Here is a 72089-nt window from a genome sequence, read left to right as displayed (position 1 = left end):
TCCTGGTGGATGGCAGGCGGAGGGGCCTGTCTGTCTTGAGCACTGCAAGGTAAATTGACGGGGCTTTATTTTATGGCCAAAGCTGGTGGTTTTCGGGACCATTTGGGGGACATTAGGGTCCACCATATGTTGGCTGGGTGGGCTGGGGAACACCCACTACCTCTGGTCCCTGCCCCCCTTTATCTCCAGACCTTTTGATGGGTCTGGTGGGCCAGTGGGCAGAGGTATGTTCATCGAGCTATGAAGTCCAGCTGTTCAAGGCAGTGGCCCTCACATTGTTTTTTGGAACATTTCAGATAGGAGAGGTGGTGGCTGGGTCCAATCTAGACCCTTCTCAGTGTGCCCTCCTGCTGTCAGATGTCAGCATGGAGGGGGATTGTGCCTACATTAAATTGAGGAGGTCCAAGACTGATCAGAGGTGCAGGGGTCGGACCGTGGTTTCAGAGCTTGGAAAAGTTACTTTTTTGAACTACAACTCCCATCAGCCCAATCCTGTGGCCATGCTGGCTGGGGCTGATGGGAGTTGTTTAAAAAAGTAACTTTTCCAAGCTCTGGGTTGATACCAAACCTCTGCCCTGTGCGGGCTTTACAAGTTTTTCTGGTGGCTAGGAGCTAGTATATTTGTCTATTCATGAAGGGGGGTCTCCCCTCACAAAGTATCAGTTTGGGGCATTCACGAAACTGGCCTTGCAGGGTCTAGGAGTGGACCCCTCAGGGTTTGGGACCCACTGTTTTAGGATTTGAGCTGCCTATGGCAGCAGGTCTTGGGTTTTCTCAGGCAAGGTTGCAGGCTGTTGGAAGGTGCACGTCTGGGGCTTATAAGAGCTATATTCGCCCTTTTGGGGGGCCTGGAAATCCTGGAGCCTAACATTTGTAATTTGTTTTGGCAGGTTGCTGGACGGGGACGGAGCAGACGTGCATCCTAATCTGCGGCCATAGCATAGTCTTCTGGGCAGGCCATAGGGCCGCAAAGTCATGTGTGGGTTTACAGCTGGGCCTCAGTCAGTGGGCTACACTACAGTGGCTTGGCCAGTGAGGGATGCGCTAGGATGGGCTCCTACCTACGTTGTTCCAGCAGGGTTTAGTGTGGACTGTCACACATGTTATGGTCATTCACCTAGAGGGTAATTACATTGGTTTAAGGGTAAGGCCCTCAGTTTACAGGCATGTGAAGACTTGCAGTTTGTGAGGGAATGGTGGCCAGGGGTGTGTCTGATCTGGTTGGACATTCTCCCATGCAGGGTCTGGCATAGTGTTGTGGACCCGAAGGGGATATATTGGACATGTAAAAAGGTCAACCGACAGATGCGGTTGGCTCTTCTGACGCATGGGGGGTTTGCTGTTCCTTATCCCCACATCCAGCATTATAGGGTTAAACTTTATAGGGCTGATGGAGTTCACCTGATGGATACAGGGAATGACATCCTTCTGGGGGACCTGCAGAGGTCTCTGCGAGAGGTTCTTCTCAGCAGTGGGGTAAAGGGGGACTAAATTGAGATTTGTCCCCCTTTGGTGGAGGTAAGGTGCGGGAAGGGAAGTAGGTAAGGACAGATAGGTGGCCCCCTTAGGCACTTTTGGAGGTGATTGGTGGCTCCAGAGGCCTGTCTGTCAGGGCTTTACAGCCCAAGGGCAGGATATGGGCTGCTTTTGGGGCCAACTTACCTCATCCACCCTGAGTTGTACGGCCCTGGGGGGTGGTGATGTGGGAAGGCCCCCCCTACTCACTTACAGGGTGTGGCCGGGGTAAGGGATAAGCAGAAGGGCTTGCCCTTGCCCCAGCAAGGGCTGGTCGCCCGAGAGCTGCATGGCAAGCTGCTTGCTTATAGACAGTTCCTGCACCTAGATTTCCCCTCTGCAGGTCACTTTAAAGGGGTTTTGTTATAGTTTAATAAAATGGCCCTTTGTTCAACCCAATCTGCTGTGTCTGTGTTGGATTTCACCCCTCGGCTGCAAATAGAGATTATAATAAATAAGAAGGGGGGCATTCAATAGGGTTAGACCAATAGTACTTAACATTTTCATGCCTGAAATCCACCATCAATTGTCACCTGCAACATATGACCCTGTTTTTCTTTTTTTAAAATATTTGTTAATTATTTCTGTCTATATCTCATTTTTCTGCTTATGCATATTTATTCCTTTTTTTCCAGGTGCACTGGCAAAAATAGGGTAAAGAAGAGAAAGACACCAGCATTTGGGATTTTCAAGGCTACAAGTTCATTGAAGGAACATGAGCAAAGAGACTGAGCAAAGTTTGACTTTGCTGGTGTGAAATGGAGTTCAGTGCTCTTCAATAGGTAATGACCCACCTGAGTAGGATGTGGCCTGGGTAGTCCTAGCTGTAGCTCTAATTAGGAATGTCAGAGAATTCCAATGAAAGCAGAAATGGGAGCAGAAATTGATATTGTTAGTTTATTCATCCCATGCCCAGAATAGCAGTCAATCCAGTGAATATGATCAACATTCACTGCTATTGTTGCTTTCAGTCTGCAAATGTTTTGGAAGGTACTGCATGGCATGGGATTTCCTGTACTGATTATTCCAATTGTAGATATGTTTCTGCGCTGACCCTCTAATTTTCTCTTTTGCAATGAAGAACGATCAAGGAGGAATCAGCAAGGACAAAGTACATTCATATGATGAGCTTCGGAGTGACAGACTAAATTGGAAATACATGTAGTTTTTTTCCTTTTCTATTTCACTTAATAATATCCAGAATGGACTTTTTAAATTTCCCCATCAACTTGTGCAGCCTGCATAGAGAAGGCGTTCTGAACATAATCATTCTAACTGGAAGTATTAAATGTGCAGACATGTCCCTTCTTTCCAAACTGTATTAATAAATCAGGATGCTTTCTTCTTATGGAGTTTGTTGCAGCTGAACTATTTCATATGGAGTGGATGGGAGAGAATAAGATTCCTCCTACTTCTTGTTGTTGTTATGTGCCTTCAGGTCAATTATGACTTATGGCGACCCTATGAATCAGCGACCTCCAGTAGCATCTGTCATGAACTACCCTGTTCAGATCTTACAAGTTCAGGTCTGTGGCTTCCTTTATGGAATCAATCCATTTCTTGTTTGGTCTTCCTCTTTTTCTACTCCCTTCTGCTTTTCCCAGCAATATTATCTTTTCTAATGAATCATGTCTTCTCATTATGTGTCCAAGGTATGATAACCTCAGTTTCATCATTTTAGCTTCTAGTGATAGTTCTGGTTTAATTTGTTCTGATACCCAATTATTTGTCTTTTTGGCGGTCCATGGTATGCGCAAAGCTCTCCTCCAGCACCATATTTCAAATGAATTGATTTTTCTCTTAACTGCTTTTTTCACTGTCCAACTGTCACATCCATACATAGAGATCGGGAATACCATGGTCTGAATGATCCTGACTTTAGAGTTCAGTGATACATCTTTGCATTTGAGGACCTTTTCTAGTTCTCTCATAGCTGCCCTCCCCAATCCTACCCTTCTGATTTCTTGACTATGGTCTCCATTTTGGTTAATGATTGTGTCGAAGTATTTATAATCCTTGACAAGTTCAAAGTCCTCATTGTCAACTTTAAAGGTACATAAATATTGGGGGGGAGGGGGAATGGAATGGAGAGGGAAGGAGGAGGGGAGGGGAAGGAGGAGGAGGGTGAAGGAGGGAATTGGAAGGGAGGAGGAGGTGCGAAGGAAGGTGGGGGGAAGGGGCAAGAGGGAAGGAATAAGAGGGGGGAGGAGGGCAGGGCAGGTTTGATCATTTGCATGCTTTTGAGTTCAGTGGGAATTACTTCTGTGCAATCATGATTAGGATAGGTGAAACTGACCCGGGGAGGGACAGGGAGGGGAGAGGAAGGCAGGAAAGGGGAGAGAAGGGGAAGAACGGTAGAGGAAGGAGGAAGGGGGAGGGGAGGAGATTGGGTGGGCAGAGGAAAAGCCCCTTTCCTTTCCTTTCCAAAAGTAAAACATGGTGAACTGTGTCATTGTTTTTCAGGATTGCCCCCACCTTTTTAATTTACAGCAGGCACATGTAGTCTCCCACCCAAATTTAAACTAAAGCTGTCCCTGGCCACATTCACACCAGACCTTTCTTTCACTTTAGACAGTCATGGCTTTCCCCAAAGAATCCAGGGAGCTATAGTTTGGGAAGGGTGCTGAGAGTTAGTAGGAGAGGCCCTATTCCCTTCACAGAGCTACAATCGCTAGAAGCGGGGTTGACTGTTAAACCTCTCTGGCCACTGCAGCTCTGTCAGCACCCTTCACAAACTACACTTCCCAGAATTCTTTGGGTGAAGCCATGAGTGGCTAAAGTGAAAGAAAGGTCTGGAGTGGGTGTGGCCACCTGATTAGTCAAGCCAAAGAGTTTGTGAGTTTGGCTTGTAGGACACTGACGGTTCTTACTGAGCATGCCCAACACTATAATAGACTTCAGTGTTAAATTTCTTAAATTAATTAAAAATCATCCAGGCATTTTTTAACTTTTAAACAGTAGACAATGAAGGTCACAGTATGGGCAAGGTTAATTATAGGATTATAAGTACTCTGTGAACATGGCTGATTTTTAATGAATTTCAAAAATTATGAGAACACTGACAGAAAAATGTCCAAAAGGGGTCTGTTTTCTCTCCCTCTCTTTTTACACTTTGAACTCTCGATTCCCTCTAACTGTTTTGTGTATCACCATGAAAACATAGAGGGTTGTTAAGCAAGCATTTCTGAGTTCAGGACTATAAGTTTTGTAAGGTTTTGTTTTTAAATGAGCTTGTGGAAAGCATCAGAATAGCATTGGGGGTATTTTCAGTTTAACATTGCGGTATGCGAAAAATCCATGCTGGCTGTAGTACTCTCATGGCTGTATAGCCATATTATAATCCCCATATAATATTCATATTGTATGGGTTACATTTCTAATATTTCACATTGGTTATGTTGAGGGATTTTTATTTTCCTTTTGTCTTTAGCCAGGTTACACTTTTACTGTAAGTGGCATGTTCCCCTTTGCCCTAGGAAATGTAAATATTCACTACATGTTTCTGACTTTCTTTCAAATAGGTTCTTCTGCATGTTTATTTAAACATTTATTGTTGTCCCCAACCCACCCTGTCCAGCTTATTGAACTTGGTTATGGTAACAGCAGGTATAGTCTTCATCATTCTCTGTCCTATATTTTCATGATGCTATAGTTTATTTACTTAGGCCAATGACAAGGTAGAAGAAGTTAAATTGCAGAAATGCAGACAGACCAACACAGACTTATGAACATAGAATGTTACGTAGAAATATTTAATTATTAAGAAGAGATAGCTTAATGAGACAAGGATATTAGTATATATCAAGGAAGATATAAATTTAGCACTAATGAAGGTTTGATGAGGTCCTGAGGGGAGCTACTTAATGCTGTTCACAGGAAACATAAGGTCAATGATGTCTTCAATGCAGTTAAGAAGAAGAAAAAGAGAGGCGAAGTGTTGGGTTAGAGGTAGACTGAAGGCAGTATAAGTGCCTTGGCTTGTTGCAGTGGTGAAATACATTCTGTTCTGAGTTGCATGCAACTATTAAAATAAGCAAAATGGTAGCATTATTTCTCATGAACAAAATTAATGCAAAATAAATGATTTGGTGAGCGAATTAAAAAAAAAAATTCCCCAGAAAATATTGTTTAACTGGCTATACAACTGTTTTCAATGTCTATATTTTTTCACCAGCTGCAGAATGCACTAAATGGTTTGTGATCAAGTTATACAGCCACATTTCCTTGTTCCAGCTGACTTGTTCCAGCCACTTAAGATGAATCCACTGTAAGGTCTAGGGACGGGATTTGCTGCTCTGTACCTGTTTGTCTTTTGATTGTGTTATCATTACTTAAACTCAGTCTGTAAAGTTTTCATTTCATTAAATCTGTACAATCTCAGGCCAGTATGGTGATGTGTGGAAATGGCATTAATGTTTTTGATTCTCCAGATGGTGGTGTAATCACCTCTTACACAATAGATATTATTATATTCCTATCTTTTTCACTATTTACAGTACTGCCACTATTACTGATTGCCCATCATCAAACAGTCATCTGCCCCCAGGGGATGGGAAACAAAAAAAAAACAATTAAAATCATTGTCTGTGTACGAATGACACTGATCATCACCAAAACATCTACAATGGGGGAAATTGTTAGAAGTGTTTGTAAAGCTTGCTTTTTTTTTTCCTTGGGGAAAAATAATTCACTTTGTCCATTACTGTATGGATTAACACTATAGTAGAAGCCAACAGAAAGATGATAGAATACACATAAAAAGAGGGAAATAAAATCAAGAAATCATTTATTTAAAGTAAGCATTTTAATACCAATTTTTCCAAATAAAAAAAAACTTTTCCCCAAATAGAACACTATTTGCTTGTAAAAACCCTTTGCAGCGCATAGCTGGGAAATGAAGAGGCAAGGCAAGATGAAGTGTGGGTAAATCAAGGGCCACATTTATTGGAATAAAGCCGATTACATGCTTGATTGCATAATAAAATGATCTGCAGAGACAAGTGTGGGACCTAACTCTTACCCAATAGGATGAGGACACCCTGCCATGGGAAAGGGGGTGGTCCAAGCCCAATCCCTTTCTCCAGGCCCCATCCCCGCAGGATGGTTAGGGAAGAGAAGCCTCAGCTTAGTCCCTCTTCCCCCATCTGCGACAATTTATTTCACACAGGGCCCTCTGCAGATCAGAAAGAAACAGATCATTACCCAGGTCAGACATATGAACACCGTCTGGCTGGTAAAGATCAGCTCTGCCGCACTTCACTTCCGGATGATGTATTATCTTGCCCTGCTTATCAGTAAGGGTGAGCTGGACTTCCCTATTCACCTTTCAACCATCCATGTTCAGGGTCCTGGAGTCAATCCCACCCTACCAAATCCTCCTGGGGAGGATATCGGACCAAACAGTCATGGTCCCAGGCCACTCACTACGTATGTCCTCAAAGTCCAGGCAAACCTGAATGATAAGGGCTTATCCCCTTCAACACTCCCAGGTCATTGCCTCCCTAATGGATAACCAAAACCTGTGGAGGGTGCTGCACCAACGATGCATCAGCATTGGTAGGAAGCGTTCCCACAGCATGCCACATCTACCCAGCCACTGGACCAGAGCACAATGGCTGAGCCCCAACTGGGTTTTGTGCCTGATCTGTGACGCCCTCCTCTTGGCCCAGAACTCCATCTGTGGCCACACATGAGTACCTTGACTCTCTCCAGCACCCTCCAACCTGTTAAAACAGAACAACAAGTAACAGTACTCTCTTTAGCGCATGTGGGCCCTTGATTGGCCTGACACAAGCCTGGGAAGCATCCAATTGCCAGTGCAATTGGTCTAAAACATTGTTGTAAACTGCCGACAGAGCTTCAGCTATGGGGTGGTATACAAATGCAATAAATAAATAAATAAAACAGAATCCCAATCAGTGCCATACTGACTGTTCTTATTCTGCAGACCCTTAACTGCCTTAACCCTTGCCCCACCAGCCTCCTGAGGCTGCCTATTCCACCTCTCTAGCGACTCAATGCGGGCTAACACTGAGGCCATATCAGGCCCCTCATCCTCCAAGGATGACTCCTGAGGCAGAGGAGGCAGCCTCTGAGCCAGCCGCTTCACAGTCTTACCCTTACCTTTTGAGCCCCCAGCACCCTTCTTGGGAGGCATAATAGCACCCAACAGGCAACCCTTCTAGAAAACTCTGAACAGCTAGATCAAAAAGCATCCAAAAGGCTGCTCAAAATAGCCGCTGACACCCACAAAGGAGCAAAATGTGCTCCAAAATGGCCACCACACACAAGGCAGCAAAGTGTGTTCAAAATGGCTCCTCAAAATGTCCACTGAACACAAGACAGGAAAATGTAGTCAAAATGGCCACTCACAAGAAGGAGCAAAGTGTGCTCCAAAATGGCCACTTTTTTGTTTGTGTGTATGTGTGTGAAGGTACCCCAAAAGGCCTAAAATGGCCACCTTAAAAGCCGGCTGCCCCCAAATGGCTACCACCTCCCAGGAGCAGCAAAACTCCAAACCTGAAAGTGGTGGGAAACCCGCAGATGGCCACCTTCCACCCCCAGAAACAGAAAACCCCCACCCGAAATGGCAGGAAACCACCAATGGCTACCAACTGGACCCCAGGCCCAAGAAAGCCCAACCAGCCATCCCTAGCCCCCCCCAGGAACACCACCAGGCCACTCCACCCTCACCAGCCACCAGGAATAGGCCCACTGCCCCCTCAAAACATGCAGGCCCACAAGGCCTGCCAGGAAGGCCACGTCGAATTCTCTCTGCTGTCGCTGATCCACCAATTGCCATTGTAACAAGTGCTGCTGGCACTGCTTGCCTGGCCCGTGCCAGGCCCGTCAACCCTCCACTGCTCTCCTGGCCCAGACCAGGCCTGAGCGTCAGCAGTTCCCGCACTGCTGCTCCACCTGCTGCTACTGTGCCGCTGCCTACTGCTGCCGTGCCACCACCTGTTGCTGCTGTGCTGCCACCCCTGCTACCGCGCCGCCGCCTGCTGCTGTTGACATGCTGCCACCTCTGCTACCATGCTGCCACCTGCTGCTGCTGCCACGGCACTGCCTCTGCTACCGCCCCACTGCCTGCTGTTCTGCCACACCATCACCTCTGCTGCCATGCTGCCACCACCTGCTGCTGCCACACCACCGCCTCTGCTACCACGCTGCCTCCTGCTGCTGCACCGCTGCCTCTGCTGCAACGCTGCCACTACCTGCTGCTGCTGCACCACTGCCTCAGCCTCCCTCTGACACCCCCACGCCCCTACGGAACAGGCCGCAACTAAAATATAAGTCATGAGCCGCTCCACTGTCATGTAAGGCTGAAAAGAGGACGAGGGCAGATGGAGCAGAGCTTAAATAGCCACCCTGCTCCATCTCCTACGCGACAGGTGCGCGTGGCCACATCACGCCTAAGGGAAGGGGCTTTGAAGCCTTGCCAAGTCTGCCCGGCATGGCTGCAAAGGCCCATGATCCCAGAGCCCTTTGGGTCTGACGATGGCGGGAATTTGTTCAAAAAATAAAACCTTTCCTTTAAAAAATTGTACTCAGTTTAAACTTATTTATAAATACAAATAAGCAACATTGAAATAAATAAATGAAAAACATGATATTTATACATGATGAATTGATGATGACAAATTGCTTAAAGACTGCTACCACTTGCATGGAAAGCAACTGGCTCGCTAGGTCGGCCAACAAGTGAACAGCTACATGCAGAGCTTGCATTCACGTTGATTATTGCAAAATGTTCCACCATCTCTAGTCAGTACCAGAGGTGCTGTATCATAAAGGAGGCAACTAACTCGGTCACAAACTTCTTAATATATTTTGCCTGAAGACAGACAGAAGTATGGATGGATTTGAGACAGGCAAGTGTGGGCTCTACCATTGAGCTTTGTCCCCTCCTAGTTACCTCTCTCTGCTCTTATTCAGATGCAGTTCTAACAACTACATTCTCCAGTATAACACAAAACAAGTGCAGCACCACTAGAGATGCTTAGGAAAAATAAACACATAATCAACAAAAATGTTCAGGGAGTATACTTCCTATGCTTCAGGGAACAGGCCGGTCTATCAGGACTGGATAAAACAAGGACAGTGGATGTGGGAAAGAGGTATAGTTGGACAATGCGAGAAACTGGATGTTGGACTACTAAATTGACTTTTCGTCTAGCCCAGCAGCGCTGTTATGATCTTCTTCACCACCACATTTATTTGTTTAGCAAAACTCCATAGGGCCAAAGATCTTTGCTTTATAGAAAAATCAGAGATGCAGGCCAAAGACTTTGTCTTCGAACACATCAAAGCCAATTATCATCTGTGTTTCTTATTTTTTACACTACTTTGCCCATAACCCTGTAACTGTGTGTGCATGTACATGTTGCAAGCCTGAATGACATGTTTTTTAAAAAATGCCTGGTTTTCCTCATGCCCAAACTAGATCAGTTCCCCTGCAGGATGTACTGTTGTGGTAAAGTGCCACATTGAGACCAACATAGTTACTTCATTGCTCATGCTTTCCACTTTATGCATTTCCCCTTTGTTTCTGGCCTTGTATATAAACACATACACTCCTGCAGAAGAGGTTTTTGTGGAGTATGAAGAATTGCCTGTTGATGGTCAGTAGCTGAACAGATGGAGTTTACCTCAAGCAAGTACCTAGCCAGTGGCATGGCAGCATTTGAAAAGCAAAGAAATTGCCAAAAGGAAGAGAAATTGCTCCTGCCTATCTCAAACCTTCCCTTCCTCCTGCCTCCGCTACTGACTGTTGCCTCTTCTTTGCTCCCATGCTCTAGTGCAACAGAGCAAATAGAGACAGCAGCTTTTCAGAACAGGTTCTGGAGGGACCTGAGAGACTGCAGGAGGAAGGACCATCTCTTCCCACATGAACCTGCCTATCCATTCAGGCTGATGTGGAAACATCTCCATGTGCCACCACCATCAGTGGTGCAGTTGGTGGGAATCAAGGTACCAAGTTTGTAGAACTCTGTTGCTGGGAGAACAGATTGGCTTTCTTCTTAATGTGGTTCAGGCATAATACTTTTATTATTTCAGTGTTCTTATACCTAACTGGTTCTTAAAGCATCTGTTGATCTTTACTGTTGCTACTGATAATTTATTGTGTTATTTAGTTTTTTCCAATGTATTTAATATTTTTAAATTATATTGATGTTGAACATTTTGTTATGAATTGAAAAAGTGAGTTGTAAATATTTTAAATATTGAGGGAGGCTCTGGAAAACTTGATGTATGTATGGGATTACGTGTGCAGCACTTTGAATCCTGCCCTGTATGAGTGGGGTGGCAGACAACAAAGTATATTCAGAAGAGGGGTACAAGTTCAAAAAGTCTGAGAAACATTAATCTAAGAACACCTTCTGCACATATTTTTCATTGTAACCAACATATGGGAAATGTGCATTAATTGATGTAATCTATGAGAAAAGGCATTTTGGAAACCACAGAAAACATGGAACAATGCCCAAAACATTTTCATTTTTTTCAAAAAAGCAATGCAAAACTTTCCTTGTATTTTTTTTTCCTTGACTAAGTTTCCCCAGCCTGTCATTGGTATTTTTACTAAGTGGCTTAATGCCAAAGAATTGAGGAATCTGGCAAGTCTTTTAAAAAATCAGTCCAGCAAATGTATGCTAGGACATTTACACCATCTGCTATAGAGGCCAAACTAAGGGAAAGTCCACCAGTGGACAGTTGCAGACATCTGTACTGGAATGCCATTCAGGGGCAAGTAGTCTGTTCAGGGATGGGGACGGGAGAAATAAGACCAGCAAAGACAACAGTAATAGCAAATAAAACCAAACTACCAAGAAGTGGAAGTTGGGAGATAAGGCAGAGGACTTATAAGTGGTAGCTATTTGATTTCCTGCAGTTTTACAACACAATGAGACTGTGCCTGCGTGCCCAGCTCTGCAAATTGTTCTCAGGTAGAAGTCTCACTTCAGTGGAAACTTTTTTGCACTAAAACTTGTGGAATACATGCAATTTTCATCATTTTTTAAATGCAAACATCAGTGAAAAGCCCTAAAATGTTGTTAAAAACAATATGTTATATAAAATAACATCAATGGAGAAAAAGTTAAGACATAAAGAAAATAATAGAATAGTAGAGTTGGAACAGACCTATAAGGCCATCAAGTCCAACCCCCTGCTCAATGCAGGAATCCAATCTACCCTCTGGGAAGTGGCGATGTAGGAAAAAACCTGGTGTCAGCTAACATTGAAAATACAACTGATGAACATAATAGGAATCTCAGGTTATATGAGTTACAAAAGGAAAGGCATGCCTTACTTATTAGAAAAAAAATGATAAAAGTTTTATTTGGAAGCTGGATATAGTAAATTGTTTTTAAGCATGCAACGATCCTCTTTTAAAGCATCCCCAAGTTGGTGGCTATCACAACATCTTGTTCAAACAAACTGGTACTTCTCCACATCCTGCATAGTTATAGAATTTGCTTCCAGAAGAGGCAGGAATGGCCACCAACTTGGATGGCTTTAAAAGATTAGACAAATTGACAGAAAGTATCAATGGCTATTTGCCACAATGACTGTATTCTGCCTCCACTATCAGAGGCATATGACAATGTTACAACTGGCAAGCAACTGATGAAATTCAGAGAAATTAATGAATTTAGTGAAATTCGATTAGCAATTAGTGAAATTTAGAGGAAGATGCCAATGAGGCTTTGTGTCATATGAGAGTTCTGCCTGTGTTAGGGTTCCATTTGTGATGCAGACATATAGGAGGAAAGGAAGAAAGGGTCCCAGCAGCTCAAACCCTAAGTCAGACAGTTTTTGAGAAACTAACAACTTATTTACATGGATTTAGACAAAATTTAACAACTGATAAGTTTTTCATCAGTATACTATTTGCTGGGGAATTTGTTAAGACCTGGTTAGCACATGTGTGTGGGGGGGAGAACAGCAACTGGAAATTCTCCCAGAGTCCCTTGCTCACAAAAAACCAAAGTGTCAACAGCAGCAGTTCTTGTTTTCAAGATGATTTGACATTTGTAAGTTATGTATAATTTAAGGAAGGACATTGATTCTCCTATCTTCTTTTAAGATGTTTTATTTTGAAAATGTTTTTAAGATGTTTTAAGATGTTTTTAATGTTTTGTTCTTTGTTTGCTGTCCTGGGTTCCTTCTGGGAGGAAGGGCAGGATAGAAGTTTAATAAATAAAATAAATAAAGCTACGTTAATCATATATATTAACTTCAGTGGGTCTATTCTGAGTAGAACTATCACTGAATACCACCCAGAGTCTCCAAATAAAACCATGCACATCTAAAATCCAGCCATACTCTTGTTATCTTGTTATTAGAAAAAAAATGATAAAAGTTTTATTTGGAAGCTGGATATAGTAAATTGTTTTTAAGCATGCAACGATCCTCTTTTAAAGCATCCCCAAGTTGGTGGCTATCACAACATCTTTTCAAACAAACTGGTACTTCTCCACATCCTGCATAGTTATAGAATTTGCTTCCACAAGAGGCAGGAATGGCCACCAACTTGGATGGCTTTAAAAGATTAGACAAATGACAAATGCGGGACCGCAATACCTTGTGGAACACCTCTCTCGCTATGAACCTACCCGCTCACTTCGTTCTGCATCTAAGGCCCTCCTCCGGGTACCAACCCATCATGAAGCCCGGAGGGTGGTTACTAGATCTAGGGCCTTTTCTGTGGTGGCCCCCGAGCTGTGGAATAGCCTCCCTGAAGAGGTACGCCTGGCGCCTACATTACTATCTTTTCGGTGCCAGGTAAAGACTTTTTTATGCTCCCAGGCATTTTAACTATTTTAATTCTATAATTTTCAAATTTTTTTAATGTATTTTGTCTTTAGTTTAGTGATGTTTTGTTTTCCTATTTGTGTCTAGTATATGTTTTTGTGATTTTATCATTATGATGTACTGTATTTTACTCTTGTTGTTCACCGCCCTGAGAGCTATTTTGCTATGGGCGGTATATAAATTGAATGAAATAAATAAATAAATAAATATATCTGTGACTCTTGTTGGTGGCAACATCAATGTGAAAAGAGATCAATTAGGAACCTGCATCATGTGATTACTTCTTATAAATGAGTTGTATTCAGTGGCGGCTTTGCACTAATGGAAAATGTTTCTGCTCAAAGCAAGGTTCAACCCTCAGGAGCAGGCAACCCTCAGGAGTAGCTTTTGGGAGGTATGGAGAGGCTGCTGTGGAAAGGATGGATTGGCAAACACTGGGTGCCCTGACTTGCACAAGTGAAAATGTTTTCTACTAGTTAGGGATGGAAGGCTCTGTCAATTTTGGTTCTTTCAGTTTCTCATTTTTCCAACCTTAACCTTTTTTGTAAACCACCCAGAGAGCTTTGGCTATGGGGTGGTATATAAATGTAATTAATTAATTAAATTAATTAATTAAATTCAGTTGTCCACAGCAGTTTGAATTTTTTTATTGAAAAAGTCCTCATGAGAATTCTTCAGCATTCTTCTGCTATAATGCATTTCTGTATGCTATTTTCATGAATATATTCATGTTTATGCACAATTTCCCCCTAATACACGCATTTTTGTAAACACTGCTTGGCTTGAAGAACTGCATCACAAAATTTGGGTAAGTGCAAATTTTGAACGATGGCTGTGTTTCATTTCCCATATTGTTTCAGAAAGTGTAGATCTGATAGATTCAGCTGTAAATGTGAACTGAACTGAGTTTCTCCCTTCTCCCTACCCCTAGCACAAAGCCATCATGAGATGCAAAAGGTTACAAACTCAGTGATAGAGCAAATCCCGGGTTCAATCCCTGGCATCTCTAATTAGGGCTAGGAGTCTCCCCTGTCTGAAACCCTGGCAAGCTGCTGCCAGTTAATGTAGAAAACACTGAGCTAGATGGACCAATGATCTGACAGTATCAGGCAGCTTCATATATTCCTGTTCCTATGAAAAGTGTGTTCTAGCCATGTGGGAGTGACTGAAAACCACATTGCCATGCTAATGCATGAATGCCCCCCTGGCCTGTTTTTTGTTTCGCCAGGGACAACCAGAATGAGCAGTTGAGGCACAAAGGGAGCCCTTCTTTTCCTGTCTCCTCACAACTCAATGCATATGTTTGTAATTCACACTTAAAACCTCTGGAGGTCCATAGTCTGATATACTTCAAGAAATGAAGCATGCTCTTAGAATAAAGATTATTTAGTGTTCCCTGGTACAAATGTTAGACAGTGTAGCATCCTCTCTTCCTTTCCACGTGACCATCACTATGGCAATAACTGGGGAAAGGTAAGCAAAGTGAGTAAGATGTTTTAGCTAAAGGTCAACATAAACACCTGCCTGCTTGTTATGTGCTCATCTGCCTACATTGTTAATACACATAGCGCACTGTAGAGGAAAGTGCTCAAGCTTGCAAGACAGAACAGTAAGCAAAGTTTCCACATGATGAAACCACTTGCTGCATCTTCTATAACATCTCAACAAGTTCTTTAGACTAGAGCCAGTAATGTAATACTTTGTTGTGATTAAGAAGGATTAGTGAATGAACAATATGGAAGACCAACCCAATCAGTTCAAGTCTCACTCTAGCCTTCTGGCTTGCATATAACTAAAAGCCCTGTTAGAAACGATCTTATCTGGGGGGGGGGGATCAGTTAATCATCAACATTAAAAACACGGCATTGGGCAGTAAGGTTAAAGTGATGAATTATTAGGAAGAATGGACAATATTTGTTTTCTGCATAAACATCTTTATAGTCTCAGTCAAGCCAACCTTCTCCTGTCTATCCAAACTCTCAGTCTTACAAGAATATGAGAAAACAACAGGAAGAGAGGATTACACTGGAACAATTATATACTAGTACCTATTTTGTTGATTACGAGTTTGTACATGATTTAAACTGGAATGATGCTGAATGCATTTTAATGTGGTGATAAAAACTGATAAAAACACAGGTTTAAAATCTAAGACATAATGTGCATTGACAATTTGAATGATAATTTGAGTGCTGAAGTAGCCAGCAAAGCAAAATATTAACTCACTATTAGGCAAAAAACCTTGTGGTTTAAGAACATGCTTAAAGCCAACAAATATTTCTATCAAACTTTAAAAAGCAGGGAAATTGGGCAGCTATAGTGAATGCAACAGGGGAGTAGGAGACCTGACCTTCCTCTGAGATATTGGACTGCCCTACAAATTTGTCAAAATGCAAACACAATTTGGTTGGTCTTTCACAGGCCATTCCATTTCCTGTATAGCTTGGAAGATTTTGGTAACATGTGCCTCTGAGCATATGTTGAGTGATGGCAACACCTGCCATCTCCAAAGATGGAGAATTACTTTTTGTATGTTTGTTGGTGTTCTTCTTACTTTGCTTGTTTTCTGTGTTACTACTGTTTCTACAGAGAGTCTAACCTAGAAAATTACATTTCCCTCATTATTCATCCTAGAAATCTGTGTCAAATTTATTTTTATTAATTTCAAAGCCTTTTGATTGGTGAATGTCATATTATGGTAAAAACAGCCTTTTCTTTTTCAAACTGGGGATTATGCTCTATTTCAATTTTGGGGGCATTAACAGTTGAATCTGAAACTGCAGTTTGATGTAAAATCAATATGTTGCTACTTAAGCAATGACTCTAGCTGCTGGAAAAAACAAACTTGGCCTGCCCAAGATGCATGTGTTCAACTTGCTATGCTTAAAGTACTCCACTTAAGGAAAGGTGGGCATGGTCAATTAAATACATAGAGCACACCTAGAATTTTGCTAGAATATATTTCACCTCCCACTGTTTTATCTTATGCAAACTGAGACACTCCTCATGTCCATTGGAAAGTATTCTGCAGCACAGTCAGTGCCACCATTCCACAATTGTTTTTGGAACTTTTTTTAGTGTTGCAAAGTGTTGCTGTACTTCACATATTCACAGAAACAGAAGCACAAGAGAATGATTTACTATAGGAAACTTCACTAAAATTGTAAAGTAAATCAAACATATTTAAAGTGACTATCAGAACAATATCAGCTGTTTTAATATTGTTGCTTCCTCCCTGTTAAAATGAGATCAGCACAGCACATCTCTTGTTTCTGTTATTTGGGCTGACTGCAGATGTTCCCACCACTCACCATATGCTGCGAGGCACATTACCAAATTCTTCCAAGCTACACAGGAAGTGAATTGGACTGTGAAAGACCAACCCAAATGCTGTTTACATTTTGACCAATTTGTAGGGCAGTACAATATCTCAGAGAGGAGGTCAGGTCTCCTGCTCCTCTGGTGCATTCACTATAGCTGCCCAATTTCCCTACTTTTTAAAGTTTGATAGAAATATCTGTGGGCTATAGATACATTCTTAAACCGCAAGGTTGTTTTTTTTTTTTGCCTTTTACTATATTTCTCTGCTTTTTAATCCGGGAGGTAAGAAATGGGATCCTGCGCAAATTTGCTGAGAATGGATTGATGATTTCATGTATTTATTGAGTTCAGTGGGATTTACTGCCCTGCAATCATGCTTAGGATAGGTGAAACTGACCACAGGGAATGGGGAGGGGAGGAGGGGTATGCAGACAGGCAGGAGGGGTAGGAGGAGGGCAGGTTTGATTATTTGCATGTTTATTGATTTCAGTGAATTTTAGTCCCATGCAATCATGCTTAGGATAGGTAAAACTGACCATGTGGAAGGAGGCTTCGAGTGGGCAATGGAGGAGGAAAAAGGAAGAGGGGAAGGGAGGAAGGGAGAGGAGAGAGGAAGGAGGAGAAACTCAGGTCTATTTGCATGCTTATTGAGTTCAGTGGGATTTAATCCAATGCAATCACGGCTAGGATAGGTAAAACTGACCATGGGTGAGGAGGAGGGGGAGGGGAGAGTAGAGGGAAGGAGGAAGGGGGAGAGGGGAGCAGAAGGAGGGGGAAGGAAGGGATTGGAATGGGAGGGTGAAGGGGTGAAGGAAAGGGGAGGAAAGTGGCAAAAGGGAGGTAATGGGAGGGAGGAGGAGGGGAGGGCAGGTTTGATCATTTGCATGCTTATTGAGTTCAGTGGGATTTAGTCCCATGCAATCATGCTTAGGATAAGTAAAACTGATCGGGGGGGGCAGGGAGGGGAGAGAGCAGAGGAGAGGGGAGGGGAAGGAGGAGGAGAAAGGGGCATTTTGAAGGGGATGGGTAGGGGAAGGGAGGAGAAAGGCAGATCTGATCATTTGCATGCTTATTGAGTTCAGTGGGATTTACTCCCATGCAACCCTGGCTAGGATACATAAAACTGACCATGGAGGAGGAGGAAGGTGAGGGGAAGGAGGGGGAGGGTGAAGGGGGGAATTGAAAGGGGGGCAAAGGAAGGGGGAGGGAAGTGGCTAGAGGGAGGGGATAGGAGGGAGGATGAGGGGAGGGGAGGTTTGATCATTCACATGCTTTTTGAGTTCAATGGGATTTCCTCCTGTGAAATCATGATTAGGATAGGTGAAACTGACCTGGGGAGAGGCAGAGAGGGGAGGAGGAGGGCAGAAATGGGAGGGAGAGTAAGGGAGGGGAGGAGATTGGGTGGGTGGGCATTGGGCAGAAGGCAAGCCCCCTTTTCCTTTCCAAAAGAAAAACATTGTGAACAGTATCATTCTTTTTCATGGTTTCCCTCAACTTTTTTTTTCTACAGCAGGGACATGTAGCCTCCCATCCAAATTTAAATCAAAACTGTCCCTGGCCACAGCCACATTAGACCTTTATTTCACTTTAGACAGTCATGGCTTCTCCCAAAGAATCCTGAAAAGTGTAGTTAGCGGAGAGTGCTGAGAGCTGCTAGGAGACACAGAGCTTCAATCAGGGTGGCTGACTCTTAAACTACTCTGACCACTGGGGCTCTGTCAGGGGAATAGGAGTCTCCTCTCAGCAGCCTTCACAAACTACATTTCCCAGGATTCTTTGGGGGAAGTCATGACTATCTCAAGTTAAATGAAGGTCTGGTGTGGTTGTGGCTCCTGATTAGGCAAGCCCAGCAGCTGTGAGTCTGGCTTTTAGAACACTGACAGTTGTTTCCTACTGAGCATGCCTGAGCATGCTAAATTTCTTAAATTAATTAAAAATCAGCCAGACATTTTCTTTACTTTTAAACTGTAGACAATGAAGATCAGGGTATGGGGCAAGGTCAGTAATAGGATTACAGGTAGAGTTACCAGGTTTCTGTTTTTTGGGGGGGCCCTCCGGCTCTCCGGCTAGCATCCCTTAATCTCTGGACTCTCAGCTTCAATTTAAAAAAAAGTTTCTAGGTGGTCTGGTTCCCGAGATATACACCAAAACGTCAGCCGCCCCCCGCGACTGTTTAATCTATTTAACTGATACGACACTGAAGTTGGTTCCTAGTTCCCAGTTCCTTATTTGCTTGAAAGTTCAAAACACAAAAAAGAAGAGTTGACAACTACACCAACTTCAAACCAAACTTAACATGTCTATGAACCCCAAAATATATGTTGGGGTACCCTGTATGATATATCACTGTGATTGGGGGACTCTCCCCGTCAATAATAATAATACATTTATGCAATCAAAATCATCAGGCTTCTGATATTATCATAAATACATAATGATGTCATAAAATCATAAAAAATAAGTAACTGGGGGTGCCCACCCCAAACTCTGCTCTGGGACAGGACAAATCATAGACCCCAGGAAACGGGAGGGTGTCCTCTATGAGATCCCACTGCATCCCGCCTGGCCCAGAGCTTCTGCTGGGCACAGGGCACGGAGAAAGGCATCTATGCAAAATCAAAGCAGACCAAAACATACAGGAAAAAAATAAGTAACTGGGGGTGCCCACCCCAAAATCTGCTCTGTTTTTTCTCTCCCTCTTTTTATACTTTTTACTCTTTGAACTCTCGATTCTCTCTCTTTGTGTATTGCCATGAAAATTTAGAGGGTTGTTAAGCAAGCGTTTGTGAGTTCAGGACTATAAGTTTTGTAAGGTTTTGTTTTAGACACACTCGGAGGAAACGGATTACTTAGATCCATTCCAATCGGGTTACAGACACACTTGGAGGAAATGGATTACTTAGATCCATTCCAATCAGGTTTCAGGACTGGTCATGGAACGGAAACAGCCTTGGTCGCTCTGGTAGATGATATGAGGAGGGCATTGGATAGGGGTGAATACACCTTCCTTGTCCTCCTGGATCTCTCAGCGGCTTTTGATACCGTTGACCACGGTATCCTGTTAAATCGCCTAGAGGGATTAGGAATTGGAGGCGCTGTTTTGCAGTGGTTCCATTCCTATCTCTCGGATAGGCAGCAACGGGTGGCATTGGGAGATGAGGTTTCAGACCCTTGGCCTCTTCATTGTGAAGTGTCACAGGGCTCTATCCTCTCTCCCATGCTATTCCACATCTATGTGAAACCACTGGGGGCCATCATCAGGAGTTTTGGGCTGCAGTGTCATCAGTATGCAGATGACACTCAGCTCTATCTCTCATTTAAGTCCTCACCGGAGTTGGCTGTGAACACCATGTCCAAGTGCCTGGAATCCGTAAGTGGATAGATGGGAGAGAATAGGCTGAAGCTGAACCTCGATAAGACTGAGGTGTTGCTCGTGGGAGACAAAAGAAGGTTAGGAATTACTGACCTGGTGCTTAATGGGGTGAGTTTACCCCTGAAGGACCAAGTCCGCAGTCTCGGGGTCATTCTTGACTCCCAGCTGTCCATGGAGGCTCAGATTACAGCAGTGAGCCGGGCAGCTTGGTATCAATTACATCTGATACAGAGACTGCGACCCTACCTTCCTGTTCATCTGCTCCCACGAGTGATACATGCCCTGGTCTCCTCTCGCTTAGACTACTGCAATGCGCTCTACGTGGAGTTACCCTTGAAAACGGTCCAGAAACTACAGCTGGTACAGAATGCGGCAGCATGCTTGATTAAGCATAGCCGCCACTGGGATCACATCACCCCAGTGTTATTAGATCTTCACTGGCTACCAGTTGTTTACCGGGCCCAATTCAAGATATTGGTGTTGACCTTTAAAACCCTTTACGGTTTCGGCCCAGTATATCTGAAGGAACGCCTCCAGAGTCACCGATTGTGCCGCCTGACGAGATCAGCCTCACAAGACCTTCTCTCGGTCCCACCGGTGAAAACAGCTAGGCTGGTGCGGACCAGAGAGAGGGCATTCTCAATTGTGGCCCCCACCCTCTGGAACTCTCTCCCTCTTGATCTCTGTCATGCTCCCTCCTTGTCAAGCTTTAGCCGAGCCTTGAAGACCTGGCTATTCAGGCAGGCATACAAGATTGGGATAGATTAATTCTACGCTATATGAACTGAAGGATGGTTTTTAGCTTAATTTGATTGTTGTTGATATATATATGCACTGTTTTATTTTGTTGTATGTCGCCTAGAGTGTCCCTAACCCAGACAGATAGGCGACTGAAAAATAAAATTTATTATTATTATTATTATTATTATTATTATTATTATTATTATTTTGAAATGAGCTTATGGGAAGGATCAGAATTACATGGGGGTATTTTCAATTTAACATTGCGGAATGCGAAAAATCCATGCTGGCTATAGTATACAGCCACTCTTGTGGCTGTATAATATCTCTATTATATTTTCAATCAGCCCTTAGTCATACCTATAATTTCGAACCACTTAGTGAGCCTCAGGACACTCACTTGCTGCTCTGATTAAATCTGACTTAAACCACCTGCAGAAAAATAATATCAGAACCCAACTGATGCCAAGTTCTAATAAGTATCCTTATCCTTCTCCAGTGGTTGAATCATCAGAGAGAGTGGAATCAACAAATATAACCATAACACAACACTGGGAAGTGGCAAGGGTGGGTGGGAACATAAGAATATAAGATGAGCTTTGCTGGATCAGGCCAAAGGCCCATCTAAACCAGCATTCTGTATCCCACTATGGCCAACTAGTTGCGTCTGTGCAGCCCACAAACAGGACATGAGGGCAATAGCACTCTTCCACATGTTCCCCACCAACTGGAATCAAAAGGCATACTATAGCTATCAAAAGTACTAGCCACTGACAGCCTTATCCTCCTTGAATTTGTATAATCCCTTTTCAAGCAATCTAAGCTGGAGGTCATCTTCACATCTTGTGCTAGCAATATCGATAGTTAAACGATGGACCATATGATGGAGTACTTCCATTTGCTTCTCCCAAATTTTCCACTGTTCTGCTTTACTTTGCAAACTGTTCTCAGGTTTGAATAATTATGAGACTGGGTGCAGAGGAATGTCTCTTCCTTTTTTGGAGGATGGGAATTATGTATCTTCTTAGACATTTAGCTTCAATTTCACATGAAACATTATGGGAAATGTTTGCCCAGAGCAGCTATGAGAAACATAGCCCTTGGTCAATAAACCTCTGCCTCTTGGTAAGACAAGAGTGTATGGAGATTAGAAATAGGAAGTACATCACTCAGAGATCTTTCTTATTTACAAACATGGTTGGGTAGAAGAATGAATTAATCATATATCAATTCACTTAAAAGCTTGTTGTAAAGTGGAACAGATTGGATGAATTCGTACTGGTGGTTGATGAAATTACTTTTGTTTTTTACACAGATGCAGGAGGGTTAAACCTAAAGTTGATGAATTTACTTTGAAATTATTTGATGAAAAACCAATAAATTATCATGGATTCATATAACTGGAAGGTAATGCCAGCCATCTATTCTAACTCCCTTTTGTGCATGATAAATAGTAGTTGAAGTGAAAGGGATTGTAGGCAGAACTGTGGAAGGCATACACTGGACTATAGAAAAATACAAGTTTAAAAGCACAGCCCTTCTTTTTCAGTTACTTGCGGCAGCAGGACAGGCACAGCAATCTTTTAAATCAAAATTGGATGTCCATTGTCAATGACCTGCCACCATCCTGAATTTGCCCATATTTTGAAGCCCTCCTCTACCCAACCTGATGTATATTCCTGCATATAATACATAAGTCTCATGGCAGTCAGGAATGAGAACAAACGTGATCAAGGATGGACTTGATAAAGCTTCCCCTCAGCAAAGCACTAATGTGGTCCAATTTGTTCTTTTGTTCTTCATGAAAGTTTGGTAGGCAAAACAGTTTAATTTTTTTAAAGTATTCATACCTCATTTTGGCTCAGAAATAATATTTGGAGTTCAAAAGCAGGGGAATTACACATTCTTGCTTTGGCTGGATGAAACTCACTAGTCAGATATTTAGAAACACACCCTGAAAGCTAGAATCCTCTCAAAATAGAAATTTCAATTATACCTTCAAATATAATTTGAACACATTTTATATTACAAGATTTTTTTTTTAATTAAAAAAATTGATGTGTGAAATATGGATTATGATGTGCAAATTGAAAATATAACAATTTGGATAAGGGTTTTAATTTTTTTTGGCCCTATTTCAGCTGTAGTTAGGATGGAGGAAAGGGATTTTATGTACCATATATTTTAAGTGTTATCATTAGACCATATTAAACAGCTCTTAATTCTTAAAAGTGTAACGTCTGAAATCAACGAACCACCTTTTTGTGATGGAGATGAACAAGGTTTGGGCTGGGTTCATAGTTGTTGTTTTTACTTTCCAAATACTAAAAGATTAGATACTGTGTTGTGTGTTCTGCTGTGAATTCTTCAGAATTAAAAACAAATGTGTATAATCTGCTATAGTGTTTTGCCAGAGGCAAGAAAGTTCAGGAATTTCAAAGGCAATGAATGAAGACACGCGTGGAAAAGAGAAAATTTACAACGCTTTAATTGAGAGCAGTTGGTGTTTTCTCAGCAGGCAGGCAATAAACAGATAAAAGCAGCTCTTGAGTACAGTTATCTTGTCTCCTTTCTGTTGTTGGAAGCCCAGGTAACAATGGAGAGATCCTAGCTGATGGCCAACAGGTACACAGCACCTCCTCTTCAGTCTGTGCTGAGGCTTACTTAGCAGGAGTTAGGGAGGCTTATTTATACCTAAAAGAGCCCCTGGGCCTGGGTGCAGGTTTGCACCTGTGACTTTAACTAGCTATACCTGTGGGGATGTTTCTTAATTTGGATCTTATGCTTCTGCCTTTGTTTATCAATCCTGTTGGTCAGTGTCCTTGGGCTTTGTAGCAGCATGATTCATTGCACCTGCCTTGAAGGCCAAGTTCCCAGGCTTTAGTAGTGAGAGAAAATATATTTACTAATGAGCCACTGCCATCCACTGTCTATTTTTGCCAATTAAGGGCCTCTCTTACCTCATCTGTGTTACATAAACAAAGCTTCCTAGACTTACGTACTATTGTATTCTATATAGGCAGGGTTAGAGAAAGCATGCCAAAAGGCCCACCTAGCTGGGATGCAGGGCTTGAGTTAGGAGCATGGGACAGGGGAACTGAGCATGCCATCCTACACCTCCTTGTTACATTGAGATCACTTGTGAGATATTTTCCCATACATATAGTCAGTCAACTACCTGCTGCAATGACCCTAAATATGTATTTATATGAAAACATAATTATGAATTAGTCCAAAGAAACAAAGTATGACCATCCCAGGAAATTAGTCACATAAGGAATGTCTACAGATTTATACATCCATGTATCAACAGTAATTCTGTTGATTCTTAAAAACTGGTAAATGCAGTAACAAATTGGGAAAGAGATATTTGGGTCATACTAGTTCAACATATCATCAACAATTTTGTGAGACTGAAAAAGGCAGATTTTATGCTAGGGACTATTGGAAACAGACTGAACATTAAAGTGCCACAATTGTAATAGCTTTATATAGATCAGACTGATGTGGTGTCCTCCAGATGTTATTGAATTACAGTTCCCATCATCCCTTTACCATGCTAACTGGGGCTAATGGGAGCTGGAGTCCAGCAACATCTCAAGAACACCATGTTGGCTATTTCTGATACAAATCTATGGTGTCACCGCACTTGAAATATTGTGTACAATTCTGGATGTCCAATGTCATAGAGATTGTAGAGCTAGACTAGGTGCAGAATATAAACATTTTGTGGTAAGGGGGCCTCAGGAAGCAGAAAATCAGCCAGATTAGGTAACCTAATATGTGTATTTTAATGTTACAAAAATGTAAATAATAGTTGAACACTTTCAAATTATCCCAGTATCTTTGAACTCACTGGCCAAGGTTTCAGGCTGAACAAAATTTACTTCTCAGTAGCCAATGAGGCAAAATATTGCCTGAGTACTTGCCCATATATTTCCACAAATAAAAAACCTAGAGAATTACTTTTAATATATGAAAGTGAGAGGAGCCAGAATTATGCCTGTCCTGCCTATGATTACCAGTTCCCATATAAATAGGACTGCCCCATTACTGCATGCCCAGCTGACACATTTAGTTAGTCCTTAAGTTATAGCGAAAGAGTAAGGGGATTTCATCTAATCCACAGACTTTACCCTCTAACTCCCCAAAACATAAGCCCAATCATGGCCCTTAAGTGTAGCTAAAGTGGACATCACAGAAGATATGGAGGGTCTGATCCTTCTTCTTCCAAAGAGAACTAATTTGACTACTTAATTTGGTCCTGCTACCATCTAGCTTCCTGCTCCGTCCCTAGCACAAGGATAGCCAATGTAGACTCCCGGAGCCCATCAGTCAATCCCAGTCAGCATGGGGAATGATCAGGGATGATGGGAGTTTTAGAGCAAGAATATCTGGAAGGTATCAGGTTGCCTACCCTGCTCTAGCCTGTTTCCTCTTCCACATCCCATGAAAATTTCTTCAATTTTTCCACTCTATTGTTAACCTGTTCCTGTCTCTGCTACATCTTTCTATACAACTTCATACCTGGAATCTGATCTGAAAATTGACTTTTATCAATCCTGACACTATTTCTTTTACCACCTTTGATCTTGCCAAGGTTACCAGGAATGGCCAACTTAACATATTATCCTATGGTTGCTTTCAAAAACCTTAAACACATGGACACCTCTTCATTTGGTAAGCTGGTGGTGTGAAGGAACAACTATGTGGTTTTGCCAGTTCTTATCACATCCCTCCAGCAAAAACAATGTCTGAAAACATGATTTATATAATCTTCATCCTACTCTAGTTTTAGGTGCTGGAGAACAAATTTCCCTTGGTAGACCTCTGAGATGGCCAATAACAATGGACTTGATAAAACTTCACATTCAAACTGTGCCAGTGAGAGAATCACACAGAGACACCTTAACACCACATGGCTTCAACCTGGAGAATAACACTTGACATCATTCAGCTACAACAAATGCAACACTTCTGAATATTCAGTCCTCAATGTTCTATAACTGCCACCATGTCTACAGCATCCTTTGTTTACATCAGACCACTTGAAAAAAACGGGAGCTGAAACATTTTGCTATAAGAATTTAACATCTCTCTTTTGTTGGTCACTGTAAATATATGGATTTTATGATTATCTACATCCTTCCAGGATCCAGAGCAAAGTTGTCTGAAGGGCAGTTAGATGCTTTCAAAAGTGTGGGGGGGGCATGTATTCTCCCACCTTTTCCTGTAAAGAAGATTGAAATGTTTATGTCCTGTTGTAATCCACAAACCAGTTAATCCATAGTGCAAGGTTTTCACCTAAAATTATGACTTCAGTTGAACTATGCTTTAAATGTAAGTATTCCAGCTTGTGTGTAGTGAGGTAAAGTATCTATCCATGTACAATTCTCTCATACTTCACCCCATCATGGTAACAAGACTGGACTGCTAGACTATCAAATACCTAAGAGTTCTCTCTCCCCCCCCCCATATAAGCAGCCATTTGGAAGCATTTGTCCTCTTGGCACTTACAAAGCCTGCTTTTCCTGAAAGTCTCCATTCAGTTCTTCCACTGGACCTTTGCCAGAACCAGCCTAATTCTTCTCCTTTAAATGCTTCCGCTCTTAGACCTGCATGTGCGTAATCGGTAATAGATCTGAATTTAACTTTATATGCCAATGAGCTCGGCATATCCGTCTCCCTGATCCATTAGGCACTGGAGAGCATAGAGCACAGTGTTGCAGACACGCTCGGTTGATGCTTTCCCCCATTCTGCTAATACCCTGCTTTTAACTGACATCAGCATTGTAGGATAGAATTATTTCCAGCCTCATTTAAAACAGTTGCACATTTGAGCAGACTTAAAATGATGGGCTTTAGTAATTTGTTGAAACATAGGTTTACATCTGCATAAATTAACCTGGCCACAAGCCAGTTTTCCCAGAAAGCTGTTCTTGTTTAGCTGCCTATCAAAAGCGGATGTGTTTGTTCCTACCACAAAGGTGCTCTCACTCGACATTCTTCTGAATGACACAATTTATGTTTATCGAAGCCTGTGGACTGAACATATCAGCACTGACCTATGTAGAACTGAAAACTGTTCATATATTATATCTTCATTTTCAAGCACATCCTATTGCTGATTTTCTTCCATACAAACACATATTTTAACCCCTCTCATTTTCTTTCATCCTCCATTGCTTCATTATCCTTTACTCTCCCCTTGCACGGTAGTAATCTCTTGCCATAGAAACAGAGCCAACCTCTTAAATTTCTGAGCCTGAATATGCCAAAATAAATAAATAAATAATACCATATATAATATTAAAAAATAGCACTGTAAAATTATCAAAGAAAAATGTAAGAATGATTCACTCCTGATTAATGTGTGTGTGTATATGCGTGTATTTCTGTAAAACAAAATTTATTATACTTTTTTTAAGGGAGAAGAATGTATACTATACTTAAATGACATTTGCAAAAGCTAAGCTTGCTTGTTATTAATTTTAGCAATGATAAATGCTCCATCTAGTGGCCTCACAGATCTCTAGTGAAAACTATCACCGGTAGAATTGTTATCACCATCAATAAATGAATACTTTGTGTATGCATAAAAAATACTCAGGTAGAAGCACACAGGCTTCCTTATATGTTATTCATAACTTTAAGCAAGGATTATTGTATCATACAGTATCCCAGAGCATTATTTGTCTTGCTAGATAATACAGCTATTCAGATAGTTCTTTGTTGCCATGGCAATATGTCATAAATATCTATCAACTACCATAAATAGCTGCAGATCACAAGGTAATAGAGAGATTCTGTGGGTTTTTTTTAAAAAAAATTGCCTTCCAAATGAATAAATCAGTCCAGTTTTTTAAACAGTCAAATCTCTATTAGCTTTAGATTATCAAACCATTGTTTATTGCATCCCTCCCCTCCCCCACTCCTGAGTGAAATGTTTACTATGCTTTATTCAATCTTTAATTGGAATGCAATAAAATTTGCATATCACTTCATCATGACCAATAGGGTTTGCTTTTAGTTTGTTTTTATTTTGTTTTTTGTTTTTATTGGTCTTTCAAAATCTATTGGCAAATATATTAATAGAGAAAGATAATGCAGAGTGCTGACATGTCTATGAATATTATTTATGAGTCTTGTCATAGTTTATAGTTATATCGTAATGTTTAGCATGAGCTGACATACCCAATGTCCCAATGGAAAAGGGGGCAGTGCAGACCATAGGATAATTTAAAGTAAAAGCAAAAACAGAAGGAAATGCATCTCTGAATACTGGGTAACCTTTTTACTGGTTTGCATAGCAAAGAAACCCTTAAGTGTAAGTCCACCCATGTCTCCTCACCAGTTCTGTCATCTTATTATTACTACAGGCTCTCTTTTTCGCAACATGATTTTCTGTGACAGGGGACTTAGCATGACCTGGCTGCTCGTGCTTAAGGTATTTTCATAACATAAGCGGAAAATTGGAGGCAGCAGCAAATTATTGTCTAGGAAGGCACTTATATTTAAAGGTGTGTGTGTGAGTCAGAGAGAGAGACAGAGAGACAGAGAGCAGCCTGACTTCTTTTCTGGTTGAAATGCAGCAGTTTGTTATCTTTATTAATTTGCTTTCCACCCTGCGTTCTCTTCCATCTCTTCAGTGTGGGGGAGTGCATTTATGCCAAATCAAAGGGTGTATGTTGTTATATATTCACTGGAAATAATTTTATCTTGTGATTACAAAACAGCGTGACTGTGGCTCTGTCATTTTAAATTCAGTTTTGATACATATTCATGACAAGCAGTAATATGTGCTACAATGGCAATAGAAACTTATGCTGGGTTTTGTGCGGTAATGTGGCCTAAAATTTCCAGTGCTATTAATAGTCCAATGAACCCCTGTATACTTAATGAGGCAGACTCTATAGCTTCCAGCACCAAAGACCTAAAAAGGCTATGAGTCCTGAAGGGAACAAAAGCCTTCGGGTGCTGATGATGGCCCCTATTCATTGATGTCATCAGCGTGTTGTAGAGCATAAAAATATATTCCCAAAAGTAAAGAGAGCAACACCCTCTCAGATATTGAGGTTTCTAGTCCCCCCTCTGTTTCTACCTTAAGATCATAAGAACAGCCTGGTGGATCAGGCAGGGCCCATCTAGACCAGCATCCTGTTCTCACAGTGGCCAATCAGATGGCTAGGGGAAGCCCACAAGCAGGACCTGAGGGCAAGAGCTCTCTCCCTACCTGCAGTTTCCAGCAACTGCTCTTCAGAAGCATGCTGCTTCTGTTTGTGAAGGCAGAGCATAGCCATCATGGCTAGTAGCCATTGATAGCCTAATCCTCCATGTATTTGTCTAATCCTCTTTTAAACCATCAAAGTTGGTGGCCATTGCTACCTCTTATGGGAGAAAACTCCATACTTTAACTATGCACTGAGTGAAGGCGCCTTCTTACTAAATCTGAGCAGAATTATGAGATGTAATGAGTACATTCCTAAGTACATTTTCTCAGTAGCAGGGATGGAAAGATTTACAAATTTGGGTTCTTTCAGATTCTCATTTTTCCAATCTGAAACTCAATTCTCCATATTTCTGCAGCAATTTGCACTTTTTTAAAAAAAAAATTAATGATAATTCTTCAGCATTTTAGTGCAAATTTTCCCAATAAACTCTTTTTATATGCATTTTTACTAATGTACACATTTTGCAAGCAATTTCTCCTAACATAATGCATTTTTTGTACATTACCTTTCACTAATATATTGATTGTTATGTGCACTTTTCCCTTACATATGCAATTTTTATGAACGTTGGTTGGAGAACTGCATCACAAAATTCAGAGAAGTGTGAATTTTGAAGGTTGGCTATGTTTCAGTTCTCATATTGTTTTGGAAAGTGCAAGTTTGATAGATTCAGCTCTAAACGTGAACTGAATCGAATTTCTCCCCCATCCCTACTCAGAAGTGGAGTTCAAAAGGACTAACCCGCTTAGTAAGCGTGTTTAGAAATGGAACTGCCTTTGCTGCTGATACTCTGTGTGGCCTTGGGAAAATCTCTATTCCTAAATCTCATTTGCCAATTTATAAAACAGCAGCTGTGCTAATTTACTTTACCCAATCCATTCACATTGAGGAGTACAACACAATAATGGCTATAAATAGTAGTGCATATTAAATGATCTTGTTAAATAGTAGCAGCAGCATTAGTTAACTGCATTTCTGTTATAAGCATATGTAAAAGTGATTTTGTCTATATTTATTATATAAATATAATTTTACTAGGGGCTGCTGCCGCTGCTCACTTTGCTCACCCACTTTGCCTCCTAAACTCCTTGCTCAAACCTCCTCATCCTTTTAGAGCTCATCCAAACCCCCTCCCTTTAGAGCTCGCCAAAACCCTTTTACTATCCTCCCCCCTTCTCCCCCCAATGCTGGAGCTGCAAAGAAACACTAAGCCCACCTACCCCACACACTCCTAATCAACACTCCTACTACCCCCAAGCATTGCCAAACTCCTATTCTCTTAAATCTGGCCAAGCCCCTTTCCCTCCTCTACAAGTTGCCAAGCCTCCATGCTCCCCTCTACAGGTCACCAAGCCCAGAGCTTAGAAAAGTTACTTTTTTGAACTACAACTCCCATCAGCCCCAGCCAGCATGGCCACTGGATTGGGCTGATGGGAGTTGTAGTTCAAAAAAGTAACTTTTCCAAGCTCTGAGCCACCTCCTCCCCCCACAAGTCACCAAGCTGTCTCTTTCCCTCTATACTCTACACTTCCCCCCTTACAAGTTGCCAAGCTGCTTCCTCACCCACTACACTCCCTACAGGTCACCTCCCCCCTTTAGACCTTCTCCCTCAAGGAGGAGGGAAGGAGAGCAGGGGGGTAGCTGGCTGAGGAGAGCTGCACAAGAACACTCAGAATAGGGCAGAGTGGCTCCTCAGCAACTCTCCTGCTCTTCTGCTGCTTCCCTCCTCCTTACTCCCCGCCACTGAGGCTGAAACAGTGCTATTGGTGAGGTGGGTGGTGGTGGTGGCAGAGCAAGAATGAAACTGAGGAGCTGCCCCAGCCTGTTGTTAAGTCACTGTTCCTCCATGGTTTGCCTGGGCCACCCAGCCACCATTACGTGCCTCGCCACCTGCCACTGCCACTATATGCATTGCCCACCACCATCACCACCATGTATTTAGAAGGCAGTTGTCATACTGTAGTTCAGAGTGCGATCTGTTGGCAGATGGCACTGTAAACTACAATGTGGTAACAGCCTCAGAAAAATATAATATGTAAGAAAAACCCTCAATTTTAAACATTATTTCACTTTAGTGATGTTATACAAGTAGTATAATTCCTTTGTCTAAAACTAATGCAGCCCAAGCCTTTGTGATGTACATTTAAATTCATGAAAACACAAATTATATAAAGACATAAACATAACATCAAAGGCATATGGATGGGTGGATGGATCAACAGAGAGAGAGACAGAGAGAGAGGTGTTGCCCACTTATTTGTATTTCATTAACACCTGCTAAAAAGTTTTTTTTACTTCAACAAGCCTATGCAGACACATAATGTACTTATGTATACCTGTTTTGAAAATTGTACTGATTTTATCATTAGTCATCTGATGAAATTAGCAATTCAAAAGCCTATGTCTTTCTGCAATTGAAGTGGCACGATCCATCACAATTCTGGATTGTGGTGGTGGGCATGGACAGAGGCAAAAGTGGGCAGGCCCAGAAGTATACGTGAGCAGTGCAACATATGTGACTCTTTATCTTTGTACAGCAGACCATAGTCCAGTCACACAAAATGCAGAGGTGTCTTCACCCATATCTCTATACACATCTCTCCATTCAGGCAAACAAGAGGCATTATCACAGTGCGAGGGCACATTCCAGCCAGGTAAAAACAGTTGAGAAGGGCTTGGAGCAGGGCTGTGAGGGGAGTGATCTGGAAAGAATCCTTTACAGTCCAACTCCAGTGAATAATGAATAAAACTTAAAAAGAAGCTATGGGTAAGAGCAACTATCCAGATCCAAAGTTTTTATGGATAAATTAAAAATCAAAAAAGTTAAACAGCTGTGGGATCAATTTGGTGTCAGATCCTCCCACAGCAGTTGAGGCTTCTTCGTCAAAGTTTTATTCATTATTCACTGGAATTGGACTGTAGAGGTGTGTCTTATATCAGATTGGGTTTATAGTAAATGATTAGTTACATCTTTTTTATAATTTAGGGAAAATAATATTTATGTCGGATTTGTGGCATCTCACCTTAGTCTGTGATATATATTGTTTCCAGTTTGAAAGGATTTTTTATTCAAAAGCCTGGATGAGTGCCACTATATATAATATATTGTTGCTATAAAAGGTTTTTTTCCCTTTTAAGGCACTAACCAATAGTATTTATATTTTATGTTAAATTTTATGCACTTGGCCACTTAGGTTGTCAAAATGCATCTGGCCAAAACACCAAAGGAGCACTTTTATTTGTCTCAGCTGGTGATAGAAGTGCCTTTGGAATAAATATTTAAAGTCTGCTTTTATTGTCTGATACATTAAAATTATTATATTTATGTATTATTTATCCTTCACTTCTTTTCCAAAACTATTTCTCAAGCTGAAAGATTAAGGAAACAGACTTAATAAACTTTTGTGAACGTGACAAGATTGTAATCTGCTGTGGGCAGGTATGTGTCTCTGGGGGGGGGATGCTCCAGGATGCAGACCTGTTACTTTTTATTGCAGCCGGCCCCCTGCTAGAGTCCTTCTGGCTGTCTCTACAGCCAGTCAAGCTACTGCAATTCCTGAATGCTGAGTGTATGCTTGCATTTAAAAGCTACGATCTTTCCTCTTGCCTTAGGAGAGCTGGAGAATCCAGCAAGGTCAGGAGTCACTACAGCTAATCAGCAGTCTGTATGAATCTCCTTGCATGCTAATTGACTCCCACCATCGATTGTTATGGGGAGGAGAGAAACACGAGGAGGGAGAGAGTCAGCAGGAGTTAAGAGAAGGAAGTTTACTGAGAAGAGGAGGGTCAGCCAAGCCTAGTTTAAGAGGGGGTTTGCATCAGAATCTTACTAAAATGAAAGGCTTTGAAACAGTCCCACACAGAGCCATAGCAGCCAACGCTGATGGTAGGTGAAGACAGACACACTGGGGGGAGGGGGAGGGAGGATGGGTCTAAGAGTAAGGCAAAGCAGCGTTTTCTCATAGAAAAGGCGGGCAAAGGAAGGAAGGCTGAAAGAAGGAAGGCTGCTTGTAAAATATAAGGTGCAATGCTTGTAAAGCATTTTTTCTCCCTCAGTGATGCTTTTTGCAAATTGTCTGGAAGAAAGTGGAGGGGGGGGAGATCTACAAGAAGCAGATTCCTTCCCCTTATAAAATAAAGGCAGCCTCATTCTTCTTCACCCTGTGCTCTTTCTGTCTTCTCCCATCCTCTGTGAGGTGCTCTCTCTCTCCCACCCTTCACTTTCTCACAGACAATCTGCAAAAAGCACAACTGAAGGAAAAAGAACTGCTTTACAAGCAATTCCCCTTCTCCCTTTCTTCAGCCTTCCTATGCCCCTTTCTTTTTGAGGAAATGCCACCTCACCTCACTCTCCACCCACTCTTCTAAGCCCTCTTTCTCTCTATCCCTGTGCACCCTGTTTTGGCTGCATTGAGTCTGTGCAAAGAGAAAGAAACACATGTCAAGCAATGCTCCTTGTATTTTACAGACATCATGTGTGTGAGACAAGTCCTTCTCTCAACTGATATGTAAAACGCAGGGGGAAGAAACCTGCTTTTTGCAGATCAGATGTGAGAGGGACCTTTCTTGCAGGCAGGAATGCCTGTGAAATACCAGCTTCTTTGTCCCCACCCCCTAAGGGGAGGGGAAGAACTACTTTGCTAGCTCTGTGTTTGGTGCTTTGGGAAGCGTCAAGCACAGGGCTAGCAACGCCGAACATGCAGTGATTTCCAAGCACCTGACTGCCAGCAGGGTGTTGTGACTTGGGAACCCCCTGCAAGGGGTTTTGATAAGTGGATTGGATAATGATGTAATGTGATTGACAAGTGGGTGCTCCCAGTCAACTGTTAAATTTGGCCTGTGAGGCGGATCCTGATGGCTCATGAAGGAACCCTGAACTTCTAAATTTGCCACTACACTACTTGCTGTGTGTGGGGGGGGGACTGTGATGTTCCTGTAAGTTAGCATCTGTAAATATGGTAAGTGCGGGTCTATTGGGTGATGTATGGTAATTGACTGAGAGAGAAAGGGGGAGTACATGGGTGAGAAGCTGAAGTGTGCTGGATGATGATTGGCTGAGTGGCTGGCTGGCTGAAGGTATAAATGGAGGTTTGTGAGTGATGAAGGGGGGTTGGTTGGAAGGTGGGAGAGAGAGTCGGTTGGAGAGAGGTTGTTGAGTTGGTTGGCAGAGTTCTGAGGGAAGTTTGGATTGGATTTGGCTGATATTTAAAGAGGATATATATGAACAGAAACATAAAGAGTAACCATATATGAAACCATACGCTTGTGAAACATTGCTAAAGTAATCTTATTTCCTGTTATTAGTAAATAAATACTTATTTGGTTTACCAAAGGCCTGATCCTTGGCTGGGGAATATACAGACCAGAAGGGAGGGCAAGGTAATTACCAAGGCTGAACAGAAACTGTATCTAATGGTGGCAGCGGCGAAGGGAAAAATTGTAACAAGTCAAGTATCCAGAGCAACCCAGAGTTGTATGCTTTTTATATAAAGATACAAGGGGGTTGGGAACAGCATAAGCACTCAGTCACAAAAGTAACCAGCTAGAGAGAGACTCAGGCAAAGTCTCTGGGAGTATTGGTTACAGGATGTGACTGGTGGTGTTGCCTAGCAGTGGGATCTAGTGAGATCTGTGCTAGAGCGGAGTGAGAAACCATATAAAGGACGGCCCGGACTGGTGGTGTCCCTGGTGGTGCCTAGTGAAAGGCAGTAGCCACAAGCAGGTGGGAACCTGACAGGGAGAACCAGGGAAGGGTGTCACAGGGACATACAGTGAAAAGTTCCCAGCAGCCCTTAGAGATAATATTGGCATGCAATCCTGCTCTCCAGCTGTGGAGAGCAAGTAGGCTTTGCCAGCAGGCCAACCAAAAGGATAGGAGGAAGAGGGAGAAAATAGAGATTACTCCTCCTTTGCCCCCCCAAATCACACAGTCCGCTTGCCTCCCATATGGCAATGTTAGTCACACAGTGGGGGCCACCTTCACTCCTCAAGCATTTTCCAGTCCAAACACTGTTTGAAGCACTTATGATGTAACTGAAAAAGTGACTGCAAAAGAAAGGAAAAGAAACCCACAGCATCAAGCAAATTCCACTGGTGCTTAATATATTACAGCAGAGAGCTAGCAGAAGGGTATTAATCCAGAAGTTATTGTTGTTTGTGCCTGCAACATTACTGCAGCCAGTTGACATATGTGCCTATAAAAGGTACAGTTTCATTCAGTGACTTAACACTCAGCAACATGGCATGGAAGGAGGTCTGCAGACCATAGAGGGCTATGAAATCTTGCACAGTAGACACATGTTTGGTACTGCATCTTGGTTCCTCTGAGCAAGGAATGGAGACTACAATTTATTAGTACTGCCTTAAAAATAAACCAAATAACCTCATAAACATGAAAGGCCTGAGGGACGCTTAAACAGAGGTTGGGACAAAATAGAATTGTATTATATGCATTATGGTAATTTAGGAGACATACAGTGAATTCAGATAGTAAGAAGTTTAATGATGGCCTTCAATACCTCTCAGCTCTACTGGCATTGAGGACTTAAATGAGCATACCTATGTGGGATGTAAGACCCCTCTCTGTCCTGATTAGACGAAATCTTAGCTTTAGCAACCAAAAATCACTTAAAACTCTAGTTTTAATTTATATCTTGGTTTAAGCTACTCTGAGCCCTTATTTCTCACTAAATAACCATATTTTCCCAAACTGGCTACTGATCCTTATTCAACACGTTTCTTTCAAGAGCTCCTCAAATGTGCATTCTTCAGTGTGCTGAAAAACTACTACCTGTTGGTGATGGGTAGATATCCAGCTCCTTGTGCTCTGGCATTGATTCCAATAATTTGGCAGATTATTTTGTGAAGTATCCTATAGATGTTCAGCAAATCATCCAGTCTTCACATTAGGGTTGCATACACACCATACATTTAAAACACATTTAAAGCACATTCACCACCACATGAATCCTGGGAGCTGTAGTTTGTTAAGAGTGCTGGAAATTGTAGCTCTATGAGGGGAAACTACAGTTCCCAAGTACCTTTTTTGGGAGGGTGCTTCAAATGTATGGCCTGTATGCAGCCTAGGCTTGAAGTGAATTAGGGCCATATGATAGTGCCAGTCATAAATCCTCCCCACTGTCTCACTTTGCCTTCATTTACAAGGTGGGAGTCTTAGATCATGCACAATAATACAGCCTCTCCTAATCCCTGAGTGGTGCCTTGATTAGGGTTGCCAGGTCAGAAGCATCCAAAACCTTGAGATTTAAGGGGCAGGCCCTAGTGAAGTCATTAAGCACGACATATTTATTTATTTATTTATTTATTTATTTATTTATTGCATTTGTATACCACCCCATAGCCGAAGCTCTCTGGGCGGTTTACAACATAAACATTAAGCATGAACCATAGTTGCTTGGAGCATACCACTTAAACAAAAAACCCCTCTCTGATTGGAAATTAACATAGAAATCTTAACTAAATGAAGGTGTTCCCACTTCCAGATGAAATGATGAAATATTCCTTCTCACCTACTTAGGCAGCTTGGGGAGGGAACATTTAATCTAGCCTACTTGCTTCTGGCAAGAAGGGTTTAAGTGCCACAGGCCAGGCCAGTCACCAAAAGGCCAGTGTAGGAAGAAATGAGCCTAGTGTTGTGGAGATGTTAGATGGGAGCACTCGGGAGTAAAGATGGGTGCCCCTGAAGGCTGCAATTCTAAACACTTACTAAGGGTCTAAGCCCCATAGATCTCAACAGGACTTACTTCTGAGTAGATATGGTTTGGATTGTGCTGTTAGTAAGGGTTGCCTAGGGATCCTCTGCAAAGATATCCATATCAAAGCAGGTTTGGCAATCCCCTGCCTGGAGTGTCCTGCCTCTGCCTTTTAATGTGACTGCTCCAAATGCCTTTACAGACTAGACCCTTCACGGCAGAGAGAGGTTTGAGAAATGAGTAAGAGTTAAAATTTTCTACCCTTTCCTACATACCATATGGGCTGCTATAAATTCACTTTGACAGCCAACACAATTCCAGTGAGTAATAATTGACGGAGAGGAAACACACATGGTTTGGTCTGCCTTCACAGACAGTAGCTTGGCAACAACAGCAATTGAAGCCATACTTCCCCAGTATGTGAATTCTCATTTACCACTATTAGGCAAGAAACAAGGTGCATCATCAGTGGTTTTAAGGGGGTTGAGCTGAGTGCATAGAACTGCTGTCGTTGCTTCTATGGATGGAAAGCAGTGAGGTTAAAGGTAATTGAAATGCAAATAAAAAAACAAAAAACAAAAGACAGTGATGATTCCCAAAATGCAAGGCCATACCAACCACAACAAGATTCCTATGCATAAGGCAGAAAACTCAGCATCCCACCACCAGTCAGGGTTCCTAACTAAAAAACAAAACTTAAAGAATTCTGGCAGCCAGTCAGCCAAGGTCACAGAAATCCCTATGCAGCACAACCTGGCCCAGAGGCTGCAGTTAGTGCAAAATGCTGTGGCACAATTGCTGACATGACTGAGACCCTATCAGCAAATAATACCTCTGCTCTGAAATCTACACTAGTTGCTGATTTGCCTCCATGCCAACTTCAAGGTGTACTTTCCATGTTATATATGCTACATAGTACTTGTTCAGCTCTTGTAAGAAATAGACCCTTTAGTGTGGCAGCACCTACACTTTGGAACTCCCTGTCTATTGACATTAGGCAGGCACCTTCATTGTATTCTTTTCAGCATCTGCTAAAAGCATTTTTTGTTGTTTAGGCAAGCCTAGCCAGGCATGTAGAAGTTGTTATACTTTTTTATCTGTTTTTAATTCATTGTTGGTTTTATTTTGAATATTTTAAAATACCTGTTTTTAACTGTTTTGCCAATAATTTTATTCTTTTCCTTCTGTAAACTGCTTTGATTTTTTTTTTTTACAATAAAATGATATATACATGTTGTAAGTCAAATACCTAAATACATTTTGGAGTCACTGTGTCCCTTGGGTCTATTTCCACTTTTAGGAACAAAGGAATTTGCCATTTACTTACTCAGGCCATTTGGTACTGTCTAGCTCAGTACTGATGGCATGGACTAGCATTGGCTCTCCAGGATTCCAGGCAATAGTCTTTTCCAGAAATTGAATTTTGGACTTTTGCATGCAAAGCATATGCCCTACCACTGAGCTACAGCCTTTCCCCTGTTTAAAAAATGTATATTTTAATATTGTTCTTTTCAATTTACTCTTGAATGCACATCATACCTAGGGCAGATCCACACCATTCATTTAAAGCACATTCAACACACCTTTGAAGCTATATGAATCTCACAACAGAATCATGGGAAATGTAGTTTATTAAGGGTGGTGGGAACTATAATTGTGAGGGAGTAATTACACATCCCGGGATTCTTTGGGGGACATCATATGCACTTTAAATGTGAGTTGGATGTGCTTTAAATGTATTATGTGGATCTGTATTACTTCATAAACTTTGCCTGCATATAAATCATTTTAATTAAATCTTAAAATGGAAATAAGCTTTGAAGTTTACTGGGTGACAATGGGCTACTGATCATCTCTCAGCCTAATCTGCCCCTCAGGGTGAAAACAAAAGAGGGTGACTATGACCATCCCAAGGAAGAAGGGAACACTTACAATGTAGCTGAAATAATAATGTACAACCATAGTGTGAAATCAGATACATATCAAGACCCAGTATGAAGAAATATTTACATAAGCATAAATGTCAAAGATGTTTATTATTTACAAACCTTTAAAAATATTATAGTGCAATCCTCTGTTTACTCAGAAGCAAGTCCCAATGTATTCAGTGGAGCTTACTGAAACAGGGAAGTGTACACAGGACTGCAATTCAGTGATAAGGAATTTCACTCACCCAATCCAAAATTCAGAATCATGCCACTTTAAGTCATTTTGCAACTGTTTTATACCTGTTTTATGGTTATTGGATTTTAAATGGATTTAGTTCTTGTTGTGAGGTGCCTTGGTTTCCAAACCTACCTCACAGAGTTGTTGGAAATATTACATATACACACAAACTGGAGATGTAAAAATACATACACCCCATATAATAGTTTATTGTCAAAACCAGTTAGTCATTGCACACTTAAAAAACAACAACTATTAGTTTACTACCAAATAAAAGCAGTGACACCTAAGTAAGCCCTGCCTAATTGCTTTTAAAAAAAGATTGGAGTGGGAGAGAAAGATTTACAACAAAATCCTTTTCTATGTTCACTCAAAAGTCCCAGTGATTTACAACACAATCCTAACTATGTCTACTCAAAAGTAAGTCCTACTGAATTCAATGGAGTTTACTCCCAGGATTGTGGAATTAGCATTGCAGGTTTACTACCAGAAAAGTAAGTATAGGATTAAAGCTTCAAATTGTGAAACTATTCAAAACAGGTTATGAATAAGACAAATAATCTGCCCTCTTCAACAGCCCAGAAAAATGCAAACTTGTTTGACTCCTTATAATTAGAATAGTATTACACATTATAATGGTATCATAAGCTGCAGCATATACACTTTTACAAATTTCTGTTGAAAAATTATTTGAAAGATAAAATGTATCATAAGCTATTTTTGCAAGTAACTAAAAAACCCTGCATGTACACTTTTATTATAATCATAACTGAAATTGTTTACCGTGCATGTTGCCTACCAAGAGCCTGCTGTGATCTTCTGTCTTATGCATGTTTACTCAAAAGCAAGCCCCAATGTATTCAGATCTCCTGCACAGAGAAAGTAGTCTTTGTGCTACCAAAAGCTATAAATTTACTGAATTCCTGATATGCAGACAAGCAGGAAAAGGAAATGGTTGTCAGAAGTTGCAGTGGGGGTCAACAAATCCCTTCTCAATCACAGCCCTGACTTATTAGCTAAAAGCCTGAAAGGGCAGGGATTAGAGCAGCTGATACTAACAGAAGTTGGGGGTTGGTGACATTTTGGTATATCTCTCTTGAACCAGACCACCTAGAAACTTATTTTTTTTAAAAAATGAAAGCTATGAGTTGGGAGATTGGGGTGCCTCACCTGGAGACCGAGAAAAGACCCCCCAAAACAGAGTCTCTGGGCAAAAACCAGAGACCTGGCAACCCTAGCCTTGAGCATGCTCAACAATGTCCAGAGAAGCCATGAACAGCAAAAACTACATTCATAGTTTTCACCATCTCCAGACTCTACTGCATATGACTGCAACCATGTTCAAGACTTTAGGAAGGTATTACTGCAGCATATGATGTGAGTTCTCTTTGTCTCTCTCCATGCCCCCTCCATAACTCATTGCAAGGACGACTCATAGCAAACACTGTGATAGGTATGGGCCGAATTGGACCCATTCAGGATCAGGCCTGGACTCAAGAAGGGCTTAAATCCAATGCTTGTGTGTGTGTGTGTGTGTGTGCATGTGCGTGCGCGTAATCCAGTGTCTCTCCTTTCCACCCCATCTCACTCTCCACCTTCTCCCTTGTCACCCTGTGAACACCACAGAACACTGAGGAAACAGCGACACTGCACACAAGCCAAGTTTGAGGCACATGGTTTTCATCCACAAATCGGAGGAGCAGTAGATTTCCCCTGCTTCCCCACCCCGATAATGCCCAAAGGTAATGCTGGAAACATTACAATTGCACCTCAAAAGTAATAAAACTACTCTTCATTCTATTGCAATCAAAATGTAAAGAAATTACCCACTTGGTCCTCAAAAAAGTAATAAATTACAAGTAATTTGTTTTTCCTAATGAATTACTTCCAAGCTCTGAACCAAGCTGAGTCATGTTTTCCCAGGCATTTATTTTTCTTTGCTGATCGTAGTCCAATGTCAGTAGCAACGGAGGAAGAAACAGGGTTGTATACAATGAAGTTGTCCCATTCACACAAGGTTTTCTGCTTGGCCAATGGAAATTCTCTCTCCTCTTTGCATGCCCCCCTGCCCCCACCAAACCTGCTCTGGAGAGTTAGGAGAACTTCTAGAGCAGATTTGGGGGGCACACAGAAGGAGGATAGGGAAGGGATGTTGTTGCTCAAGTGGAAGACCCTGTGCAAACAGACAATTTGTTAGATACAACAAAGCAAAGTGCAGCATTTTTCTCTGGTCCCATCCCCAACATACTCAGACAAGAAGGGTGTTTAGCACAATGTAAGGAAAGCCAACATTGAAGTTTGTTTGTGTTTTATCAGTTTACCATTTTAAATTGAGTTTGGCTATTTTTCCTGTCTGAAGACACATTTCAGCAAAACTCGTAATCAGCTTACAATTGAAAGGATTGAGACAGACAATCAATTGATTACATCTCATATGCTAGAGAATCTCTTTTGAACTAATATAATGAACTCTTTCTTTTGATTATCTCTAATGTGTACAATGCAAATAAGCCCTAAAATCTGTTTAAAAATATGCTAACTCAGAGCTATGAGTTTGCCTATTTAGCATCATGTCTTCTACTGTATTGTTGCCTTTTTTATTTCCCCAAGCAAGATATACAGCACAAAGCTATTCATTTCCAGAGGGGTGACTGTGTTATCTCTTCCAACAAAAGCAATCAAAGAATCTTGTGACACCTTAAAGACTATCCATGGTTACTACTCTGTTCCCACTCTGTTCAATAGGGTTTACCTGGTAAACATGCACAGAATTTAAGCCTTTATTTATCAGTTTTTATGGATTGATATTGCCCTTAGCATAGGAAGCACATCAATGTCCAAAATAAACCAAAATAAGCCATGCCAATGGGTAGGATTTATCATTGCATGCTTCGTTTCCAAGTTGTTCAAATTTCCATCCATTTACTCTTGAGTCTATTTGATTTTACCATCTATGTATTGTAAGAATGGCTGTGGTGACAGAAGAAGTAGAGATGTATGGGTAGGAGAACAAAATTCATGACTTGAGAAACAACTCAACTTCAACAGGTCCAAAATGCAGCAGCTAGATTATACTGGCTGGGGTTCCACTGAGAACTTTATTTAAATTCTCACTTAGCCTTCACAAGAAGGTTCCAGAGCTAGTTCCACAATATAATATACAATTATAAAACCAGATAAAACCATTATAATTGTAAAACAAACAAAACCATTCCAAATGTAACATAAAAATATAAGTTATAAAACATCTGCATTGGTTGCCAATTTGTTTCCAGGCCCAATTCAAGGTGCTCACCTAAAGGCCCCCAAAAGCTGAAAGACCACTTCCTTCTCTACAGACCCTCTTTCCCCGGATCCTCTTGGCTGTTAAGATTAGCAGAGGGCGATCTCTTGGTAGTCTCACCGCCCTTCAAATTTCATGGGATGGCGGCCCAGAAGAGGGCATTCTTTGTGGCACCTCCCCTTAGCTGTAGGATTCCCTTTTCATAGCAATGTGTTTGGCACCTTCATTACATATTTTTTGTTGTATGCTGAAGACAAATCACTTTACTCTGGCCTTTGGATACTTTACTTTGACCTGAGATATATGTTTTTAGGAGCCACTAGCCCCCAATAAACTTGACTTTAATTTGTTCCAATCAATTTCAAGTTTACATTTTTAAGTTTGCACTTTTAAGATGTTGCAATCTGCCCTGGGTCAACCCTGAACAAAACAGGTGTTTAGGTGATAAACTCTATCCATTTAAGCTTGAAATGTTGTGCAGACACTGCTAGCATGACTGATTTTTTTAAAAAATGATATGAATAAGAAAGAAGCTTCTATATATCAACAGCATTTTATTCTACCTTTCTAACTAAAATATGAAGATTAAATCCAAACAATGAAGATAAAAAATAGTTAAAAAGTGGCAATGATACATTTTAAATAGATGCTAAAAATATATAGCAACAGGTTAAATGAAACAACAGCAATAAAATACTGCAGCTATTAAATTGAAATAAAAGGGGGTTTACCCTCTTTTGGAAGGCTAAAAGGGTGGATGATAGATGAACTCTGCCCCCTCCTGGGGTGAGGAAGTGTTTGAGAACATGGGAGCAATCAATCAATAGGGTTCATTGACCCTCTCAGGGACTACACAGAGCAGGAGATTTTGTTTATTTTATTTATTTATTTATGTCCCACCCTTCCTCCCAGTAGGAGCCCAGGGCCGCAAACAAAAGCACTAAAAAAACACTCTAAAACATCATAAAAACAGCCTTGGTCAGGCTCATATTAGTTCGTAGTATATGGGTAAATCCACTTTCAGGATTGTAAGACAGGCACCTACATAGGTGCACATGTAGGTGGATGTTAACATTACAGTGTGCACTCAAACATGAGTAGGAATGGACGATAAATTCAATTCAGTTCACCTTCCAAGCCAAATCTATCAAATTCACACTTTCTGAAACAGTAGGAGAATTGAAACAGGGCCATTGTTTGAAATTCACACTTGTTCAAACATTGTTTATGAAAATGCATATGTTGGGGAAAGTGTGCATAAAAGTGAATACATGAATGAAAATAACACATAAAATGCATTTTATGATGAGAAATATCTTGCAAAAATGTGTACATTAGTCAAAATGGCCTAATGTACAAAAATGTGTACATTAGTCAAAATGTATTTATTAGGACAAATTCACACTAAAATGCTGGATAATTTTCATGAGGATTTAAAAAATATTCATAGATTGCTGCAGGAATGTGGAGAAATGAATTTCAGATTGGAAAAAAATGAGAAATTGAGAGAACCTTAATTGACAGTTCTTTCCATCCCTAAACATGAGACATTCATTATGGCTTCCATTTGAATTACTCTATGTATGCAGGAGGTCAAGCATTTCCATCTGCATTGCAAAGTGGAATGAGCACCCCCAACATTCTCTGGAATCAACATTTAATACAAAAATGGGATTCTATATGGAAATCTGTGTACCCAGTTTAAAAAGGCAATGCTAACCATGTCTGCACAGAAGTAAATCCTGATGAACTCAATGAGGCTTATTCTCACATAAACAGGATTAGGATTGCAGCCCTAATGACTGTTCTTTTTCCCTCCCTCCCTCCCTCCTTGCCTCCCTCCCTCCCTCCCTCCTTGCCTCCCTCCTTCTCTGCCTTTTGGATGTAATAAGAAAATAACAGTGGAAGTAAGGTGGGAGGAAATGGTGTCTGAACTGAGCAGAGAAACAGATTTAATTCAGTGAAACTTGCTAGAGGGCTAGGTACTTGAAAGTGCAAGTTTTGTGAAAATTAATTTTCACACATCGTTTTCAAAGGGGCTTTTTAAAAAATCTTGAATAGGTGCCACGTGCAATTATTTCAGTGTGGAAAATAATAGCAGTTAATAAGTTCCAGTATGCTTTAGTTATCTTTTACTAAGGAAGTAAAATAACTTTATAAATATGAATAGTTTATTCTTTTTTGTTTTATGGACTTTCTGGAACTTACAATTTTATTACTTTTTTCCAGAACTTGCTTACAAACTGACAAGGAACAGTATGACATAATAAAAATAATAACAGTAGTAACATTAAACACTTAGCTACGCCTTAACTGCCCCCTCCCCAGTTTAGAATTATGAGATAATTTACATTGAAATCCTATGTGCACTTGCTGGGGAGTACATTCCATTGAAATCAGTGGAGCTTCTAGGATTGGGGTATTAATGCACAACTATGCATTGTGCATTATCTTCACTCTTTGTGGCTTCATACTTCTTAGGTTTAGATTTTCTTATTTAATCTAGAAATGAAGTCTGTACATTTCCCCCAGTATTCCACATAGCTTTGCTGCTATTAACAAATAAATTAAGAGAACAAAATTCCACAACTTTCCAACCAACATTCAATAAGATTAATTTGGGACATAAGGGGAAACCATGGCCTGTCACAGTTTAATCTGCTGCATGACTTTTTATCAAAATTCTGTAGTATATTTACAAGACCGCAATGTATTGGCCACATTCAAACTTCAGACTAAACCATAGCATGATGGGAATGAGCCTGAACAAGTTTTGGCTTCTAAGATCTCACTCCATTCTCCTCTTCTACCAGTCAAGGAGGAGTTTGGAATCTTTTGCTTCTGTTTTTGCTTCACCACTAGTTGTTGTGCAATCTGAATATACAAGATTATATTAACTATGTTTGATTTGAAACAAACCAAATTCAAACCATGGGGTATGAAGCTAGCTTTTGTTGTTGTTGTTGTTGTTGTTATTTTTAAAGATAGTTAACTTTAACCACAGTTTAGGGTTCTGACATAAGGATAAACTGTAGTCAATAGGAAACAAAAGCAACATTTTGAAACTGCTCCTTGCAGCCACACTAGAGGAGAAGAGGGGAGGGGAGCAGGCAAGCCTGAGAAATACATAGGCTATGTTCATAAGCCAGAGCTTGGAAAAGTTACTTTTTTGAAATACAGCTCCCATCAACCCCAGCTAGCATGGCCACTGGATTGTGCTGATGGGAGTTGTAGTTCAAAAAAGTAACTTTTCCAAGCTCTGTCATAAGCTGAACCAGTTTGGTATGATGTCCTTTGGTGTGGTGTCATACTTGAAAGATCATTTCTCCCTACATCCTTTCCACCAAGCCTCGTTACTCTTCTTTGCATATTTGTTAAATCTGCACAGGTGTTACATACCATCACCTTGTCTCAAAATTCTTCTTATATTTCAACTGAAGAGGAAATGCATTTTGAACTAAAATAAGGAAATGATTAACAAGAAACATTCAGATTATAGTAACTAGTGTTGCCACTGAAATTCAAAATTAGTCAGTTGGTAAGTGGAAGGTAGTATATTAAAAATTCTCAAGTGTGTAATGAGTAGCTGTGAAATTTTCTGAAATACTTGATGTTGAGCTTATCTGCACAATTCCCCCCCCCATGGTGCTCCCTAATCTTGATGAGAAGTGAGTTCCCCCACCCTGGTTCTGCTAAAAATACAAACAATTCTCACATATTGTATGTATTATTATATGCATAATATTATATGCATACTATACATATATACCCTACAGGTTTCCTAAAGTAACCAAGCACATAAATATATACACAAATTCATATAACTGTATAAAATGTGTATGTATTAATATTCCTATAAAGTTATGTCAGAGAAATATAGTACAACATGGGACTTGATTCTTTGATATGCATTATAATATACAGAATGTTGTGTGATAATTTTGCATAGAGTCAGTTGAGTTATTTATTTATTTATTTATTTAAAAGACTGAAGAATGTATGAGTGGCTCAGATATAAGTGGGCATTCAGTACAGGAGGAGGTCCAATATGAGCAAAGCTTGATTGGAACCAGGGCCGGATTAAGACATGATGAGGCCCCATGCTATAACCAAGAAAAAAAGTGGCGGGAAAGTGATGATGAGGGTATTAGTGGAAGTGATACCTGGTGTGGAAGGGGACTTCAGAATGTGTTGGTAGGCTAGCCGCCACCATTTCCTCTTGAGGCCTGAGATGAGGTTGGACAACCTTTGGATGATGTCAGTAGTCCAGCAGCCCTGGAAGAGAAGTTGATGGGCCTGGGTGTGGAATGGGAAAAGGAGGCAAGGGTTCAGAGTTTTGGTGGTGGATTTTATATGAAACATTATTCAAGCCAAAGTGATTTTAATGATAACAAGATGTCTAAGTTATCTCCAACATATTTAGAGCCCCTTCGTAATGTTGAGGCCCTAAGCCATGGCTTACTTGGCTTGTTCCTAAATCCAGCACTGATCAGAACTGCCAAATTCTGATTAGAAATCTGTTTAAAATGGATTCCTCCTCCTTCCTCTACTAATGAACCCTGACTTTGATTTGATAACCTTTAATATTTTTGTAATTCAAACCAAATTTGATTACGAATTAATGTGTACTTTTTGTGCTGGCATTGTGTACAGTAATACAACTTACAGCAGTTCAAGCTGGTCCAAAGGCTTATAAACTTTCTCTGAAAGGTTAAAAACCATGCTCAGGAAATGTCCCTGGAAATGGCACTGTGTGATCACATTATGTTGTTTCTAGGGCAGTACACTGATGATATGAGGCAAGCGCCTTTGTCTTCAGACTGCCCTTGGAAACAACACTACATGATCATGTAGTACCATATTTAGGGGCATTTCTCAAAGGGTTTCCTTGCTGCTTGGAGCATATTTTTCCTTTAAGGAAGTTAAACAAAATGAAGATAAAAATGCTCAAAAGCACATGGACCACAGTGTGATTTCCTGTATTACTTCCTCATTATACAGCCACTAGAGTGCTGTATACTATAGTCAGTATGGGTTTTTCACATTCCGCAATGTTAAATTGAAAATATCCCCCATGCCATTCTGATGCTTCCCATAAGCTCATTTCAAAACAAAACCTCACAAAACATATAGTTCTGAACTCAGAAACACTTGCTTAACAACCCTGTCAATTTTCATGGTGATACACAAAACAGTCAGAGAGAATTGAGAGTTCAAAGTCTAAAAAGAGAGAAAAAAAACCAGAGCCCTTTTGGACTTTTTTCTCTGAGAGTTCTCATAATCTGTTGAAATTCATTAAAAATCAGGCATGTTCACAGAGTACCTGTAATCCTAATACTGACCTTGCCCCATACTCTGACCTTCATCTTCTGCAGTTTAAAAGTTAAAAAAAATGCCTGGCTGATTTTTAATTAATTTAAGAAATTTTGGCTGGCAGCCTATGATAACGTGGGGCATGCTCAGTAAGAACCAACTGTCAGAATTCTAAATGCCAGACTCACAGCTGCTTGGCTTGCCCAATCAGGGAGCCACACCCAAACCGGACTTTGGTTTCACTTGAGACAGTCATGGCTTCCCTCAGAGAATCCTGGGAAGTGTAGTTTGTGAAGGGTGCTGAGAGGAGACTCCTGTTCCACTGAGAGTGCTTCAGTGGCCAGACTGGTTTAACAGTCAGCCACTCTGATTGAAGGTCTGTGCGTGGAACAGGGTGTCTCCTAGCAACTCTCAGCACCCTTCACTAACTATACTTCCCAGGATTCTTTGAGAGAAGCCATGACTCTCCAAGGTGAAATAAAGGCCTGGTGTGGATGTGGCCAGGGAAAGCTTTGGTTTAAATTTGGGTGGGAGGCTACATGTGCCTGCTGTAGAATAAAAAGGTGGGGGAAACCCTGAAAAAGAATGACATTGTTCACAATGTTTTCATTTTGGAAAGGAAAGAGGCTTCCCTTCTGCCCAGTGCTCAACCACCCAATCTCCTCCCCCTCCGTTCCCTGCCCCTTCCCTGGGTCAGTGTTGGACTACGACCTGGGAGACCAGGGTTTGAATCCCCACACAGCCATGAAGCTGACTGGGTGACCTTGGGCAAGTCACTGCCTCTCAGCCTCAGAGGAAGGCAATGGTGAAACCACCTCTGAATACTGTTTACCATGAAAACCCTATTCAAAGGGTTGCCATAGGTGGGGATCGAAGGCAGTCCATTTCCATTTTCAAACATGATTGCATAGAAATAAATCCCATTGAACTCAAAAAGTATGCAAATCCCTCCCTCCCTTCTCCTTCTATCCCCTACCTCTTGCCCCTTCCCGCCCCCTTCCTTTGCCCCTCCCTCCCCATCCCCTTCCAATCCCCTCCTTCCCCTTCCCCTTCCCCTTCCCCCTGCTCTTCCTCCTCCTCATGGTCAGTTTTACCTATCTTAAGCATGATTGCACGGAAGTAAATACCATTGAACTCTATAAGCATGCAAATCAAACCTGCCCTCCACTCCCCCTTCCTTTGCCCCCCTCCAATATGCTCCTTCCCCTTCCCACTCCCACTCCTCCTCCCCCATGGTCAGTTTTTCCTTTCCTAACCAAGATTGCATAGGAGTAAATCCCATTGAACTCAATAAGCATGCAAATGATCAGACCTGCTTTCCCCCTCTCCTCTCCCTTCCTCCTCCCCTCCCCTCTTCCCCCTCCCCTGTCCACTCCAGCCCTCCCTCCCTCCCCCTGGTCAGTTTTACCTATCCTAAGCATGATTGCACAGGAGTAAATCTCACTGAATTCAATAAACATGCAAATGATCAAACCTGTCCTCCACCCCCCTCCTGCCTGCTCCCCTCCCAGTCCTTCCCTCTGCGTTTCCTCCCCTCCCTCCCCCTCCTCCTCCCCTCCCCATCCTCTGTGGTCAGTTTCACCTATCCTAAGCATGATTGCAGGGGAGTAAATCCCATTGAACTCAATAAGCATGCAAATGATCAATCCATTCTCAGCAAACTTGGAGAGGATCCCATTGCTTACCTCCTGGATTAAAAAGCAGGGAAATTCACTAATAGGCAAAAAACCTTGCAGTTTAAGAATGTACCTATAGCCCACAGCTATTTCTATCAAACTTTAAAAAGCAGGGAAATTGGGTAGCTGTAGTGAATGCACCAGGGGAGCAGGAGACCTGAACTTCTCTCTGAGATATTGTACTGCCCTACAAATGTGTCAAAATGCAAACACCATTTGGGTTGGTCTTTCACAGTCCACTTCCTGTGTAGCTTGGAAGAATTTGGTAACATGTGCCTCTGAGCATATGGTGAGTGGTGGCAACACCTGCAATCAGCTCAAATAATAGAAAGAAAACATGTGCTGTACTGATCTTGTTTTAGCAGGGAGGAAGCAACATTATTAAGACAGTTGATATAGTTCAGATGGTCACTTTGAACATGTCTGATTTCCTTTGCAATTTTATATATAATGGCACTGAGTTCTGCAGAATAGTCTCCAGTGGACCTCAGGAGTGTCTCAATTTGAACAAGATAAAAAAGTTTTTAATTGACTGCGCCCACCTTGCCATAAATGAAGTGGTTTAAACATAGCAGGCTGAAAACATGCATCCTCTTTTTTCCAACAGCTAGAGTCATTGCTGAAGTAGCAACATATTGGAGTCAGTCTGATTTTACATCAAACTGCAGTTTCAGACTTAGCTTTAGGTAGCAAAATGTCTTGGGTTCTTATTGGAACTTCTGCATTTAAAAGAGACTATGGGGTCAGAGGAATGAGCAGACTGATTGTATATTCATATTGTTTTGATATAATGACATACAGCCTATATCATAGAAGGGAAACATGTGGCCCTCCAGACGTCAGTGAACTGCTCCTTCCACCAGCCCCAATAGTTAGGGATGATGGGAGGTGTAGTCCAATAACATCTCATGGGCTACAGGTCTACTTAAAAAGGAGCTGAGATGATTTCCCAGAGGCATCTGAAGAGAACAGTACTGGGAAAGAGAAACAAACTTTAAGACAAAAGCTATGAGCATAAGACCCCCCTTCCCCCCAAAACTGTTATTCTCACTATGCTGTCCTGCACACACATATATGTTGGACTTTCTTCTATTTTGTATAGCTCAGTTTTCCTGCGTATCGAAAGCATTTTGATTTTTTCCCCACTGAATCATGCTCTCTGCAGAGTTTGAAGCTGTCCTGCTTTTTTGCATCAGCTGCTAATCTGATGAGGATCCTCTTCGTTCTTTCATCCAAATAATTAATAAATATATTGAAGAGTAAAATATTAGCATCCTTTAGAACACTACCTCTGCTCATTCTGACTCATTAATTATTATTCTTTTGATGTGATTTTCTACACAGATATATAATATGGAGCTAATGCCAGCTTTTTCTAATTAAAATATGTACTACAGATATGGGCAATGTACACCATGCCTGGTGTTGCTAGATAGGAACTCCCATAATCCCTGACCATTGGCCATGCTGGCTGGGGCTGATAGGAATTAGTCCAACAATATCTAGACATCCACATGTTCCCCAGCCATGATATAAATACTGTGTTGGAAATGTTGCTACACATGATTTTTAGAAAGTGCCTAATAGCTTGGTGATATTTTTTGAAAGAAGATTCAAGCAAGGGAGGCAACGTAAGCCCTCTAGGAAATACCTGGTCTCCTATCCCCCCCTGAAAACCTTTCTATGATCTATATAGTAAGAATAAAATTAGTAGAAGATAACCTGTGCTTATGTTTTATGTAGAACGTGACAAAATTGCCATTTTAAAAGAAATATTCGAATGAAGATAGTACTCCTACAATGAGCCAAGAATTGTCAAACTCAACACTGAGAGGTTTCTACCTAGACAAGTAACTCAAACAATAAACTGGCAAGCAATAAAGAGGTGGAGGACAGCAATAAACATACAATCATTACTTTCAATAAATGAAAATGCTATACTGATGGCAGCTTTATGGCCCAGGTAATAATTATGTTTAGTGTCATAATTTTATAGCACGTTTGATGCTTAAAACAAGCATAAAACTAGTGATAAAACTTCCTTTGGCCTTCAGAATCCTTTGTGCAAATATGCTGAACGTATCATAGCCCATGGAGAGAAGGAAATGAAAATAAAAATACATTTTCACTTAAAAACGGTTGATGATACAGTCTCCTCTGAACTCTTGTGGCTTTATGTGTATGGTAATATCACAAAGGTACAATGTACCATAATAATATTTAAAATCAGCTAAGAACATCTTCTGGAATATAGCATGCTACATGGTTTTAGTAAATCAAAGCAGAAACAAACATGAGAACCTGGAAATGCTTTTCTATTATTATTATTATTATTTCTGTACTGGAAGAAGGCACCAGAAAATTATAGGTTCATTTGCTTTGCTGCATAGAATTGTAGAGTTGGATAAGGCTATTGAGTCCAACTCCCTACTGAATGCAGAAATCCAACTTAAAGCATACCCAACAGATGGCTGTCCAGCTGCCTCTTGAACATCTCCAGTGTTGGAGAGCCCACCACCTCCCTAGGTAATTGATTCCATTGTTGTATTGCTCTATCATTTAGAAAGTTTTTTGTGATGTTCAGTCAAAATCTGGCTTCCTGCAACTTGAGCCCATTATTCCATGTCCTGCACTCTGGGATGATTGAGAAGAGATCCTGGCCCTCCTCTGTGTGACAACCTTTCAAGTATTTGAAGAGTGCTATCATATCTGAGACACCAGACTAAGATGCATCCACTTGCATGCATTGGCTGCCTGTATGTTTCTGAGCTCGATTCAAGGTGCTGGTTTTAACCTATAAAGCCTTGCACGGCTTAGGACCACAATACCTGATGGAACGCCTCTCCCAACATGAACCCACCCGTACACTACGCTCAACATCTAAGGCCCTCCTGCGGGTGCCTACTCCGAGGGAAGCCGGGAGTCTGGCAACAAGGGAGAGGGCCTTCTCAGTGGTGGCCCCCAAATTATGGAATGATCTTTCTGATGAGGTGCGGCTGGTGCCAACACGTTATCTTTTCGGCGCCAGGTCAAGACTTTCCCCTTCTCCCAGGCATTTTAGCATGTGTTTTTAAATTGTTTTTAATTTTTTTAAAAAATGTGTTTTTAAATTGTGTTTTGTGTTTTAAGATTTGTATATTTGCTTTTAATGTTTTTAATTGTTGTAAACCACCCAGAGAGCTTCGGCTATGGGGCGGTATATACATGTAATAAATAAATAAATAAATCCAGTCTCAGAGGAAGGCAATAATAAACCACCTCTGAATTCCTCTTACCATGCAAACCCTATGAACAGAGTAGAAGACATGATTCACTAGAAAAGATAATAATGCTAGGAAAAACAGAAGGGAGTAGAAAAAGAGGAAGGCCAAACAAGAGATGGATTGATTCCATAAAGGAAGCCTCAGACCTGAACTTACAAAATCAGAACAGGGTGATTCATGGCAGATGCTATTGGAGGTTGCTGATTCATAGGGTTGCCATAAGTCGTAATCGACTTGAAAGCACGTAACAACAGCATCATATCTCCCCTTAGTCTTCTCTTCTCAAAGCTAAACATGCCCAGTTCTTTCAGTCTCTCCTAGGTTTGCGAGGTTCAGGACCTGATCCTGATCCTGTATCTTTAGGAGAAGAGAAAGTCAGCCAAGTGCAGGTGTTCTTGCAACCCTGTAATGGGAAAAACCACAAAGTGGAATTGTCCCTTCCCCCTGCACAACTTTTAAAGATACAGAAGACCTCTTGGTTGCCAGGCCCAGCCTCTCCTCATAGGGGTTTGTTTCCAGTCCCCCAATCATCCTTGTTGCCTTCCTATGAACCTGTTCTGAATTTGTGCCCCTGAAAAGTATTAAAATAGGTCATATTGCAATTTATTTGTATGCATGTAAAATATACTGTTTATTTGGCACAAATATGATTTTTTTTAAGAACAGAAATTATCAAACCAACTCAAAGCTTTGACAGGGTAGTTGATTAAGACACCGATCCTATTATACTCACTTTCCTTAGAAGTAAGTCCCTTTGAACTCAATAGGACTTACTTTTGAGTATACATGTATAGCTTGTGCTGGTAGATCCAATCTTAAATATACTTACTTGGGGGAAAGTCATGTTGAAATCAATAAGGCTTGCTTCTGAGTAAACACAGGGTTTGCTGTTAAAAGTTTAGGGGAGTACAATGGATAAGGCTGTTCACCACACACACACGCATAAATTTGTCATAGAACCACAGGTTGGCAAAACCTCTCTCTCAGTGAAATTTAAACACATACATATATACACTGTCTAGCAGCTATGTTGGTTTCACTTTACCCTTGTATGAACCAACCGTTGGCCATCTGTCAGAACAATATTTCTAGTATGTAGGGTATCTCTAGTAACTAGTATCTCTGGATCCAGATGATTTTTTAAATTATCATAATCCTTCACTTTTGTATAACAGTTCATTGTGTTCATATAATCTTGCAAGGTAGGTCAGCATTACTTAGGAATGAGTGGATCAACCTACTTCTCTCCTGTGCCAGTTTTTTGTTTGCAAGAAAACCTGCTCCATCTTGTCCAATTTGTGAGTGATTTTTTAAGGGAAAAAATGAAGAAATCCTTAAAAATCCACCTTTTAAAAAGCACTTATGAAGTGGTCTGGGAGGTGACTTTCTCTTTCATTAATATTTTACAGTTACTTAGGGCGCAATCCAACTTGCATTTACACTGGACTGAGGGGAGTTGGATGTGATGGCTCCCCAGCTGAGTTGGCATAAGTCCCTCAGCTCAGCTCAGCTGGGGCGTAGCCTGGCCAGCCCAGCTCATCCGAGACTGGCACAAGTGGAGCTGATGTAAGCCCGTGTAAGATCCCAAAAAGGGGTGTGTCAGGGGAGGGACTGAGGTGGGGAAACATAAGTCACATCCATCTCATGTTTGGAGCACTCCTGCAGGTCCCAGTCCAGGCAAAAGTTACACCAGGGAAAAGGTTAGTCTAAGAAAATAATTGCAATAGAACTCAATGGAGAGGGTTTACGCCCCAATAGGGGTATTTGGGAGAGCAGGCTTTTACTGTCTTGTCCCTGTGCACAGCTCCCGGCTGACCTGGTGTTCAGTCAACCCAGAGGGTCCTGACTGGCAACTGGATGTGGCAGAACTTTATGCTGGCTTCTCTTACTCCAGCACAACTTACACCAGCTTCCCCTGAGTTGGATTGCTTTGCCCAAACAGCTAATACCTCCATGTGGCCATGTGTGTGTGTGTTTAAGCTATTTTAAAATGCAGCAAGGAAGCAACTGTATGTAATAATGTGCAGCTCCTTTCTAGGGGACTATACGGAGACAAAGATGGCTGCCCCATAGGTACAGGGGGGCAGCCATCTTTTCCTCCATACCATTCCCCAAAAAGGGATATCACTTTAGGATGTACAATCGCTTTCTGAGATGAAACAGCCTTTTTACCATGCAGCCGCAGAGGAGTTATTAATTGCTCTGAGCAACTGTAAACCATTAAAGAAAGAGAAAGGCAGCCCTTGGACCCCCTCATAGTACAGACCCATGCATGGATTGTTTGTTGATTCTGTGGCTTAATCTGCACATCTATGTTCTAATTTGTGCATGAGTCGGGGGGGAAATGCTTATGTTCCCATCCCTATTATCACTAGAGCCCCATTTTTACTTTATGCCACTGCAGCATGCATCTTCGCACACTTCTGGTGTAATGAGAGAGGCACCGAATTATTGCATCTCTTCCTCATATCACTATTGCCCCAGTTTCTGGGAGATGCAACTGTTGCAGGACAAACTCTTCCTACATATGTCATTCAACCTTTCTCACATTGCTTAAGTAGCAAAGGAAGGAGCTGAACTGCAAAAACTCCCACAGTGCCATTGTAACATCTAAAGTGGGGGGCAACAAGTTGCCAAAGGCCACCTTCTGAGTGCATGGCTAGGATGAAATTTGATCCAGACACCTCATTCACTTAGCCACTGTGCAATACTGGTCATCACCTTCATTCCCTACCCAAGCACTGAGGTTTAGGGTGACTGCAATGTGATCTACAGTAAAGCACCATTTCCACATTCATAGAATGAAACATCAGTGCATTTCCCCCTACAAGTGAGAAAAATAATACAGACTAGTAAATGTGTTCTTTCTGTTTTAATTATGTTGCCTTGCTAATAGCACCCAAAATCTTAGCAATATGGAAGCACTGCATTATCTTTGCAAAGCTTCATAGAATTTTAGTGCAGAATTAATTTAACTCTATTATTTGGGATCTGTAATGAGCATTCAGTAGGGGTAAAGGGAAAAAGATAAACTTTGCATCAGACTTTCTTGGACTCTACAAATAGCTCTCAGCTATATTAGATTTGCTACCCTGATTGCGCTTTGGAGCACCACTTTCAGTTCCAAAGCTAACTGCCTTTTCTTTGGACAGAGGACATTCTTTGACCCCTTAGATGACTTATTATTGCTTCTGCTAGCAAACCTTTAATGAGCCTTGCGGTTTATATGTGATTATGCTAGATAGCAATGGCAGGGCACAATACTGTTAGCTGGGGGTGGGGTGGAAACAGATGCAGTGATATTAAGACAAAAAAAGAATAGTGAGAAACAGTCACAGAGGCAGAAAATTGAAAGAGGAAATGGCTATAGAATGGAAAGGATGTGTTTAAACTGTAATGTATGTTATCTTGCATTATTTCTGACTATGACATTAACCTTACAAAAATGGTATATCATTATCCCAGCTACTTAAATTTCATTATGAAGGCGTACTTACATCAAACGCATAACCAGCCTTTGTCTGCAACTTTCCTTTATTAAATGTAGCAGATCAATAGGTTGTTATCTTCCTCAGCATTTTCAAGTGCATGCAGTTTATTTATCCTATCTATTATCACTCAGTCACATTGACTTCTACTTTGCAAAACTGCGGAGCAACGTTTTTCTTTAGCTGCTTATGTTTCTTGTTAAACTTTTCAGTACGCAAAGAAACAAAAGTGAAGGAAGGCTGCCTTGCAATGCATTCCTCATTAGCAAATATTAACAAACTGCACCATAAAATACATAAAGTCGATTTTGACAGTGATTCAATATTGTTTTCTATTATTTGCAAAAGTCGAGCTGAATCTAATATACCAACATGGGATCTTAGGCTGTAGATTTAAAGAACATCTATTTTATGCACTGAGCATCATCGCCATTTAAAAGTGAACAGGCACATCCCATTTCTGTTTGAATACACAACTTTATGGCTATGGGCATAGAGCCTATCAGTATGCTCAAATCTGAGAGAATGTAGCTTGTGCTTTTCGTTGTTTGTTTGTATATGTTTTGTATTTTTATTATGATATATTGTATTTTATTTTGTTTGTTTACCGCCCTGAGAGCTATTTCGCTAAGGGCGGTATATAAATTGAAATAATAATAATAAATAAAAAAAGTGATGGCTGGGCTTCAGTTAGGTTTTCAAATCAGTCATGACTATCAGTCTCCTGTCTGTGAACAGCACATAGTGTAGGAGCTGGAACAAAGCAGGGAGTACTGGAACTGAGCAAGTGAGCTGAACAACAGGGAGCTCGATTAGGAGCTGTTAGCTCAGCAAGAGTCCTGAAGAAACTCAGAGACTCTTATCCTCACTGCCAGCTGCTCTTCCTGGCCAGTTGTTAGGCCATTATTCCAGTTGGATCTTCTTGCTTCTCTTGGGTAGACTCTTCCTCTCAAGTAGACCTCTGGCCATCAAGTTTTCTGACAGCCAAACAAGCACTCCTACAACATATCTGGGCAAAGGTGAAGGGAGAGAACTCCCTTCACACCAGATGTTTATTCCACTATTATTCCACTTTAAACAGTCATGGTTTCCCTCAAAGAATCCTGGGAAATGTAGTTTGTGAAGGGTGATGAAAGCTGTCAGAAAATTCTGTTTCCCTCACAGAGCTACAGTTTTGAGTTTCCTGGGAAGAGGAAGTGACTGTTAAACCACTCGGACAAACTTTAGCTCTGTGAGGGAAACAGGAGTCTCCTAACAATTCTCAGCATGCTTCACAAACTACACTTCCCATGATTCTTTGGGGAAAGCCATGACACTTTAAAGTGGAATAATAGTGGAATAAATATCTGGTGTGAATGTGTCCCTGAGGTTGGAAGGTTTATTGGGAGGCCAATACAAAACAACATTAAATGGGGTGTTCCAGGATGGGGGTGTTCCAGGATTGGGGGCTCCTCCAGATCCTCATATGTAACAGGGTTCTCTGTGGGTTACCAAACCTTTCTCAGATGTCTCCCACAGTCTCTGTTGCTCAGGATCCTGACATCTCCTCTCACATTGACTCCTTGCTTTTATGCAAGCATGCTCTGTTCAGAAGATATAACTGAGTGGAGGTCATGGATGGAACCAGCAGGCATGATCCCAGTACCACCTCTATACATTGATTGTATATTGTTTTTTTGGGGGGGGTCTTTTGGGGAGTAAGTGGTCAACAATGGGGCCAGTGGTGATTTCACTTCTGTTTCCACATGCATTGATGTATAAGGGACCAGTTGGATGGGTGGGGTAAGAAAAAATCTTTTCTAGCACAGATAAAATATTAATTTGGGAGGGGATATTGTTCATCCCATATTTAAGACAACTAGTATAAGCCTCTGCAATTTGCAATTTTTTTCCGAGGGAGAAAGAAGAATCTTTATGATAATGCAAGCCAAGATCAGTAATGCTGTAGTGAATTCATCCCCTTCCATGGCTGTATCATTCAGTAAAACCCATTTGATAAGACAGGTCCATTATCTCATCAATTTCCCTGCTCCTACCAGTAAACATTATGTATATGAATCATAATCATGAACCATAGTCAAAATAATGTTATTTTAAATTAAATCTTTGGAAGGTGTGAAAAACTCATCAAGGGGATGATGATCCCTTTGCTACATCTAACATATAGATCGCTCTTAGTTATGCAGTTTGCTGTATTTCATGATAGCTTAATGTCAGCATCTGAGGCTGGATCCATGTGACCCACAGTAATTTATACTATATTAAGCTTCTCCCACACACAAAATATTTCCAAACAACTTTTATCCTGCTGTTGTGAATCGTTCCAACATGTTCAGATGATGGGCCCATTTGTGTTTTGAACGTCTACTCTTCACACACACAAAACACGCTGCATCCCCTATATTAGTGGTGTCCACAGGCCCCAATATTCACCTTGTATCTGTACTTTTTAAAAATTCCAAACTGTTTCTGAGTTGATATGTGGACTCTCCATTTCAGTCTGTAATTCAGCTCCTGAGCTACTCTGTATAAATGAAGGTCTGGGTTTCCTCTTTCACTATATAAGGGATTTTAATAATGGCTTAACCTTTTCCCCTTTAGGCCAAAGTAAATGAAATTCATAGACACAGGAACTTCTCCAGAGGTGGATTAAGCTCAACAATTTAGAGACAACTAGATCCAGGGTTTTTGTGTGGGAAGTAAAAGGAATTAACTTTTCTCCATAATCCTTAACGGGGAGCGGGATTACCACTTCCTTATTTTAAAACAATTAAGAGGTGGCCATTTGCTATATATTCTTGCATATACTTTTAAAAAACTTTTCAGCTTCACACATTTTTTCTGGTGGTTGTATGGGTTCTCTGTTAGGCCTTGAAATGTGAGGCTGTCCAGAATGCTGATTGCAGACTTATGAAAAACTCTGAGTTTTGTTTTGTTTTTGTTAAAGCATAACAATGTAGGATTTTTTTAAAAATGAATGAAGCCTTTGACTTGTAAAAATAAACTAAAAGCATCAATTGCTGTGCCTTCTTTTTAAAAAAAAAATCCACAGCTCCTCAATGTTCCATAGGCAACATTTTGGACAGCCTCATTCTTTGCGAAGGCTTTGTGGGGATTCCAATTTGACTTGGGGGGTTATTGACATCACACTTGATGAGAGGGGGAGATCCTGAATCATCCCAATTTGCCTTGTTGTTGCTCACTCCTCCTATAGACCTTCAGTCTTTTGACTCAAATGCTTACACTAACCCAGCATCACACAAAAATGGTGCCATGCCAGCATTAAGCCCCTCATAAAAATGGTCCTGTTTCAACAATGAATATTGAAACTCAGAGGCACAAATGCATGGAAGCACTGGTCTGAACATGTAGATCTGCTGCCTCTTGTGAGATTAATAGATTGCCTTTTTGAATAGACTGAAATGTACAAGGCATATTTTTGTGTGCATCATACCTCCTATTTCCAAGATGAATTTGGATTGGGATAGATAAATCTGCAAGTAGGCAATCCTTATTATTAATAAAGTAGGTTTGTCTATGCTCATTTTGTATTTTGCTTGGATGGGGTGAGGGTAGAAGGATGCATATATTACAAATAATAAATCAAAAAGGTTATGTTTACTCTGAATAGATAAGAATTTAGTTTGTCTCTTTTAAATCTTGTATCTTTAAATCACACCATATGCCAATAATGTATGTTGATGACAAGCAATCTTGCGTAAACTGCATGGCAAAGGCAGATAAATTACCCAAAGAAAGATGTATAGCATGGTTTTTCCATGTCACTTGTAGAGAAGTGGGGGAGGAACAAGATCTGTTTATGAATAGAACTTTAATTAAATTTAGCTGCAGGCAAACTTGATAAGGTGACAAGGCTGCTAACTAAGGAGATGAAATGCTACCCTGCTAATCCTCGTATATGACATTTGTGAAAATGTAGTATTAGACAGTATGCTGGCACATTAATAAAATATTAAGGAACACATTATGCCACCATATTAATGGCCTTTCATAAAATTATATATTAATAAAAATTAAAGCTTGCAAAAATTTATTAGGAAGGGGAAGATTAGAAGAATATATGTGATATACCTCATGGACAGAACATGAATACTAAAACTTAGCAGTTAGTTCATACATTACACTGGGCTATTTCTTGCACTCGTGAATTACCCTCATTTGTGCACACCTGTGAGAACAATGCAAGGGACCCTTCAGACATTACGCATCCATTGTAGGCAGTATAAACGACAAATAAAAACCTGGTTATGTGCACCTGGGAGCCCTGACTGGGCGATGAATCAGTGAGGGCTAAGTTCCATTGTAATTTCTACTGACTCTGTCCAGTATTGTACAGCACTGCAATAGCAGATACTGCATTATAAGACACATGGAAATCAGGCCAATACTGCAATAGCTCAGTGGTAGACCCTCTGCTTTGCATGCCTTAAGGTCCCAGGTTCAGTCCCCAGCATCTTCAGTAAGGAGTGGGAGAACCCTTCCCTGAAACCTTGGAGCACTGCTGCCAGTCAGTGCAGTCAATATTGAGCTAGACAGACTAGTGGTCTGACTCAGTATAAGGCAGCTTCCTATGTTCCTGTATTCCACTGTGGTTTCTTGACGAATGTACATGGGAGTTTGAGGCAGCAAGTCTGTTGTTCACACTATGCATGTTTGTTGCAAAGTTTGGGATTATAATCTAGATTTCAGGTGGGGGAGAATTCCACCCCACCATGGTTAGCTGCTTCTCAGTGCTGTTGCTGCATGCCCCTGCTTACTCCTCTCATAGTTTCTTAACTGCCATTATCTGCATTATATGGACGAACGGTCTGACTCAGTGTAAGGCAGCTTCCTATGTTCTTTTGTTCCTAACAGTTGGCTAAATACCAGGCAGTGATGGGATCCATTGGCCAGTGTTGGTTCGACAGCATCCGTTGACCTAACAGGCTGATAGCGATTTGAGTTTGCTCTTTGTCAGCTAGCTGATGCTTTTACCACTCTGTTTTTCCCCCCTCAGAAAAAATATTGATATCAATATTGATCTTTTTAAAGGAAATATCAATATTTTAAAAGGAAATGTTGATAAATTAAAGGAATTATAAATAAAGTGAAGAAAATAACAATAAAATATCAATATTTTAGACACAGATTTTTTTTTAAAAAAAACGAAAATAGCAGCAGAAAATCACTACATAAAAATCCAATCTGCAAAGATAGTGAATAAGCAAATTAATGGAAAATTTGGTACCAAGTCCAAATTGGGTGGAATCCTAGCACTTCCCTAGTACCAAGGATGCCCATGGAATTTGGTGGGTTCGCATTCCAAACCAAATGCTTCTGATCTGCACTTCCTAAATTAACATGTGGATTGGAATGTGTTCGTTTTTGAAATCCACTTTCCAATAAATTTTATGAGGTGATCCAAGGGCTGCATTTTAAGCACTCTCCCCCTTTTAAATGCTTGAAAATGTGGCTGTTCTTATGCACATTGAAAAACTGGGCCTCAGATGCTTGTGGAAGCAACAGGATGTGATGCTAGGGATGTAGACGGCATATTTTTCTGTTCTGCCCTTGATTTGTTGCATGCAGCACAGTTTCCATGGCAGTTTGTCTTCCGCCAAAAACAATATGATTTGTCTTGCTGTCCACTGTGCAAAAATTATGCAACTTGCATAATTTATCTAATTAATTATGCAACATACATAAAATGCATTTGTCATTATGTTATTCCATCCCATTCACTTAAATCCAAAGGAAGCACAATTCAAATGGGGGGAGGACATAATCACTTATGTACCATTTACAGAATATTGTGGAAGTTTAGTGCTCATTTCCGTGTTAATTGCCTTCAGAAAAATTGCAACCTCATTTACCCAGAAAATTGTGGCAGCAAAGTGACAAAATTTGGCATACCAGCATACAGTTCTTTCCCCGGGAGGAATGACAGGGGAAAAGAAGTGTGCATGTGTGGAAAGGGTGGAGGAGTAGCGACATGCCATTGTTGTGTCACACCACATCCACTGGTGAGAATGAATTGGCATGACATGGCAGTATATTGGTCAAAAAGCCACTCTTCCACAAAGCAACAGATACTGCAGTGTGAAAGGAATGTTAGGAATTGGGACAGACGCACGACCATGATAATTAGCAAAACTAATGCAATAAACCCCATGTCAGAATGCAGCCAGCTGTATTTGCTGGGTTGATTTCTGTTCCAGTCATGGGATGAATAAACAAAAATCAGCAATTTCTGTTCCCATTTCTGTTTTTGTCAGAATTCTCTGACATCTCTGATGACATGGTTTTCCTTGCCATAGATATCAGGACACCTTTTTTTCTCTCAGTGTCCCTGGGAGACTCTCCAGGAGCACAGTTGTTTAATAAGAATTTTTGTGAGTTTTTTTTTTTAAATCATGCATTCATACACAAATTTAATTAATTTTTAATTTATTGGATTTCTTAGTCGCCCATCTGGCTGGCCATCCAGCCACTCTGGGCAACATACAAAATGAACAAAATAACACAAAATGACACACCAATACAATAACATTAAAATCTAAAAGCGATAATGGTAAAATCTAGCCCACCCCAAAGGCCTGCCTGAAGAGCCAGGTCTTCACGGCCTGGCGGAAACTCATTGTAGAGGGGGCCTGGCGGAGATCATTTGGAAGGGAGTTCCATAGGGTGGGGGCCACAATTGAAAAAGCCCTTTCTATAGTCCTCACCAGTCTAGCTGTTTTGACTGGTGGGATAGAGAGAAGGTCTTTTGAGGCCGATCTTGTTAGGCGGCATAGCTGATGATGCTGGAGGCGCTCCTTCAGATAGGCTGGGCTGAAACCATGTAGGGATTTAAAGGTCAAAACCAACACCTTGAATTGGGCCCGGCAAGCAACTGGTAGCAGGTGCAACTCTTTGAGCACCGGAGTTACGTGATCTCGCCAGCGGCTGCCTTTAATCAGGCGTGCCGCCACGTTCTGAACCAGTTGCAGCTTCCGGACCATTTTCAAGGGTAACCCCATGTAGAGCACATTACAGTAGTCAAGGCGAGAGGAGACCAGGGCATGTACCACCAATGGGAGCAGATGATTGGGAAGGTAGGGGCATAGCCTCCGTATCAGATGGAGTAGATACAGTGCTGCCTGGCTCACAGCCGAAACCTGAGCTTCCATAGACAGTTTGGAGTCAAGAATGACCCCAAGGCTGCGGACCTGGTCTTTTAGGGGCACTTGTACCCCATTGAAGACCAGGTCCAAATCACCTAACCTTCCCTTGTCTCCCACGAACAGTACCTTGGTTTTGTCAGGGTTCAGTTTCAGCTTATTCCTTCCCATCCAGTCACTCACCGACTCCAGGCACTTGGACATGGTTTCTACAGCCAACTTCGGTGAAGATTTAAATGAGAGATAGAGCTGTGTGTCATCCGCATATTGGTGACACTGCAGCCCAAATCTCCTGATGATAGCCCCCAGCGGCTTTATATAAATGATATGGAACAGACTTAAAAATGCAAGGAAGCAAAACTGGCATAAACTGAATTTACATTCATCTACCCATCTGTGTATACAATGTATACAGTCTTGGCTTACATTAAAAAAAAAAAAGTTAACAAGCAACCCTGAGACATTTTGAAGAAATTTGGCAGGGCTACTTGACTAAGCCGAGTGAGAGGAGGACGGAAAAGCTGCCAGGGAGTTGTTAAAGGGTGGATTACGCATATCTGTTGCTTGACCCTTGAAATGAAGGGCTGGAAAACTGTCTTTGTAAGGAAGGACTCTTACCACTTCTTTTCACTCTCATTTTCTTTCTCCCTCTCTTCTTTATTCTTCCTTTCTCTGGGTCAGGTGTGTGTGAGAGTGGGAGGGTTTCAGGTGTTTGCTTCCTCATGCAAGATGGCAGAAGCATGTTTAAGGTTACATCTGCACTGAAGAATATTCTTTTGGTGTCAGAAGTGGTTTTGGCTTGGAGAAGGGGATGTGAAGTGGAGGAGGAGAAAACAGGCAGTTGACATGAGTATACATAACCACAGTGACACCTTTTTATTGTCTTATCGAAACCCTTGTGATTTCCCTTGAAATTCTCCTGATATTTTTCACCTGATGAAGAGCCTCCAGCTTTGTGTTATCTGGTAACAGTCTGGACACGTGTGGACACTCACCCCAACTGCAAACACTTTGTTTCAAATTTTGGTGGCAACTCTTGTTGGTAAAAGTCTGATCCATGAAGAGTCTCACCCATCGTATCTGAATAGAAGAAGTTCATGTGGTGGGGCAGAGTCACCCTCCTGATAGAGTCATCACTACAGCTTTCCTCGTTATTGCTGGGGCAGGGAAGCAGCAAGGTTGGGCACACCAGCAAAAGTTCCAGATGTACCACATACATGCATCTGGTCAGCCCCAGCCCTGCTGTCAAGGTAAGGTGTAGCAATGCCAGTGTCAGGAAACTGCATGTGAGTGAAGGGGGAGCAATGTTAATCTTAGGTGCTTTGTATGTCCTACTGTACAGGCTTCAAACTAAAATGGGCTGGAGGGTTAAACTTGCATCCAGCAGATACCCAGTGGTCACAACAAACTTCCCCCAGATTTCATGGGGGAGGAACACCAGTCATCCAGTGTCTCAGGGGGTCTTAGACCCCTCATGTTTTGGCTATGACTAACATGCAAGGACCCTGCACTTCTGAATTATACAGCCACAAGAGTGGCTGTATACTATAGTCAGCATGGATTTTTCACATTCCACAATGTTAAATAAAAAATACCTCCCATGCCACTCTGATCCTTCCCATATGCTCATTTCAAAACAAAACCTACAAAACTTATAGTCCTGAACTCAGAAACGCTTGCTTAACAACCATCTCAATTTTCATGGCAATAAACAAAACAGTCAGAAAGAATAACGAGTTCAAAGTCTAAAGAGAGAGAAAAGAAACCCAGACACCTTTTGGACATTTTTTCTGTCAGAGTTCTCATAATCTGTTGAAATTCATTAAAAATCAGCCATGTTCATCTTCATGACCTTCATCTTCTGCAGTTTAAAAGTAAAAAAAAAATGCCTGCCTGATTTTTTAATTAATTTAATAAATTTTGACTTGAACCCAAAGATAATGTCAGGCATGCTCAGTAAGAACCAACTGTCAGTGTTCTAAAAGCCAGACTCACAGCTGCTTGACTTGACTAATCAGGGGGCCACACCCACACCAGACTTTGATTTCACGTGAGCCAGTCATGGCTTCCCCCAAAGAATCATGGGAAGTGTGGTTTGTGAAGTGGTCTGAAAGCGGACTCCTATTCCCCTGACAGAGCTCCAATGGCCAGAGTGGTTTAACAGTCAGTCACTCTGACTGAAGCTCTGTGTGTGGAACAGGGCGACTCCTAGCAACTCTTAGCACCCTTCACTAACTACACTTCCCAGGATTCTTTGAGAGAAGTCATGACTGTCCAAAGTGAAATAAAGGCTGGTGTGGATGTGGCCAGGGACAGCTTTGGTTTAAATTTGGGTGAGAGGCTACATGTGCCTGCTGTAGAATCAAAAGGTGGGGGAAACCCTGAAAAAGAAGGATACTGTTCACAATGTTTTCCTTTTGGAAAGGAAAGGGGTTTCCCTTCTGCCCAGTGCCCACCCACCCAATCTCCTCCCCTCCCCCCTCCCCTCCCTCCCCTCCTCTTCCCCCTGCCCCTCCCCCAGGTCAGTTTCACCTATCCTAAGCATGATTGCACAGGAGTAAATCCCACTGAACTCAAAAAGCATGCAAATGATCAAGCCTGCCCCTCCTTCTCCCTCCTCTCCCCTCCCTCTTGCCCCTTCCCTCTCCATTCCTTAACCCCTCCTCTCCACTCCCCTCCCTTCCCCTCCCCATCTGCTTCCAATCCCCTTTGTCTTCCCCATCCTCCACCTCCTCCTCCTCCCCTCCCCTCTGCCCTCCCCCATGGTCAGTTTTACCTATCCTAGGACTATGACCTGGGAGACCAGGGTTCCAATCCTCACACAGCCATGAAGTTCACTGGGTGATCATGGGCCAGTCAGTCCCTCTCAGCCTCAGAAGAAGGCAATGGTAAATCACCTCTGAATACCACTTACAATGAAAACCCTATTCATAGGGTTGCCATAAGTCGGAATCAACTTGAAGGCAGTCAATTTCATTTTCAAGCATGATTGCATGGGAGTAAATCCCATTGAACTCAATAAGTATGCAAATGATCAAACCTGCCCTCCCCTCCTCCTCCCTCCCATCACTCCCCTTTTGCCCTCCCCTCCCCCTTCCTTCATCCCTCCCCCTCCATTTCCAATCCCATCCTTCCACTCCCACTCCTTCTGCTCCCCTCTCCCCCTTCTTCCTTCCCTCTACTCTCCCTCCCCCTCCTCCTCCCCATGGTCAGTTTTACCTATCCTAGCAATGATTGCACAGGAGTAAATCCCATTGAATTCAATAAGCATGCAAATGATCAGACCTGCCTTTCCCCTCCTTCCTCACTCCTCTCCCTTCTTTCTCTCCTCCCCTCTTCCTTCTTCCTCCTCCCTTATCCACTCCAGGCTTCCCTCCCCATGGTCTGTTTTACCTATCCTAAGCATGATTGCACAGGAGTAATTCCCACTGAACTCAATAAGCATGCAAATGATCAATCCATTCTCAGCAAACTTGCACAGGATCCCATTTCTTACCTCCCAGACTAAAAACATTCACTAATAGGCAAAAAGCCTAACTTTTCCAAGCTCTGCCAATGGACATGAGGAGTTTCTCAGTTTGTACAAGATAAAACAGTGGGAGGTGAAATATATTCTAGAAAATTCTAGGTGTGCTCTATATTTTTAATTGACTATGCCCACCTTTCCTTAAATTGAGTAGTTTAAGCATAGCAGGCTGAACACATGCATCTTGGGCAGGCCAAGTTTGTTTTTTTCCAACAGCTAGAGTCATTGCTTAAGTAGCAACATATTGTAATCAGTCTGATTTTACATCAAACTGCAGTTTCAGATTCAACTGTTAAACTGCCCAAAATAGAAATACAGCATAATCTCCAATTTGAAACACAAAAGGCTGTCTTCACTATCATATGATATTGACCAATAAAAAGGCTTTGAAATTAATAAAAAATAAATTTGACACAGATTTCCACAATGAATAATGAGAGAAATATAAGTTTCTAGGTTAGATTGTCTGTAGAAACAGTAGTAACACAGAAAAGAAGCAAAGTGAGAAGTACACCAACAAACATACAAAAAGTAATTCTCCATCTTTGGAGATGGCAGGTGTTGCCACCACTCATCATATGCTCAGAGGCACATTACCAAATTCTTCCAAGCTACACAGGAAGTGGATTGGACTGTGAAAAACCAACCCAAATTGCGTTTGCAAATTTGTAGGGCAGTACAATATCTCAGAGAGGAGGTCAGGTCTCCTGCTTCCCTGGTGCATTCACTATAGCTGCCCAAGTTCCCTGCTTTTTAAAGTTTGATAGAAATATCTGTTGGCTATAGGTATGTTCTTAAACCGCAAGGTTTTTTGCCTATTAGTGAATTTACCACTACACTACTGGGGAGGAAGCAATATTAGGATCAGCAGCTTCTCAAAATTTTCCTTGTCATCCAGCCCCAAATTGCCATCATCTTTCCTGCCAACATTTCTTTCCTCTATCCGTGCTGAGCTGCATACCTTCCCACAGTCTTAGCTAACCCATATCATATGCTAACCCCTGCTCTCCAAAATTCTGTCCCATGTTAAAATAGTTGATCCATCTTGCCAGCCTAGAAATCCCCTTGATCCAAGTCTCCTCCTCCACCAGTTAAAAAGGCCAGCTCCACCCATTTGACACCTTTCCCCTTGGCTGCAAATCCTGGCATATACCATACTACACAAGCTAGCTCCTACTAGCCCTACAAACGGCATTGCACCTTGGACCAGAACTTACTCTATTTATTTATTACATTTATATCCCACCTGCCCTTCAAGGAGCTCAAGGTGGTGTACATGGTTCTTCCCTTCCCATTTGATCCTCACAACAACCCTGTGAGGTAGGTTAGGCTTAGAGGCAGGGACAGGCTAAAAGTCACTCAGTGAGCTTTGTGGCTGAGGGGGGATTCAAACCCTAGTCTCTGAGGTCATAGTGCAACACCCTAACTATTACACCAATATGATGCAGTCATTTGTGAGGAGTATAGTAGTGTGGGGGGGCGTGCAAACCACACTGATAAACCACACGAGCCTGATAAAGTGCCCGGATCATATCTTTTTAAAAGCTCTACCCCACAATGGCATTTTTAAAGTGCATTTTGCACATCCTCCAATCTTCTAAGTTAAATATGTCATATTTCTTTATATTCATACTCTGAGACACTTTCTGGATATAACTGTACAAACCACAGGTCTTTTGCTACTTACCACCCACATTTTCACCTTTTTTTTGCATGCGCAAGTTTCCCACAGTTCTCCAAACAATGGAAGGAAATGACAGATAATTAACTTCTCCATGAATATTCATAGACATTCTTCTGTTATTCAAGGATAATTTCCACGGAGCAGTGGGGCATTGTATTATATAAAGCAAATGAAAAACAAAACAACTTGTACATTTTGAGGGAAACAAAAGACCACTAAAATGCTGGATTCTGTTCCAAAATGTTGGGATAGCAGTTTCTTCCTTTAAGGACAGATCTTGAAAAATTATTTGTAGCAGGAGCCTTCTTGAGAACTTTTCATTTAGAAACCTTTCCAATTAAAATATTAATTCTACTCATGCTTATAAAAATATTTCTTTAAAAAGCTTATCTGTGTATATTAATCACAAAGGGAATGATGAGCAATTGTCTGAGTACACAGATGGACTGAAATTACTTCGCTACCTTGGAAATGCCCATCCCGTGACAGATAGATATTTTTAGAATATATTGATAGTCATTTTAGGGACATTAAGATGTAAAAGCAGACAATAAATGTTTTAATTAATAAATATAAATAGACATGTTCATATATTTAGATTTCAGTAGTAAAGTATACTGTTCACACAGCTATGACTGTTGAGAGCACAGGACTGTAAAGTAACAGGACACACAAACACCTTCCCAGTTGCATTGGTGTTAGAGTCTGACCTCTAACTCAGTGAATATGCTCTCAGCATAGGGCATTTCTTGTGAATTAGGCAAGAGTGGAGAGGAGTTAGCTGCAGGAAATAGACTTCAGAGAGCTTGTAATTGCATAGATAAGGTCTTGTAAGCCTACAATGTTGGGACAGTAAATTCACTGAAGCTAGGAACTATGTTTATCTCTGTCCCTGCAAAGAGTTACTCAGTAGGATCAGTATGCATAAAAACAGCATTTGAGACATGGTTAGCATTAAATAAATAAATAAAATTTAAGCAAGAGGTTTTGGGGCTTACCCCTAGAACTAATGAATATCAGGCCACAAATGGTGTCATAAAGGTAGCCTATTCTGATTCCCAATATTTTACACATATCAAATACTTCCTTTTAAAACTCCTTTTAAAATATTGCAAAAAACCCCCCCAAAACATACTAAGGCAGAAATCCTATGCACGCTTACTGGTAATAAATGCTGTGGAACTCAGTGGGATTTACTTCTGAGCAAACATGGACAGGGTTGTACTGTTAGATTCTAATCCTATGCATACTTATTTGGAAACAAGTCTCACTGACTTTAGTGTGATTTATTTGCAAGTGAATGTGCATAAGTTCTGACTTCACATGCCATTAGGTCAGAGACTGAAGAACATCTGAAGCCACTCTTTGAATTAGAGAATGAACACTATGCAGTTTTGAATATATTTTATTATACAATATGACTCTAGCAAGATCCATACCAAATCAGTGTCATTACCTAAATATTTAAGTAAAGAATGTGATTATTGATAATAATTTAGATGGAATAGTTACATTACATGTCTGCATATCCCTTCCCTTTAGGTATCTTAAATTAATGGGAGTTCTGTCGGGATAAAGAAACAAAGTTCCTCTGTGTTTCCGCTGCTCATTATGATTGTGTATTGGCTCTGTGTAATAGATTGGGTCTAAGCTGAAAGGGATGTGTTTGATGGTTCATTGGGTAGAGTTGCCTCTGAAGGAGCAATATTGTTAGTCTATATTGAAGGAATGTTAGATATTCAGATTCAGAGAAAAGGGAAAATGAAAAGCCAGTATGTCCAGAATGGTCTATGAAAGTGGTGGGCCTTTGCTAACAAGACAGAAGTAATTTTCCGATGTTGAGCAGCAGGGTATTTGCTTGGATTTTTAACCATCCTAACAATCTTTATAAACAAGTAAACAGGATACTTAATTTGCAACCTTATGCACATTTGCCTGGGAGTAAGCACAGAAAACACAGTGAGACTTACTTTTTTTAACCTTTTTTTCCTAATTTTGTTTTTTGTTTTACACTGTGGGAGACTGTGTGGATCCAGAATTGGCCTCCACAGTTGCTTACGAACCCACAGTTAAAGACCTTATCTTGGAAGACAATCTTACTCAGCCACGAGTGATCGCCAGTGATGAATGAATGAATGTGAATACAATTTTGATATATAAAAATACATCATCAATTATTTCACCAATACATTAATACAGTTTAATATATAGTCATCATATCATCAATCAGAAAATCAATTAATCATCAACTAGAATTAAATAATCCTGTATTCCCAAGGGAAAATAACTCAACAATAATCTTTCCCCAGCTCATTTATTCTTTGATTCTCTCCACCTTTGGCTCTTGAATTAAAATTAAATAGCCAGCCATATCTAATGTTGTTAGCCAAGTGATAACTACTATCGCATTGTAATTAATGTCATTTTTAATTGAATACCATTGAGGTGTTTGTGTAGTGTTTGAAAAGGGTTGTGTGGTCACATTCTTCAGAAGCCTTTACAGAGGTTCCTCTGTAAAGGAATATGAGGGGTTTGACTCAGGCATACCCATCCAGGGCTTTATCTATGATATTATACACAGGATATTATACACAGGGCACTTTGGGACTTCTCAGGTACTGCTTGGCTGTGGTATGATGAGAACTTTTGGCAACAGGTGGCGCTGGACCCCACAATGTGCTGGAATGTTGAGCATCAGGGTTTGTGGCTACGCTGCATGATCCCAGCATGGCCTGCGTTTGGCGACAGGGCACAGACGCCGGTTCCTGGCTCGGGCCAGAAGCCACAGTGTGTTCAATCCCAGCATGTCTGCTGAGCCTTTAATAGCTCAGGTCGCTGTACCCATCGCCCTTGCCGGTTTCGGCATGCCTGCGGCATCTGCAGCTCAGCACATCCCAGTGCATCCTATGGGAAGGCCCTACAGTCCAAGCAGTCGGGTGGGTGAGCAGTCCCAACTCAAATGCGGCTCGGGTGGAGGGGGAGGTTCATTGCAAAGCCAGTAGTCCCATAAAATTGCCCCCCTTTGCTCTTACCCTAACCGAGCAGCAGTGGCATTCTTGTGGTCAGGGTTTTCTCAGGGATTCAGGATTCCTTATTTGGGACCTAGAGTGCCTGTTTCTTCTTTTAACCAGGCCTCTGTAAGGGATTTGGTGGCTGTTGCCCTGGTCAAATTGGATGAGGAAATAGCTGCTGATCGGAACTCAGGTCCATTCTTTTGACCTCCCTTCCCTGGGTTATGTATCTCGCCTTTAGGCATGGTACCCAAGAAGCAACCAGGGGAGCACCACCTCATCCATAACCTATCCTTCCCCAGAGGGGGGTCGGTTAATGATGACATTCCACAGGAGAAAGCTTCTCATCAACCTTCAATGAGGTGGTAAGGGTGGTCCAGCAGGCTGGGTGGGGGGCATTGTTGGCAAAATGCAACATTTTGCTTGCTCCCTGTTCATCTGTTGGATGTTGACTTCTTGGGTTTTAAGTTTCAAGGAAAGTTTTATGTTGACAGAGCAATGCCCATGGGTTGTTCCATTTCCTGTGCAGCATTTGAGGCCTTCAGTACCTTCCTCGAGTGGCCGGAGAGGGAGAGGTCTGGTTCTTCCCTCACAGCTCATTATTTGGATGACTTCTTTTTTGTTGGGGCTGCAGGGTCGACAAAGTGTTCAATTCTCATGAGCACATTTGAGAGTCTGACTGTGGAGTTGGGTGTACCACTTGCTCCTGAAAAGACGGAGGGACCCTCAACTTCTCTTATGTTTTTGGGTGTCCTTCTGGACACGGTCTCTCAATCCTCTATGCTGCCTGAGGATAAGCTCTCAGC

This window comes from Rhineura floridana, chromosome 4 (genome assembly GCF_030035675.1).
Source record: "Rhineura floridana isolate rRhiFlo1 chromosome 4, rRhiFlo1.hap2, whole genome shotgun sequence".
Taxonomy (NCBI): domain Eukaryota; kingdom Metazoa; phylum Chordata; class Lepidosauria; order Squamata; family Rhineuridae; genus Rhineura; species Rhineura floridana.
Note: the sequence above shows the minus strand (reverse complement) of the source record.